The following is a 72,089-nucleotide window of genomic DNA, read 5'->3' on the forward strand; positions in this document are numbered from 1 at the left end:
AGTCACTCATTTAAAGGTACAGATCCCCTATTAGTGACTTGTTGATTAGTCACTTGTTTAAAGGTACAGACCCCCTATTAGTGACTTGTTGATTAGTCACTCGTTTAAAGGTATAGACCCCCTGACAGTGACTTGTTGATCAGTCACTTGTTCATTGTCTAAACTTATTTACATACGTGATTAAGGCTATTATTGCTAGGCATGCACTTTATGATTTGATGACATGTTATTACTGTTCATGAGCATATTGAGTTTTCTTGCTGGGCTTCAGCTCATTGGTGCTATGTGGTGCAGGTAAAGGCAAAAGAAAGCTGGACCATCCTTGAGTTGGAGAGCTTAGGTGACGATGTGTACATATGCGGCTGCTCGACCGCCATGGCCGGGGGTTGAAAGAGGAGCTAGGGTTAAACCCTGTTTTGCCGCTTAGATCGGCTGGTTGTAAATATTTTCTTGTAATGAACCTTTATATTATATTTTTGGGATCCCAATGTATACAGTAAACGTTCTAGTGAAACGTTATATCTTAACCAAAAATTTTAATCATAGATCGCTAATCATACTTAGTTACACGATTATGGCCAAATGACTCAGTTAGCGAGTTTAGCACTGTTTAAAATGCGCACCGTAACGGTCCCTGGAGTTTAGGGCGTTACACCCTTCCTCCTAGTGTAATTCCCTGGATAACCAAGATCGTGACACTTTGTATTTACAGTAGTGCAAGACTTGCTAGTCAAGTCGTTTAAACATAAACGTGTTTCTAAAGTCAACCGACAGGTTAGGGTAAAAATAGTTTGATCGTAAAATGGTTGACTTTCATTAAAAAAGAGTTTGGTACATGGGATCCCAAAAATAATGTTTACATGGTGGCTACAACCCTCAAACTTTAATACAATTGCATCCAACCTAAATGGAAAAATAAATTTTTTGGCTCTAGTCCCTGTAAATCCCTCGGCCGTGGTGATCGAGCAGTTGCCGATGTACACCCCACCCCCAAAGTTCTCCAACTCATGGCTTGTCCAGCTTTCCCTTGCCTTTACCTGCACCACGCAACACCCATGATCCAAGGCTCAACAAGAAAACCAAATTCAACAAGCATAGACAACAACAAAGTGCATATTAACTTCAAATCAACCAGTTCAATCAACAACAGAGTACAAGTACTAAGCTAAGCAGCAATAACAATTTAATCCAAACATATAATTCAATCTCGATATAATTAATTAGGGGTCAGCGCCCTTAGGCTGTAACGACCCAAAATCACTAATAAGGCTTAAGGGCCTTGATTAGTGTGCCGGGAGGGCATAATTGGGATTAGAATGAATTTTATTGATTTAAATGCGTAATTATATGATTAATAGTGTGCATATGATAATTGATGATATGATATATATATATATGAGATATATGTGAGAACCACATTATTATGTGGATAAATCTGCAGTCGGCGACTCGAGGCGATCCTAGGGCTAGATAGCGGGAAAAGTCACAACGGGGCATTATAATTGACTTTGGACAAGTCAGGGGTATTATAGGTGTCGGGTAGTGATTTAGACTATCAGGTTATGAAAATAAATAATTGGAGATATATTTGAGGTTAGGACGTCTAGGCGAGAATACTGGGGAATTTTACTGTTTTTCCTTTGGGGACGTTTCCGGTACCCCGAGCTTTGGGATTAGTCTAATAACCTAAGGATATACTTTGGAAGACTTTAGAAAATACTAGACAAAAAACTTAAACCGACCTTTTCTCAGCCTTCTCTCTCTCCTCTCTCTTAAAGGAAGGAAAACACTGAAATTTGAGGAGGAATTGCTGGAATCAAGCTGAATCTTTGAGAATTGAAGGGATAAATTTGGAGGTTTAGCTCAAGGACTGATCAAGAACTAAACTAGAGCCAAGGTAAGCAATGATTTTCGTTTCTGTGGTTGGGAATTTTGAGAAAATGGCTGAGTTTTTAATGGTTGTGGTTTTGGTATTCAAGGTGGAATTTGAGGCTGAAACTTTGAAGATAGGTCAGGGAACTCCTGAAGAAGTGATTCTACAGCTGAGGTAAGTTTCAATTCAAGGTTTTATGGTTGAATTCTAGTATCTCCATGGCTGGTTTTGTGTTCTTGGGTTAGAAGGTTTCAGTAATTGAAATGGGTTTTCTATGGGTTTCTAGCCTAGGATTCAGCTGGGGTGTGTTGTTGGAATCTTGTAGGAAGTCTTTGGATAATTGAGTTGTGTATTTGGGGTGGTTTTGAGTGAGTTTCCATGAGGTTTGGGAGTTAAAAATGGTGGTTTTTCTGGGTTCGAAGGGGTCGGGTCGCGGCATAGTTCTTGGTGAGCCGCGACCCTTCGAATCTGAGTTGTGCTGAGGAAGGAGGGCGGGTCGCAGCATGGCCTAAGGAATGTCGCGGCCCTTACCTATTTTTGGGCATTTGGAGGCCCCTGGTCGGGGCCATGTCGAGGCATGGTTGGATAATGCCGCGACCCTTAAGGGATTTTGGGATTTTGTGATTCTAGACTTGGGAATTTAACCTAGGGTGCCCGAGATTGAATCTTTTACCATGTTTGGTGAAGTTCAATGCTTCGGAGTCTAGAACTTTGTCTAGAAGCTCATTTAAGATTGTTGATGGTATCCTTTATCTTGGTTGTGACTAGGTGCTAAGCTAGGGCTCGGGGATCGGATCGCGCTGAAGAAGCATCGCTCATAACCAGTTCACGTGGAAGCCAAAGGTAAGAAAACTATACCCGGTAGAATAATTGAACGGGGCTAAGGGCTCCCTGATATATATGATTGAGAGAATGGTATTACGCCATGTAAATTATAAACCAACGGCCTAAGCGTGCCATGGTTAACTTGCGCAAACGGCGCGGCTCGGACACTGGTATCCGAGGACAGCTTATTATGCACTAAGCTCGGTTTAAGCGTGCTGGAGTCAGTGGGTTAAACAGAGGGTGCGGCCTAAGGTGTCAGCCCTAGCTATTGTGTGAATTGAGTATTGTGTTGGCTATAAATGTGAATTAGTGACATTGTTGAATAATCTAAGTATAGATGAGGTTTGTTTGCACCTTGAAGTTTGCTTACATGCTATGGATTGAATGATTGAACATGCTCATTAAAGTATTTGATTGTCATTATTGTATATGTTGTGTATGTTGTTTTCTTGCTGGGCCTCGGCTCACGGGTGCTGCATGGTGCAGGTAAGGCAAGGGAAAGAGTGATCAGCCCTGATTGGAGAGCTCTGCAGGGTGAGTGTACATGTCAGGCTGCTCAGCCGCCACGGTTAAGGAGATTACAGGGACGAGAGGACCAGAACCTTGTATTTTGCCTTAGTATGGCTAATGTTTACTCTTAACTGTTGAATTTTGTAAACCAGCTTTTAAACATTATACTTTTGGGGATCCCTTCTGTAAATTGTTTATAATTTATAAAATGTTTCTTTTGAGGCCAAAATGTCTTTAAGCCCTAGAACACTTTAGCTAATGACACACTTTGAATAAACGACTTGATTAGCAAGTCTCACACCTTTATAAATTCACAGTGTAGCGGTCTTGGCTATCCAGGGCATTACATAGGCCAAGCCCCTTAGTTATTTAGTTGATCCTGGCTCGCTTAGGCTGAGCTACGTTCAGTACACTAACATCATCCCTGACTCCCTTAGGCCGGACTTTCATATCAAACATAACAGATATACAGGTTGCGAAACACGCAATCGAAATCAGAACGAGCTAACCTGCCTAACCAGATGTTTCCAATCACAAATATGTTTATAACCTTGCATATATTTACATACAAGGGAATCTCAGTCCCATTCACAACTCGGGTGCAGTTTTCTTACCTTGAGTCCTGAGCGGATGATGTGGAGCAGTCTCGAGCACGATCCTTAATCCCGAACCTTAGCGGTAACCCTAGTCACAAGCGACAATTGATAGCTATCAAAAATATAATCCAATAAAATGCTTTGGAATAATATACTAGCCTCCGGGACCTCAAATTCTACTAAGCCGGGCAGTAGAATTTGTCCCGAGTGCTTAGGTTAAAGTCCCCGAGCCTAAAATCCAATTTTGGCTAAGGCTGCCTAGGCGGACCGCAACCTGGCCCTAAGGGTCGCGGCGCGCCCCCAAGTCAAAGGCGCCAGCTTCAAGCTCCAAGGGTAGGCGGGTTACGACTCGCCCTATAGGGCCGCGGCGTGCCCACGAATTAGCAAGCCCCCAAGGCCTTTTGGGTCACGTAGGCTGCGGCGCCCATGAACTGGGTCGTAGCGCGCCCTCGTGAACCCAGAAATCCCTGGGTTTTTCTGCATTTTCCCTAACTTACAGCCTCATAAATCAACCCTAAATATATACCCAAGCCAAAACTAGGTCCAGAATTCCCAATATCACCTCATAAATAACACATATAGCCTAAAACAGCAGTTCAAAACTTCCCTAAATCCCAAATTCAGACACCATTTCAAGCTTCCCTAAGCATGCTCATAACCCAGCCAGAAATTCAACAGATTAAAGTCTATAATCTTACATCAATGGTGACTTTGATCCTCAGTTGTCCCCTTGACTGTTCCTAGCTTAATTCCCCAAATTTCTCAACTCAATCCTAAGCTTTTCCTTCAACAACTTCCTTAAACTTCCAAGCACAAGAGAGGGAGAGAAAGAGAACGTGTAAGAGAGAGAGAGAGAGAGAGTGTGTTTGAGAAATGTTCCTAATGGTTCTGGTTATTTCCTAGAGTCTCATCTGAGTATATCCTTTAACTAAAAGACCAAAATACCCCTCAAGATAACTCAGCCCCTTTGTTTCCCTTAAGGGAAAAATGGTCATTTGCCCCGTTTTCCGCTAATTCCTCGAGCCTTCTTACAAATTCCCAATTAACCCTGTTATGCCCAACTAACTACCAAATACTTACTCATTACACGGTAAATCCCAAATATACGTTCAACTTCCCAGAATACCCCTAGGCTCACCCCCGAGCTGGGTATTAAAACCTCCTGTAACTATTCCGCTAATCTGTTCACTAAGATTGCCTCGAGTCGTATGCTGCAAATATATCCACATAATAATGTGGTATCAACCATTTAACACATATAATCACATTTATGCCCTCAATGGGCCAAAATTACAAATATGGCCCTACAAGCAAGAACGAGCCTACATGCATATTTAATACCCACAAACATGCATATAAATATATTCATATTATCATATAAATCACGTATGCCACATAATCATGCATTTAACCAATTAATCACACATATATCCAATTATGCAGATGGCACGCTAATCAAGGCACTAAACCCTATTAGCATTTTCGGGTCGTTACACCTAGTGTCTTTCCTGGCCGCGTTCTCGAGCTAGATTTTGTTCTTTGCGCCCTCTGCAGTAAGGGCTTTCTCTACTACCTGTGCATATGTTGTCACCCCAGGCCCGATGGTAATGCGAACATCCCAGGCTATCATAGGTTGTAGCCTCTAAAGGAATCTTTCCTTCCTTGTCCCATCAGTGGGTACCAAGTCTGCACAAACTTGGCCAATCTGTCAAATCTCAATGCATACTCCATCACTGACATGTTTCCCTAAAGCAACTTACTGAATTCCTTTGCCTTTGCAGCCCTAACTGCATCATTATAGTACTTTTCATTGAACACCATTCTGAACTCCTCCCTATCCATGGTATTCACGTTCCTAGTCTGGGATATCACTTCCCACCAGATTCAGGCATCCTCCTGAAACATATAGGTGGCACAGGCCACCCTCTCATTACTAACTACCCTCATAAAATCTAGGATAGTTGTAACCATGCTCATCCATCGCTCGACCTTAGCCGGATCTGCACTACCCTCAAAGACTGGAGGGTGCTTCTTCCTGAACCTTTCATAGAGAGGTTCCCATCTGTTCCCAGCCTCTGTCGGCTGTAATACTGTTGGTACCAACATAGGTGGCACCTCTGGCTGAATTTTCCCTGCAGAAACCTATTGTTGTCTCAGGAGGCAGATCTCTTCCTCCTGCCTCTGTAATCTGGCCTGCATATCAGCAAGCACTTGCTGCCAGTTCTAAGGAGCTAGCGGAGGGGTCTGACCCTGATTGTCATTCTCAGCCTGTATTCCCTGGCCGGCTTGTAGTTCTGACTGTTCTAGAAGCATACTTCCAAACTTGTACCTTGCTGCAGTAATCAATTAAGCCAGTTAGGTAGTAATAATTATACCTCTTGTTGCCTATGGTCCAAGACCGAACAAACAAACATTCACACTCCACATTCATGCTAATAAGCATGTCGATTCATATTCATACCAAAACATGGTTCTAATAAGCACTTCCCGACATTTATAAGATATTAATGATGCTAATAAGCATTTTCTAGCACTCATCGACAAATAGCGATGCTAATAAGCATTTTATGATATTTATAGACAAATAGCGATGCTAATAAGCATTTGTCTAACATTTAACAGTGTTAATAAGAATTTCCTAATATACATGTACATATAACAACGCTAATAAGTGTTTCCTGACCTACATGTCCATATAATAGTGATGATAAGTGTAATGCCCTAGTTCCCCAAGACCGTTACGGTAAACGATGAACCGTGAATTTAACTCGCTACCCGAGTCCTTTGGTTAAAAACGTGCTTCTAGGTGTTATTAACAGGTTAAGGTGGAAAACCAATTAAAAGGGAAGGATATATTTTATTTAAAACATAAAACTGTTCGTGGGCCTATAAAAACGTGTACAAGTTATTTACAACTCAAAATGGTCATTACTGTTTAAATTTACAACCTGCCGACCTAAGCGGCAAAAATAGGGTAAACCCCCTAGTTCCTCTGAGAACTCCTTGGCCGTGGTGGTCAAGCGGCCGCATATGTACACAACACCACTTAAGCTCTCCACTCAAATCTAGGTGAGCTTTTCTTTCCCTTTACCTGCACCACATAGCACCCATGAGCCAAACCCCAACAAGAAAACACAATAATGCAAACATATAATATCAAATGATGATCATGATAATCATACAGAACTTATAGCTGTGAACAGATGAGTGAATATCACTTTGTGTTTACAATAACCATGAAAGAGCTTATAGCTCTTAATCAAATGAGTGATTTAACACTTGAGGTTCTGGTAAACCATAATGAGTGACTGGCAAGCAAGTCACTAGCTTAAACAGATGAGTGACTGCTGGGTAAGTCACACGGGGCTCAGCACCCACAGCCATGTGACTAAATAGTCACTGTGGCTCTAAGTAACTAGCCTTTGGCTAGACAAGCGCTTATAGTATTCATCGAACTTGAGGTCGGTCCGGCATTAATGCTCTTCTGAGTCATTTAATGCAGATGTCAATTAGATCTAATCTTTGTTGGCTTGCATTGAACACGCTAAGGCCGTTCCTGACTTATGAGTCAGCACTGTGTGACCAGTGCACAGTACCACTGCCGAACTTGACTAATGAGTCACAGCTTCACAGTTGATACTGACACCTTTTCCAATTTTGACTAATGAGTCAGTGCCATACACAAGTGAGCAAGATTTGCTAAGCATTCAATAATCAATCCATGTCCACATTTACACATTCAACATGCTTCATGAATAATGATGCATGTCACATATGGGGTGCAGTTTTCTTACCTCTGATTCGGGTGAGAGTTAGTATAAGAACGACCCTTGAGAACGATCAACCTTTAAGTTCCTTACCAGTCACCTAGTCATAACCAAATATGGGATACCATCAATAAAATGGTTAACAAAGGCTCCTGAACCAAGATCTAGCCTCCGGGACATCGAACCCCACTAATCCGGGTAGTAGGAACAATCCCTAGGCCTAAAACCAAGTTCTCGAGATCAAAACACTCAATTGGCCTCAGAACCACTCAAGAGCCGCGACCCTAGAAGCGTGAGCCGCGGCCCCCAGCCACACCAGGAGCAAGGGCCGCGGCACCCACTACCCAGTGCCGCGGCGCCCAGCACGCCCAAATTCCTCCACCAGCTTCTTCGAGCTTGGGCCGCGGCCCCCACCCAAGGACCTGCCATAAACTCAAATTTTCCCATTTAAAACCTTCCAAAAACATACCTAAACACTTCCAAATCCAAAAATCAAAGTTCCCAAACATCCCAATGATCCAAAATCATCAAATCCCTAGGCTCAAACGAATCAAAAACTCATCGATTCACAAAATCCAATTCTAAGCTTAGAAACTCTAAAAACTCAAAACTTAAAACTTAGATTACCTTTGATTAGGTTGTTTTTTGTTAAATCCTTCGGTCATGAAGCTTCTAATCTTTCCTAGGATCGTTATGCCTTGATCCTCGCTTAATTCCGACTCCTAGAACTCAAGATTTCTTCGAAATTGCCTCGAACGTCACAAAGGTTAAAGGGAGAGAGAAAAAAGTGTTTTTAAACGTACGGTTCTATCTGACGAACTACTTCAGGCTTAAGTAACCTCAAATAAAACCTAATGCTCGAGGTCCAAAAAACACCCCCGGGGACATAATAGTCAAAACTCCTAGAATTTCCTCCTAATCTCAATAACTCCCCAATTTATCATCAAATAAACATTCCCATTACTCAATATCCCAATAAATGACCCCGTTATGACAAAACTGCTAATTTACAATATAAGATCGTCTCATGCCGAATAGCTCGAATATATCTCCATAATAATGGGATCTCATCCATAAATCACAATATGCTCCAAAATACACAAATATGCCCTCAACGGGCCAAATTACCAAAACACCCTAACAATCAAATGTGGACCCACATGCATACATTTAACATCATATTATAATATAATTCACATAAACATGCATATTATCAGTTAATGGCATAATTAAACAATTATGGCCCTCCCGGCTTACTAATCCAGCCACTAAACCACATTAGGGATTTCGGGGCATTACAATAAGCGTTTCTTTATCAATCATTCAACAGTCAAGGGCCAAGCCCTATCAGAATATCTCATGCTCCCTAATAAGCAGGCAGATAAGGCCTTTATATCCTATTTAAGTAGTTAAACACATAACCACATAAATAGTTACCAAACCCTAAGTCGAGCTTGTCTTTAATGGCGAGTGTACATGCCCAGCCAGTCTTCAGGAACCCTTAACCTTGGCACACTCTGATACCAATTTGTAACGCCCTAATTAGCCAAGACCATTACACTGTGTGTTTTAAGTAGTGATAGACTCTCTAGTTGTAACGCCTTGGATAGCCAAGGCCGTTACACTGTGTGTTTTAAGTAGTGATAGACTCTCTAGATGAGTCTCTTGGTCATAAACGTGTAACTAAACGTGATTAACGGTTCATGGTTAAAAAATTTGGTCAAAAGGAATAACCATTTCATAAAAATGTTTACATTCATACATGGGATCCCAAAATAACGTTTAAAAGGTTAATTACAGTTCAAAAGGTACAACCAGCCAACCTAAGCGGCAAAATAAGGTTTGACCCTAGTTCCTCTGAGAAACCCCGACCGTGGTGGTTGAACAGCCGCATATGTACACGTCACCTGTAACGCCCTAAACTCCAGGGACCGTTACGGTGCACATTGCAAACAGTGCTAAACTCACTAATCGAGTCATTTGGCCATAAACGTGTAACTAAGTATGATTAGAAATTAAGGGATTAAAAATTTCGGTTAAGATGTAACGTTTCATTAGTTAGTTTACTATATACATTGGGATCCCAAAAATATAATTTAAAGGTCTATTACAAGAAAATATTTACAACCAGCTGATCTAAGCGGCAAAACAGGGTTTAGCCCTTGTTCCTCTCCTTCAAACCTCGGCCATGGCGGTCGAGCAGCTGCATATGTACACATCGTCACCTAAGCTCTCCAACTCAAGAATGGTCCACCTTTATTTTTCCTTTACCTGCACCACATAGCACCTGTGAGCCAAAGCCCAGCAAGAAAACTCAATATGCTCATGAACAGTCATATCAAGATATCAAATCATATCTGGCATGCCTAACAAACATAGCTCTATTCAAGCATGCAAATAAATTCAAACAATGCTGGGGAATCGAGGATAAGAAATCCTGCCCTCCTGATTGGATGACTATTAAGTCATTCCTAATCAGATAAGTGATTTAACACTAGAGGTTCTGGTAAACCATACTGAGTGACCGACAAGCAAGTCACTATGGGGCTCAGCACCCAAAGCCATGCAAATGATGATCAGAATGATCAAACAGAGCTTATAGCCCTGAACAAATGAGTGAATATCACTTTGAGGTTATGTCAACCATAATGAGTGACTGACAAGCAAGTCACTATAGGGCTCGGTGCCCATAGTCGTGTAATGAAACCGTTACCTGGGCTTTCCTGCAATGGCTCTATCAGATGAGTGACTGATGGGTAGTCACTAGCTTAAACAGATGAGTGACTGATGGGTAGTCACTAGCTTAAACAGATGAGTGATTGGTGGGTAAGCCACTCAAGCGCTTTTAGTTTTCATCGAACTTGTGGTTGGCCCGGCATTAACGCTCTTCTGAGTCTTTTGATGCAGATGTCGATTAGATCTAATCTTTATTGGTTTGCGTTGAACATGCTAAGGCTGTCCTGACATATGAGTCAGCACTGTGTGACAAGTGCCTAGTACCACTACCGAACTTGACTAATAAGTCCCAGCTTCACAGTTGATACTGACACCTTTGCCAATTCTGACTAATTAGTCAGTACCATGCACAAGTAAGCAATGCTGGCAGTATATATTTTATGTCAAATATCCAAAAGTAAGGCATTCAGCATGCTTAATTAACAATTTCTAGCATAATTATGATCATGCACAAACACAGAGACTCAAGCTCTGATTAGTCTCATAGTCAATATTCATGGCATGCCCTAATCACATGTTTCTCGTGCATCATATGCATCACACTTAATCATTCAACATGCCTCAATAATAACCATATCCACATGAGCAAGATTGCTAAGCATTCAATATGCTATCAATATTCACATTTAAACATCCAATATGCATCAAGAATAACCATGCATGTCACATATGGGGTGCAATTTTCTTACCTCGGGTTCGAGCAAGAATTAGTAAAAGAACAACCCTTGAGAACGATCAATCATTTGATCCTTTAGCGGACACCTAGTCATAACCAAATATGGAATCCCATCAATAAAACAAATCATAAAAAGGTTTATAATCTAAAACCTCACTCCTGGGATCCATCCCACACTCTCGGGAATCTCAATCTACCCAAACGAGGTAAGGGAACCAACCCCCGAGCCTTAAAAGTCATCCCGAGCCCTAAAATAAGCTTGCTGGAAAATACACTAGCGTTGGGGCGCTGCCTAGTGGCGCTGGGGCGCTGCCCCAAAGTCAGAGAAGCCCAGTTCCTGCCCTGCCTAGTGCTGGGGCACCATCAGCAGACCATAAACTTTTCTGGTTTCCCTCCTTGCTATTTCCCCCTGAAACTAAGCCTCCAAACCAATCCCAAACTTCACCCAAACATCCAATTCAACCCCTAAACTTCATCTACACCACACCCTCATCAAAACCCAAGCAATCTTACACAAAAACTTCCATGAATTCTCACAACTAGCACCTCAAATTCTCAACTGAAAACTTACTTTAAAAAAACAGAGTATAGCTTAAATTCATGGATGAAATCTTACCTCAAGCTTGATTTAGATCCTCTTCAATGTATGAACTAAGTTTCTAAGCTCCCACCTTTGATCTCCTAGCTTGTTACCTCAAATTGGCTCTCAAAAATTGAAAGGAAGAAGGAGGGAAGAACATGTACGGGAGGGAGAGATGTGAATGATAATGATGCTCTGTTTTCTTATATCTTCTACAGCTTTCTAAACTTAAAGGGTTGATATATAACTTAGGGGTGAAAAGACCATTTTGCCCCTAGGTCAAATAAAGGCTTCTAAAGAATCCCAAGGGTAAAATCGTCATTTCCCGCCTATCTCGTTAATTATAATTAACACCCTCCAATTCCCGCTATTCTCAAATACCAATAAGTCATATCTCGTTACCCTTTAATTCTCGACAACGTTCTAATCACCAAATTACCCCGAGACTCACTCCGAGCCCCGAACTTAATCCTGTTATGACTAGACCAAAAACTTGCATTCCATGATCATCTCATGACGAATGGCTTGAACCAATCCACATATAATGTGGTATTATTTATAATTCACCCACATGCATGGAAATACACAATCACGCCCTTAACGGGCCAAATTACCAAAAGGCCCTCATAATTAAAAATGAACCAATATGCATGCATATAATCATTAAATATCATAATAAATCAATTATGGCCCTCCCGGCCTCCTAATCAAGGTCCTAAACCTTATTAGGAAATTTGGGGCATTACATCGCCATTGAAGCTCTCCAACTCATGGCTGGTCCAGCTTCCCTTTCCCCTTACCTTCACCACATAGCACCCGTGAGCCAAGGCTCAGCAAGAAAACTTAAACATACTCATAAGCAGTTAATAACACATCACAAAATCATAATAAGCATGCCTAGCAGTAATAACCCTACTCATGCATGCACTCTATTCAGATAAGTGACTAATAAGTCATACCGGGGGCCGTTTCCCTAAACACGTGACAATAGAGTCACCCCGGGGCCGCTGCCCTATATTAATGACTAATAAGTCATGTCAGGGCCTAGTGCCCTAGGATATGAGACTATAGAGTCACTCATGGGCCCATTGCCCTATCCTCTGTATAACCAGCCTTGGAGCTGGCCCAGTGTATCTGACACTTTAGTTTACCAACGACCATTGGGCCGAACAAGCGTATGACACGCTCCCAATTAGGCCTAACCATATCGACCAACGCTCAGCATGCTATTCCCTCCCTTGACTTATAAGTCAATGCTTTTTAATTAGATAATACGAACATGCATACAACATCTAACAATTATCCACATACAAAGTATACAAGCACGCTTAATCAAGCAATCACAGGCACAATCATAATCATGCTCATTCACAAGAGCCCGAGCCCTAATCAAACCTATGTTTAACTACCAGGCCAAGCCCTAATCACATACAACACGTATTAGGTGCAGTTTTCTTACCTCTGGTCCAAGCACAAGTTAGTTAACCACAACCCTTGAGCACGATCTTGTTCCGAGCCCTAGCCATACCCTAGTCACAACCATAATAAATGATATTTATTAATATCGAGTAAATAAAGGCTTACGAACTGAGCCCTAGCCTCCAGGACCTTGAATTCTATGAAACTGGGTAGTAGAATCCTTCCGGACCCCTTAGGTTTGAGTTCCCGCCACCCAAAACCTATTTTGGCTCAAATTCCCATTTTAGCGCCTGAGGGGCGCCGCGACTCTCCTCAAGTCAGAGAGCCTACCCTCTCCTTTCTCTAGACACGATCCACGGCGCAGCCCAGCAGGTGCCTCGACGCGATGACGGTTTAGGGAACCACCTAGGATCCTGGGTTCATGAGGGACGCGATGCCCCAAGAACAAGGTCGTGGTGCGTCCCCGCGAACCCAGTTTTTCAAACATTTTCTCCGAGCTAAATCCCTTAAAATTCACCCCAAAACAATGCCAAACCCATAACTGAGTCCCAGAACATCATCAGTACTTCACAAGCTATTATGAACGAGTTTCCTAATGTGCAGCGGAAAGGTGGTGGGTTTGGCCCAGTGTACAACAAAAATTTTGTAACATATTTAAACTACCTTTAAATATGCGGATCCATTAATATACATACATTAATCATAAGCAATTATATAGAAAACATACCTCTTGATGCCTATCAAGTGTCCTTACTATCTTTTCATAATTTGAACGAACTTCCTATCCAATCTGCTCCCAGGTACTCACACCAAGATCTTCCACAACGTTCTCTACACCTCAAGAAGTCTGTGGGCACTTAGAGAATAAAGGATGGTCAATTTCTGATTCTACTTGATGTAATCAACACATGTGATCAAGAGAATAAGGCTTGAAATTGGTTCTGTATCTTTTCAGGGAGAGATAGAAAAGTAACGTTCTTTTTCATAGAGCGAATGATTGTCTTAAATATTTTCTGATAAGTCTAACTTAAATAGAAATTTTTTTAAATTTTAAAAAATAAATCTGTAACCAACTTACAATTTATCTTTTAATTAATTAATTATCTTATTAATGAAAATATCTAAAAACTCATTTTTGAATTTTCTATTAATTAATTAATTAAATAAATAAAATTAAAAAATCTATCCCTGAAAATTATGCAATACTCGCCACACACAGTCCACAGTCCATGGACTGTGTGTGGTCGTGTACCACTCTATATTTTAGGAATATTTGATTTTTCTATTTTTATTTAATTATTTATCCAAACTACTTTGTCAGATAAAAATCTAACAACGTGATAACTAATTCAAATTTGAATTAAATATCTTTTTAACTAATTATCAAATATAATTAATTATTTGAATAAATATCAATTTTTTAAATTCAAATCCAATTTGAACTTATCAGATTATTATCTCCCACTCAAATAAAGATATTTAATTAATTCTACTAATTAATTAAAACCAATATAAAATTTGAAATTAAATATTTAATATATTATAATTTTGAAAATTATAATTAATTAATTATTTAATATAATTTCAAAAATTACAAAATAATTAAATATTAATTAATTTTGTTAATTACAACTAATTTATAATTAATTAATTAATCATTATTATCACATAATTGCATATTTGGCCCAAAGAACAAATTTCTTCTTAAATATGTCTTTCAACCATTTTCCCCTTTATATCAACTCTTGCCTTGAATAGTGTTGATAGAGCCGCTGTGGGGACCCATGGATCTATAATTCCAAGCTCCAATAATTTTGAGATTATTAATTCAACTCTTTAATTAAATAATCTGAATTTATTAATCTCATGATTACTCCACTATATATATGAGACTGAACTCTTGTAATTATAGACATTTCACTTACTGAGTACTTTATAAAATAAAGTGTTCATTGATATAATCATTGCATACAAATTAACCCTCTAATAATGGTTCATAATTAATTGGGAAGAAAATTACCGTTTTACCCTTTTAATTATATCTTATTTCATTAAGTACCATTGACTTTACTAGTGAAGGTTAATTCATAACTAAATTATGAATTTGAGCTCAATAACATTTTCAGTCCCAAAAGTCAACCCTTAAGAGAACCATTATTCAATCTCTTACGAGAAGGTATAAATTTCATATCTGTATACTATGTCCCCAGCCATTTACATTAATGAGTTCCCAAAACAAAAGTTTCTAGCCTGATCATTCTGACAGACCCTAACGAGTGAATCAAAAAACTCATATAACATAAACATGTGTTCATAGTAACTTTAGGATTAAGATCTATTTGTATATGATCATCAATTGATATATTTAATTAATACTTCGAAACGGTATTTAACTAAGTATTAATAAACACATCTGGTCCAGTTCTATATATTATCTAATATATAAAGTACCTCCACTAAAGTGTCCTACTACACTAGTGATCCGGATCTAGATCACATGTATTCATAATACTAGTGGACCGTACTTGCAGTAATTAATCTAAAGATTCCATAAATTTATTTTACTGCAAACTATTCAAGTTCATATATCTCAAACACAATCCTCCCATACCATTACGTGTTTGAGATTACATATATGAACTTAGGAATTTTTTTGATATTTACTTAATATAATCACAGAATAATATAGTCCATAAAATATATGCATAACAAATTCAATTTATTTATTTATTTCTTTAAACAATGTCTACTACATATGCGTTCAGGGCACAATTCCCAACACAAGCAGAAAAACCCAACTCACAAACGAATCAAAAACTCCCCAAAACCATAAAATTCAATCAAGCTTAAGAAACTTAAAGAAAACCAAAATCTCAAAAACTTAAAGCTCGAATTATCTCTGTTACAGTAGTTTTCCAACTAAATTCCTAGGCTATCAAGCTTCTAATCTTCCCTAGAATCTTTATGACTCTAACCTCGCTTGAATCCGAGTTTTAGAACTCGAGTTTCCTTCGAAAACGCTAACAAGCGTAAAGAGAGAACAAGAGAGAGAAAACGAGAGTGAGACTATGTTTTTCTGAGTTAATGAACTCAACCGAACCCTTATATATGAACGATCCCCAAATGACCAAAATGCCCCCACTCAACCCGCTTCTCTCTCAACACCCCAAAAGGGTAAAAATGTCATTTTCACTCTCCAATCCAGTTCTATACTCAAATTTCCCCAAATAATTCCGCTAAACTCAGAATATCGCTATTTCTCCCAAAATACAACTGACGCTACAATGAGTCCCAGTGACTCTCCAGATCACCAAAATACCCATTGGCTCGCCCTGAGCCGGGTATTTCTCCCCATTGTGACTGAACCACTAACTTGCTTCCTAGAATCATCTCGTGCCGAATAACTCAAATATATCATCATAATAATGTGGTCTCAATCAATATGCACACACACACACACACATATATATATATATACAAATATGCCCACAATGAGCCAAATTATGAAAATGTCATTCTAATAAGAAACGAGCCCACATGCATGCTTAATATACCTAAACATGCCAATATAGTCATATTATAATATACTCACATAATTCATATAATCATGCATATCATTACATAATAATGTAATTAAATCAATTATTGTCATCTTGGCCCCCTAATCAAGGCAGTCAGCCTTATTAGGGAAATTGGGACGTTATACTGTCCTTCTTAGTCACGCAATCTCTTCCCAACTCTTTTCTTAGATTCATCTTGCCCTAACCCCACAAAGGCAGATTCTGCCTTGTTACGTGCATTAGCCTTCCAGTTGCGGACTCTCCTCTTACCTTCTGATGATGCCCCAAAGGAAAATTGAACGTCTACCACTGATGGCACACTAGAACCATCATTAAGAAACTCCATACCTATGCCTGACATATTTAAGACTGAATCAGATGTATCTGGGTCATTACAAGCCTTCATCGTCGAAGTTGAAGTCTCAATTTCTTTGTTTAATATAATTACCTTTAGCTATGATGTCTTTGTAACGCTAGGTTTCTGTTTTCTTATTCACATATAATAATTAATAAAATCAATTTAAATTCAAAGATGAATATTATTTATTATTATTAGTTAAGATAGGAGATTATTGTTCAATATCTTAAACATCTAATCATAAAAGTAAGATTCATTAATCCTAAAATAAAATTATAATGATCGGACGTGTGAAGATCTGTAACGAGCATTTTCTAAAATCTAAATATATATATATATATTATTATAAGGGTATAAATTGTTAGAAATTGGGCATGTGATATTGCTTATAAGGAAAATAGATAACATGTGATATTGATATTAAATAACTAGCATAAACATATATTGTGAGAAGTGGAGATGAAGAGAGTGCAAGTATATTAAAATAAAATAAAGCACATGTATTATAAATACCACTTTTGTGTCAAACCGAGTCTAGTATATCACACTATCTCCTTAAAACAATTATGTCTCCTCCACGGGTGCTAGATGATTGCTAACAAAGTTTGTCTCCTAGGATAAAATAGTCTATGAGCAGTAGTTAAGCACCTTGATTCCACTCTCAATGCCTAAGAATACAACCAAGATCTGACTAAGGACTAAAAGAGCTTCGACGCCAGATGGTATGAACTTAAATGAGCTTCAATTAGGAACCAAGAGAATTTCGACCAAGAGAGGGAGAATTTCGAAAATTGAGAGAGAGAGAGATCTTTGAATGGTGTGTGAAATAATAAGGTGAGCCCTCTCTTTATAGCCTTCAAGGGGAACAAGTGCTTGAGAGTCAAGCAAACAAAATTGAGTAATTAACTTCCCAAAAAGACAGGAAATATAAATTTTGGTTTTATAAAGAAGCCCAATGTAGACTTGGCTTTATGCCTGCATCACATGTGTTTTTGCTCCACCCAAAATGATTTGCACCCCATGCGTGTGCAAGAAAGAGCCTCCTTGCTTATCAACTTACCAAGCTAAGGACATAAAATTCTATATATACTCAAATTTCCATGTGGGACTAACACATATCTCATTATGTTCCCTTATCATTTTTCCTATTTTAGGTGACAATTTCTTATTCACCCCATAAACATTTTAAGCATATTAATACTTGTTTTTTGTGTACTCATGGAGGAGAACACAAATCTCCAAAGATTTTTCACTTATTACAAGTGAGTCTCAATAAAAATCATACCTCAACATATTACTTTAAGATGGTGACTATTTTTCCAACATAAATTATATGTTCTACACCAGCAAGAGTTAGAGTTCTCATCTCTGCTTCATAATTGATAAATGTCACTAGCAAACATGATGCTTCGAAACGTGATAGCAAAATTACATTGTCAAAATGCATGTAAACAATCCGTTCATACCATCTAGTTTTTCTCTTTAACAAACAAAAGCTTTTGACAATTAAGAAAATGATTCTCATCGAATGAAAATGTTCATATCACTTATAAGTAGTGATTGAGGGCAGTTATTATAAAGGGTAGGTAATACACTGATAAGGTCATTTTTGTATTAATATTTGTTAAGTTTTTCTATGCTTGGATGGTGTTATGATATCAATTTTAATAGTTTTAACTAAGTTTTGTGATTCTACAACATATTTTCTACGTTGCGTTTTATGATGATAAATCTGACATTTTGATGGCAAGTGTAGTTAAAATAAAGTTTTAGGAGTATTCAAAGCTTTCGGGATTGAAATGTGGAAGTGGTGGCAACGTGGAAGCTATCTAAGATCAAGAATTGAAGAAATTGGAGGTAGGCCGCGGCTCATAAAACTCAGGCCACGACATTTTAAATGGAAATTGCACTTTCAGAATTTTTTCTTCCAGACAGGCCGCTGCCTGAGTGACAGATTTGTGTACAAATTTTGTTCTAGGCCGCGGCTTGCGACGTCGTTTTCAGATTTTTTATTACTTTTTAATTAGAATTTAATTGAGACTATAAATGATGATTAGGGTTAATTTGAGAGGGATCTTTATTACGGTTTTAAGAGAGAAAAAGACTGAGAAAGGGCTGGAGAGAAGACTACATTACTTTTGTTCATCAATCTAGTTTCTTTTCTTCCCTTAATCTCTTTAATTTTAATTATAATTATGTTTGTGATTATGATTACAATTATGGAGTAGGTTCTTTTTAGGTTAAGGGTTAATTCAAAACCCAAGACATGAATTCTTGATTATTGATGATGAATATTGTTCTTTAATTTCTCTCAATATTAGATTGTTTCTATTTTTCCAATTGAATGTTATGAATCTTGTAATTTCTTGTTAGGTGGCCAACTAATTAAGGTTTTACATTGTTCAATTGTCATCTTAGAATTACTACTCATCTAATAGTTTAGGATTCTAAGTGTATGTGATAAATTACAATTGATAGTTATGTCAAAAGAATTGTTGATTGTGATGAAAAATAGAACCTAGGTTAAATGAATTATATGCTTCATTAATTTATTGCCTATATTAACTTGTTTCCATAGGACTTAATGCTTTATCTACGTTAAATAGATTGCATGTTTCATAGATTTATTGCTTAGATAAAAGAGTTAATTATTGAGCGTTTCGCCTTGATTACTTATAATAGGGAGACTGAGATAATTGACTGCTTCAGCGTTATCTGCGGGGTTAATAGTTTAATTGAGAAATTGGAATAATATTTATTATTAGTGATTAGGAATGATTGTCGAGGGTGGAGATTAACCTTAACTGCTTCTTAATATCGTAATATCCATCTTTAATTGCTTTCTAGTTTATGCTATTTAATTTTGAGTTAAAAAATCAAAATCCCCTTTTAAGTTTTAGTGTTAATTCTTGAATAATAAAGTGAACGATAGTCCTCGTGGGTTCGACCTGTGCTTGCTATTATACTGAAATAATTTGAAGTATTGAAAGAAAAATCATTGTTAAATTTGTGTGGTATACGACAGCCATCATACTCTCTCTCTCTCTCTCTCTCTCTCTCTCTCTCTCTCTCTCTCTCTCTCTCTCTTACTTTCCTCTCTCCATCACGTATCTTTCACTCGCTCTCTTCATTTTCTCTCACAACAATGGGAGCTCTCTAACACCGGTAACAAAGAACGGACATCGTACCTCCGGTCACCACCGACGCCATCTCTAGCTCTTCTTCTTCGCGTTAGTCTTCTTTGTATTTTCCTTCTTCTTCTTCTTCACGTTCTTCTTTTTCTTTTTCTTCTTCACCTTCATCTCCATCTTCTTTGTTGTTTCAAATCTGTTTTTTTTTTTAAGATCTGTTTTTCTTTTTTCCAGATCTGTCTAAGTAATAGTTTACTGTCACAATCTGGTTTAGTTTTCAGATCTTAATTTTTTGTAGACCTAGCTGTAACTAGTTACCGTATTCAATCTCCTACCCCTAAGTGTAACCGGTTACCATCACGATTTGTTTAGGTTTTTTTTATTCAGATTTAATTTTTTTTCAGACCTGTTTAAGTAACCAGATACCATGTCGACTAATTATTTTTATTCGTATATGATTTTCTTTAAACCTAGATGTAACCAGTTATGATAACGATCAATTTATATTTTTTTTTTTGCTTAAATCTGATTTTGTTTTCACACCTCACTAAGTAACCAAGTACCATGGTGACTGATTTTTTTTAAGATCTATTGTTTTAAACCTAACTGTAACCAGTTACGATTATGATCAATTTACATTTTTTGTTTGTATCCTATTTTTTTTCGGGTCTCATGAAGTAACCAGTTACCATCACAACTGGTTTTTTTCAGATCTATTTTTTTTCTAGACCTAGTTGTAACTAGTTACCTTCATGATCAATTTAGTTTATTTTTTTAATATCAATTTTTTTTTCCAAAGCTCACTAAGTAACCAGTTACAATTCAGTTGGTATTTTGATAATGATACATTATTAAAAAAAATCAAAATTATTTTTATAGTTGTAACCAATTATCACCACACCACTTAAAAAATAAAATTGATTTTGATAGTATAGTGGTAACCAGCTACCACACATCACTAAAAAAAATTGATACTAATATACAATTACTACCACATAAAAAAAAAATCAAAATTGTTTTGATAGTGGTAACCAATTACTGCAGAAAAAATGTTGAAGAAGATAAACAATGGAATAAAAGAAGAAGAAAAAATAGGAATAAAAAGCATGGTGAAGAAGGTCTCACATTTTTTTTTTCTTCAAAAACTAATGTAAAAAAAATATTTTATAAAATATGAATGATAAAAAATATTACAAATAAAAATTATAAAAATAACCTCAAAACATATTAAAACTAGCTACTAAAACTGTATAAAAATAAAATATTACAGATATATAAAAAAAAACTCCAATCGCCATATTTATAAAAGTTTAAAAAAAATATCATTTGGTATAATTTTCTCTTATGTTATTTCTAGTACCATATTTATCCAAACATCTCAGTTAAAGGCAGTTGAATTGTTGGGGTTGGTATAATGTTGGCCTAAAACGAAGAACTAAAGAATGGGAGGCCAAAGGATGATTAGTGTCATTCGTGTGATAGGATCTTTTACTAGAGACAAGCTCGTGAGAGCTTGAGAACTACACACAAAATTGCGTGCAAAGTAACAACTGCCACGTTTCATAAGTAACACCCCAAATCCCTATCTACAAACCACATAAAATTTGGATAATCTAATTGACCATTCTCATCTGATGGACGGCTGAGAATGTTGCAAAGCCAAACACCACTACCACTGGCCGTCAATTCTAATGTCTCTATAGTAATTCTCTTATTTTTCTTGATAAAAAATTTCAAATAAATCAATTTAGTGGCAAGAAAACACCAAAAAGTATTTGGTATGCATTATTTCCCTCCACGTAAACAATACATGGTCCCTGAATAAAACACAACCATCCTTTTTAATAGGGGAGGCTGCTGAACCTCTTTTTCCTCCTCTTATTTTCTCGACTGCAGAAGCAACTTAGAGAGAGTACTTGACCAAAAATTAAAGAAAATTGATAATAAGAATACAAAAGAAAAATCATATTGCAGAGTATCAATTCAAATCTTGGAATAGATGCTCAGAGCAAATGTGTATTGCCCACTGATTTCTAGTCCAAGACAACTGAAGGCATTTAACAAATATGGCTCTTGGGTGATCCACTACCGTACTATAACTCGCAGGCCTAATCAGGTTGCTTCAGTCAAGGCCTTGAAAGATGAAACTGGTGGTGGTGGAGGAAGAAGCGGATCACCTGGCCAGAGTTGGGAGCCTGGCTTGGAAATTGAGGTCCCTTTTGAGCAAAGACCGGTATGTATATATATGTTTCTATATCTCTTTCTAAATCATCTTTAATAAATTCTCACCTGTCAACACCTCAAAACTAGTATGCAGACTTTTAACAAAGTCTATTGGATGAGCATTTAGCTACGTCAATCTCAAGTTATTGTTGGTGAATTGAAATGCCATCTGGGCTGAGCTTAGCATGTTTTAAGTTAAAGCAAGTATTTGTATTTTTTTTTTACTAGTATGTTTGAGTAATAGGTGAATGAGTATTCGTCTCTGAAAGATGGACCCTTGTATTCATGGGGCGAACTGGGACCTGGAGAGTTTTTCCTTCGCCTTGGAGGACTGTGGTTGGTGACTTTTACAGTTCTTGGTGTGCCAATTGCAGCTGCAAGCTTCAATCCTTCTAGGGTAAGTTCAAACTCATCTTCGTAAATAAGGATTAATATGTATCACACAGAACAATTTACAGAAAGAACTGCTAGTAAAACAACGCATAATCATCAGTTGACAATCTTATATGTTTACTAGCATGAGACTTGTTTCATTTGCTAAATATATCTTTTGTTTATGCTTTTGTCTGTTTCAACCTTGCAGGAACCTGTAAGATTTGTGCTAGCTGCTGGAACAGGAACCCTTTTCCTTGTTTCACTGATTATTTTGCGAATCTATCTGGTATGGTTTTCTCTTAAGAATAGATTAAGTATGTTCACTAGTTAATATTAACAAAAACTCAACCCATTAAAGGGGAAATGAACATGAAAGACTTGCACTACTAGTCAATGAATTATATGTTGACAGCAGTTTTAGGCTGTAAACAGTCCTAAAGGCTGCTAGTTCACTCTAGTAATTGTTATTTTCTCTCTATCAACAGAATCCAAGAAAACAAACTCATGTCATGATTCCTCTAAGTTGGGTTCTCATAATTATTCTACATAACTGTGTTTCAATTTCACCTGAATAAAGACCTACTCTTAAGTTTTCATCCATAATATGCAGTTTAAGATAACTTTTCTTTCTTGAAAGAAACAGTCTTCAACCAAAGTAACTAAATCAAATCATGAATATGAATATTGCAGGGATGGAGTTATGTAGGTGATAGACTCTTATCAGCAGTGATACCTTATGAGGAGAGTGGATGGTATGATGGACAAATGTGGGTGAAGCCACCAGAGGTTAGCGCCCTTTTCCAGCTTCCTCCTTTCCTTTCCCCAAAGTTCTTTTCTCTTGTTTAAAGAATTTCACTTTCTTTGATTCTTGATGCTGTGGAGTAACCTTTTGACAATGGACGAAAGATTAGAACTTAAACAGAATGGAGTTGTGAAAACAATCAAGCTTAAGAATACATGACCAAAGTACAAATAAATAAAATAATCAATATGACTTTGGAGTAACCTTTTATTTTCTACTTCTTTTCTTGTAGGTTCTGGCTCGTGACAGATTGTTGGGATCTTACAAGGTACTAAAAAATTAACAGTATTACTAACATCTTAAGCAATTAAAACAAATGATAAATTTTGTATAGGAATTTCTCATTTAACTGGCATTAAATGGGGGATGTCATCTCTAAATCATAATACTCTCTCTCTCTCATTTTCTCATAACTTGTTTTGAAATTCATTGTAAAATTGTACCTGTACGGTTTTAGGTAAAACCAGTTGTGAAGCTACTGAAACAGACACTAGTGGGAACAGGAGCCTTACTTGTGAGTGCAGTTTTACTCTTTATCTTCGCAACTCCAGTGGAGGATTTCTTTCGCACAACTTTTGTCACAAAAGACAACCCCTCAAGTGTTCAAACTTCAAAGCTCAACACAAAGTTCAACTTAAGGTAATAATAATGAACCAACAGAAATAACAGACCCGATGCATCTAGTATCTAGTATATCTCAATCATTCACTCTTGGAATGACCTTATGTCCAATAAGAATTATTGAAAATTAATAATTTGTTGTGTAATTTGGTAGTGTATCAAGATTAACTCCGCCACCAACTATTCTAACTAGATGTATATAAATTACTTTTTCTTTTTGCTCATTCAATCTTGTCTGATATCGTTTATCTTATACTATTCTATCTCACCCTTCATCGGAGGCCTAAATGTTTTTCATTTTATAACATAAATGTAGGAAAGAAGACTTGCTTAAATTGCCAGTGGACGTATTGGCTGACGATGATCTTGCCGCCGCCGCTGCCGAGACTGCTGACGGAAGACCAGTTTACTGCAGAGATAGGTTTTATCGTGCATTAGCAGGTGGACAGTATTGCAAATGGGATGATCTAGTTAAGTAAAAGGGGGACCAAAGGAGGCATAAATTATATATACACATTTATATAGCTACATCTAATAGAAACGCTTGCTACTTGTATCAAATAGAACATGTCATTATGAATCATTGCATTATTTTTTAAGAAACTAGATATATTTTTATTGGAATCACAAGCATCAATCAACAAAATATGAACAAAAAGAGATTGAAACGAGTATAGACCATAAGAATGGCAAGTTAAGGAGCCAAAAATACTTGGTTTACAGTCGCCTCTACATAGTTTTATTCGTAAATGTGAACGCTCAAGTTTTTTTCTCTTTCTTTTCAAAATGGCCTTTTATGAGAAATGTACATCAGAAACATGGCAAAATTTGAGCTTCACCCGTCAGCTCAAAATGGCCAAAGGGCATTGCCTGAGAACAGGTTTAGGAGTAACGATGCAAAAGCAGCAAGACGATCATGTTCACAAGATATTCCACGAATGATCATAAATCCTGAATACATGGCAAGGCAAGTCATCTTTGTGACAAGAGTGACAGGGAAGAACACATGCTGTGGTCATCCTCTGAGGTCTTATATATGCCAAACAAATTTACCACTATGGACATGTATTCCCGTGAATCATACTTAACAAGGGGATTCGTGAAACTTTTAGCAACATTTAGGAAGATTAGCTTTTGCATAACTGCTGGACATCTTGCTTAGCTTGAGACATGTGAAAACAGAGAGAATCTCTATCATGCCAGTGCTGACTTCTCTAAACAAGTTTCTTGCACCACCTAAGCATTTTATACAAATTTTGTGCAACAACATCTCTGACAGTATGTTTCCTTATTTTTGCATCTTCAAGATCTAAAGTTCTATATGCAAGAGCAAGAATGTACATCGCGGGATGTAATCTCCTGTAAATAGCATCAATGGTATGGTAAGTTTTGTTGCCAAAGACATCTATTTATAACATGAGAGACAGAAATGTTTCCATGAATTCAAAACATGCAGAAGCCAGTATCTTACAAGGTTAAAAAATATATGGAATAGTATGAACCAAAAAATTATATGTTCGTATATACTGGATATAATATTTTAAAATGGTAATATTTCAATGATGAAATGCAAGGGTATCGCCCTGTGTCCAATAAAGTTTATGATTATTGATAAAGAGAAACCTCCAAACGTAACTCTAGCTTTTTAGATATGCGATATGTCCACTTACTTTTCAAATTGTTCACTTGAGCTGAAGCTTTCCCAACACCTTTGTGATGGGATCGTCCGGCCTTTCCTGTCTCTACCAAATGTTTCAATATACCAACCACCTATGTCATGCATGCCACACCGAGGCTCAAATAGCCAAAATCTGAATCCATGAGCATGTTTAAAAAATTACTAATGATCATAGTTGAAAATGATACTTTTTTAGGAATAAAACCAATATTTTCAAATGATTACGAAAAGCAGTTACTACGTTGGGGACCTCAAGTGAAAACGCTGGAAGAGTTTACTTTTACGGACTTTTATACATTAGGCTGAATTGGAGCAATTATAACACCTTCAGAAAGAATTAATCAAAATGTCATGGCTTACTTGCTCGGCGGCAACCTGGCTCTACTGCATCTACACTCGCAAACAGAAACTTCTTCTTCCATTCCATACCAGTGCATGTGCTTCACCTGAACATATATGATGTGGGATAAACGTCAACAAGGATAAAAGCTAAAAAAGTGTAGGAATCGAAGGAGACCAATTTTACGAACCAGCATTGTTCTATGTTTCATAATTACATGGGTTTTGGTACCACTGCTATTGTAGACAAAGCAAGACCCTTCTTCTGGGCTAGTCCCTAATCCAGTTATAGTTCCCAGAGGAATTCTTGATCCAACAGCCTCCCCTGGAATGAATCCTTCACTAATCTTTTCAGGACATTCATATGAGTTGAGAAATACATGTATACGATCTTGATTTTCTTCATTCTGTATGCCATTGCAATAGCCTTTCGGAGGGACCCTTGCCGCTAGAGCAACCACTCTTCCATACACATGCATTTCCAAATCAGCATATGCATGCAATTTACGGTCTTTCAGAGTCCAGGCTTGCAACTGAGGGTTTTCAAAGTCACTTGCGCCATCAAAGTTAGTGGAAATGTTGACATTCTCCCTAGATTGATAAATCCCCACCTCCCAAGATGTTGAAGAATTTAGCTTTTTGTTGCTGCTAAATGATAATTCTGGATATTTATTGATCAGACAGACCATCCCGAAAAGATCACGCCCTGAAACCAAATGAAGCACCTCTGGAGTCTCAAACACTGATCTTTCCTCAGCTTCAAAGCAGTCTGGAAGAAAATCCATCGATTCTATTTCGGGACCGTAGTAAGCTGCATGTATGGCTGAATAAAAGTCTGTTTCAAGCACATCAAAGTATCCAGTGCCAGCAACCACTTTCTTCTCTGACAAAATATCTTTTATGGCAGATCTGTACCACCTTAACCATTCCACTACTTCCATCTGCTTATAACTTGCAATATTGGATTCATTCACATAAAACCTTACACCTTCACCAGATTGTTTGACCACAAGTTTCCTCTGTGAGATAAGATACCTATCATAATGGGCTCGCTTTTCAGAATCCGAAAGAATCTGCAATCCATTATTGATCATGCTGTGAGGTCAGAACACCTGTGTGTATCAAAGCATTTATCAAAGACTAACATCACCATTACCCAACTATAAAATGCACATACGAACCAAGATAGCAGCATATATAAAATCCAAAAAATCATGCAGGGAAGAGAATGCAAGCTCACGGCCAATGGAGTACCAAAGTCTAGACTAGGAATAAAGCTGAAAAGTTCATTAAAGAACGAAAAATGGACAAATTCAGACTTATATTGATTGCAAATTTTCCGTAATACTCATTCTATCCCAATCAATAGCGAAAAAACAAATTCATCTGTAAACAATGAAAAGACTAATCATATGAATAGAAACCCAATAAAAGCTCTTTGAACATAAACAAACACCTTTCTAGGTATAATTCTGAACAATAATAACAGCAATTGTGTACTTTGATTCATCGAGTTAAAGATTATTCACCTCATAGGCCGCAAGGATTTGCACAAATCGCTGAGAAGCATCGGAGTCGGTCTTCGACTCAGCAAGGTCCGGGTGAGTTTCCTTGGCCAATTTGCGAAAGGAAGCTTTGATTTCGGCGAATGAACTGGTCTCTGAAACTCCCAAGAGCTCATACGCGTTCTGGTCCGGCCTAGCTGACTCGGCCCCGCCACTGAACCACTGAGCTCTGCAACTCGGATAGAAGTAATGCCTCGAACTGCTGCAATTTGGTCTAATTATTATCCTAGAGATCCACCGGCGGTGATTTACTCCGGTCAAAATGCTGCCGCTCATCATCGGTTTTCTCTGTTTCAGATTTTGCAATTTTCGGGAATAAATTTTTATTTTCTGAACAGTCATCGGAGTGTTCGTCAGTCGTGTTAAGGTCACACAGTGAAATATTGCCGCAAGTGTCAAGGCTACACCAGCCAATTTAGAAAACAATAAATAGCATTTTTCCCCAAAGACTATTGTATGATCTTGCCATGAATGATGTATGATGTATGATGTATGATGTACGATGTACGATGTATGATGTTAAAAATTCTCATCTAATTATGCACCTTATGAGACTTCTATTAGATTTCGTCCTAAGACTTCTATTAGATTTCGTCCTATTTTGTTAAGTGATTCATGACGTGACATATTATCTGTTAATGTGGCAGTGTCATGTATAGAATAATTATCAATTTTGACCACTATCAAATTATACCAATTTTTTATAAAATAAAATATTTTTTTTTAAAAATAATAATTAAATCATTAATAAATAAAAAAATTTAATTATCAATAAATAATTCTTTTTTATTTTTATTTTTACAATATTAATTAAAACTATTTTAGAATAAACATTTAAAATAAATACTAAAACAAATAAAAAACTTTTAATTAAAGACGTAGATGAAAGACTTAAATAAATAAATAAAAATTATAATTTAAGAGGAAGACAAAGGGAAAAAATTTTGTTTTATGATTTATTGTTTAATTTTTATATTAACATATATATTGTAAAGGAAAATAAAAAGTAAAAAAAAAAATTATTTGCTATTAATTATATTTTTATTTTTTGAGTATTGGAATTTTATTTAATTAATTTGAAACTTTTAGTATTGATTATTTTCTTAATTTTTTAAAATAATTTTTTTTTTATTTTTAAGGATTTAATTACCATTTTTTTAAATTAAATTAGTCTTAATAAAAAGGGCACAATTTGGTAGTGGTCAAATTTTGGGGGCAAAATTTCTAATTATTCTACACATGACACTGTCACATCAAGAGACAAAATGCTACATCATCAATTTATTAGCCACCTAGGACGAAATTTAACAAAAGTCTCATATTTTAGTAACGTGCATAGTTCGGGGGAATTTTTAACATCGCAAATCATTCGAAAGGCACGATCATACAATAGTCATAATTCAGGGGGCAAAAATATTATTTATTCAAAAAAAAAAATTGGATTTGTAGCTGCAAATATCCACAACTTTTTCTTTTTCGTGCTCAAATTTTATTTTGTATAGTAGTCTCTTTAACTTGATAAATATGTATTACACAAGTTATTTTTTGTTGAAAAATCATTTTCAGAATATGTATGATCAGATATATTTATGACTAAGTTAATTTTTTTATATAATTAATTGGATTATAAATTAGTTTGTGAGCATTTTATAAATTATTTTCTAATAATAAAGATATATGTGATATACATTAAGTTTAATGACTTAAATAATATAAAATAACGTTTGGAAACCTAATTAATATTTTTTAGAAAGATAAAAACCTCTACTAATATAAAAAAAATTAACTAACTTTATTACTTTCTGAAACCTTGAATTGAAAAATAGCATATTTTCATTTTTTTTCTTGAAAAATATAACTAAATCATATTTTAGCTAAAAAAATAATTTTTTTTATTAATTCAACTATTTGTTTTTTAATTGAAAAACTAAAGAATATATGCCTCCTAACATCGAATATATGAAATGTATTTCTAACATGCTTTAGGATAAAACTATTAAGGATATTTTTGTAATTTACGATATTAGTATTTTCTAAGTCATTTTCGTATAGGCTTTCATTTTAGATCCTATAAATTTCCTTTTAAATTGAGAAGGATTATGGTTTTTTCTTTTACTATTTTTCTCTCTTGTTGCTTTCACCACATCTAACTTTATAGCTTTGTTTACTCGATATTTGGTCAATGATAAATTTGTATAAGATATATAGGGATTGAAATGTAAAAGATTTACAACATAGAACAATTATAGTGCTTCGGTCCAAAAATAATTTACCTACATCCGAATTCAGAAATCGAAACCTAAGGGCTTTTTTTCAGCAGAGCATGGATATATTGAAAGAGGAATTATATGAGGTATGAAGTTTTTTCCTTACTTTTCATAAATATGGACATTTTAATATTTTTTTAATCTATGGCTTTTTAATATTGTGTAGAAAATTATTTCCATATTTTTAAAGTTTTTTATGAAATAAAGCCATACTTTATTTATTAGTTTAGTATTTAGGAATTTTTGTTATTTTTTGAGTATCTTTGTCAATACATTCCATTTTTATTTATTTTTAATTGTGTATATATATATTTTGTTTAAAAAAATATATATTGTTTTAAATTTTAAAAAACTTGATGGACCATTCATATATAATGTAATATATATAGATGAAACGTAACTAGCTTAACTTTATTTTGTGGGATATATAATTATAATTATGTAAATATATATTTATATAAGTAGTCAGCTATATGGATTTTTGTGGTTGTTTTCATTTTAGTGAGGTGGATCAGAACCTTAACGAACCTTTTTCAACTCCTCCCAATGGTTCAACTTGTTCCTCAATTTCCATAACTTGGATCCAATATTTTTATTTGGATTTCATCAATAATGACAAATTTCATCTCCCTTAAACTATTAAAAATCTACAAATTATAAATTATTATGTATATATATATCACTGCTCTATCAAACTAAATATATTTATATATACGTTATGATTATGAAACAAAATATAAACAAGCAAAGATCAACTATATTTTATAGATTGGTAATTGTAAGGTTACTTTTTGATGTTGTCTTTATTATACCTGTAATTGTTTCAAGTTAATTAATTGTATAGTGTATGGAAAGTACCAAGTTACTTTTTTTGTTGCTAGATTTATTATTTTTATATATTCTAACGTACCATGTTACTTTTGTTGTTGTCTTTGTTATGATTGTAATTGTTCAATATTACTTTTAAAGTGTGTAAAAAATACTGAGTTACTCTTATTTTTGTTTTTGTTACTTTTATAAATTGCAAAAATGGTAAATAACACTTGGAGTCCCCATACTTTACTAATTGTATCGCTTAAGTCCCCAATATTTATTTTGTAGCAATTAGATCCCAACATTTGCTATATGTTAAAAAAATCTATTTTACCCTCATAAATTAGGATTTATTCAATAAAATATAACTTTGGGGACCTAAGTGAGCCAAAAAGTAAAGGTTGGGATCTAATTGCTACAAAATAAAGGTTAGGAACCTAAGTGATACAACTAGTAAAGCTTGGGGACCCCAAGAGCTATTTACCCATGCAAAATATTAGATTACTTTTTGTTGTTGTGTTTGTTATGGTTATAATTATTCTAGGTTACTTTTTTTTGTTTGTTGTCTTTGCTATTATCATTGTTACTTTTATAGATTGCATATTAGTAAGTTACTTATTTCTATTTTGCTTTGGTCTTAGACTGGGTACCTGGTACCTTACTTGTGTTATTTCTTTGTCTAGTACTAAGTTACTTTTAATAGTCTAATTATGAAATAAATATAGAATCCAAAGTAACTTGGTACAAAAAAATATTTCAATATTTATATGAGTTGGGATACACATAACCAATTAAAACATAATGTTGGTATTAAAAGTGTAAATCAGAGTTATGCGGCGGAATAAGTCTTTTAAAAAAAATTATTAATACCAGTCATGATCATACATGTATAGATATATTAAATCACATACAAATAGATTAGAGATTATCTTTTGCAACCTATCAAGAATCCACAAATCTTTTTGTATAAATCATCGATCTTCCTATCCAGATTCTAAAAGCTCACACCTTGATCTTCCAGACCAATCCTCAAACACATAAGAACGTGTGTGGGCGCGTAGGATTCAAAATGTTGATTTAGAACTCTCTAGATGTACTCAACACATGAGATCTAGAGATGTTTGATTGAGAGATGAGATTTCAAATAGTTTTCAGGTTTAGAAAAACTATTGCTTTTTTTTTCAGAGAGAGAGTGAGACAGTCAAAACTTATGTAAACAACCTATTCTTCTTGAAAAGTATCGCTTATTTTCAGGTTTATAAAGATAATTAACTAATTTAATTAATCTTTATTTTATTTAAAATAAAACTGATTAGTTATAAATTATTTAATTATTTAATTTAAATTATATTTAAAAATAATAATTTAATATATAATTAAATAAACAAAAGATTTGAAATTCAAAATTCAAATGCAGGGATAGAGAATATTCCTGTGTCGCACTACTTACTATGCAATACAATGAGTGGCGTGAGCCACATTAGGGTTTTCCCTAATATTCTCATTTGTTTGTTTAATTAATATTTAAGACAATATATTTATCCCAAAATAATTATCAGTTAATTCAAAAATAACTTTATCTTAACATATCAGTTTTAATAAATAAATATATTATTATAAATAAGATAATTATTAATCTTTCTTTATATTAATCCAAACATGATTAATATATATTTTAACATATACGCTTTCAAAACAAAAAAAATTATATAGTTAAATAAATAATTAATTCATAATTAATGAGTTTTCCATAACTATCACATAATTATTTCAATGTCATGGAAAATTAATTCTTTTGCAATTAAGTCATTCTCTCTACAAATCTTTCTTTTGATATCCTTACCCTTGACAGTGTATGACAGATGTGATATGGGGACCATAAACCTATAATACGAAGCTCCAATAAACCAGATTATTAATTAAACTTTTTAATATAATAATCTTATTTATTAATTCAATGATTACTCCACTATAAATATGGAATTACAATCTAAGTATTTATAGAATTATATTTACAAAGTTTTCTCTTGTAGTCCATTGATATAATCAATAAATGTTGTTTTGTCATCCATTTATTGGTTCGTTAATTAGAGTTGGTCAAGATTACCGATTTACCCTTCTAATTACCTCTTGACCTTAAGTACCATTAATTCACTAGCGAATAATTAATCTATAATCAAATTATAAATTTGTGCTCAATAACTATTCAGTTCCAGAATTAACCATTAAGGGAACCAATATTCGATCCGTTAGTAAACTATGGATTCCATTATTGCAAATCATGTTCCTAGCCATTAATGCTATTGAATCTCCAAAGCAAAAGTCATTAGCCTCAATATATTAAGAAACATTAACGAGTGAATCAAAAGATCCAATAAATACAAACAGGAGTTCGTGAATAGTCAGGATTTAGACTAACTACACCAAAATATCTTTTTTGTATCAGTCAAATGCGTCAGTCAGACCGAGATTTAGCATTTGTGGCAATTGGGCACTACCACAAATGAAAGGGTATTTGCATCAATTACAACACTGATGGTGTTAGTGGCGATCGTTTGAGTCAAATAGAAACTGACGCAAACGCACCTGCGCTGTTATACCTAGCCTTCGTCCCTCGGGAGCTTCATTTGCCCTAACATTTTTTTTAAAAATCTGAACGTTTTCTCTCCAAAACCAGCGCCTCCTCCGAACTTCTTGACACATTTTGGTAAGTTTTTTGTTATTTTTTTTTTCAATTTTAAGGTTAAAATGATGATTTACATATGTTTATGAACCTTATACATAGTTTTTTTTTTAATATTATTGTTTGAAAACCCAAAAAATTTCTTAGTTTTTGGGGTTTGCTACTTCAAGAACCCACATTACTCAATTACCATAAGTAAGTGCAATTTTATTAATTTTTATGAATTAAGTTTAATTTTTGTGATTTTTTTTATGAAATAGCTATATTTCGAATTTTTCAATATTTTGTTAGTTTTATATTGATGATTATATAATTGTTTTAGGTTTAAACTTTGCATTTTAATATTTTATTTTTTTAGAATTTTTTTATTATAACTTTTTTTTTGTTAACTTTTTCAATTTTTTTATTAAATTTAATTTCAGTTTTTATTATGTAAATGGGTATATAGATTAATTTATATATTTTCTATAAGTTACACTTTATTAATTATTTAGTTTTAATATTTTTAGTAAATTTTTCTTTATATTTTGTTAACTTTTTAATATTTTTTTTTAAATTTTGGGTTTAATAGTTTGAATATGTATATATATATATATTAAATTGTTTGTTTTCTTTATGTCCATTTTATTATGTATTTAGTTAGAATATTTTTAGTGTATTTTTCTTTATTTTTGTTAACTTTTTTTTTAAAAAATTATTTAATTTCGAGTTTAAGTATTTAAATGGGTATATATAATTAAATTATGTGTTTTTTTAAGTTCCACTTTATTGTTTATTTAGTTAGAATAGTTTTAGTATATTTTTCTTTATATTTTGTTAACTTTTCATTTTTTTTTTGTTTATTGGTATATTTGAATAGATTTTTTGTTGACGAATTTATTGGTGAGATCAAGTTTTGGAGGATTTTATATTGAAGGTAATATTTTTTACCTTAATATATAATCAAGATATTGAACTTAGTGGAATGAAGGAATTATAAATTAGTGGAGGTATGTTCTGGGTGTTAGGAATGGTTCTTAGTGTGCAGCGGAAATTACGGTAATGGTATACAATAAAAACTTTCATATAAATAATCTTTATATGAGGATCTTTTAATATGCAATATGTTAATCAATATATATTATGCATATGAAACATAATACGAAAATGATTTCCTGCTTGTAGTGTAATGCCCTGGATAGCCAAGACCGTTACACTGTGTGTTTATAAAGTGCTAGACTTGATAGTCAAGTCATTTAATTAAAAACGTGTTATTGAAACCATAAAGGAACTAGGGCTAAAACGTTTTGTTCTCAAAAGCCACATTTTCATTAAGAAACATTTTCTGTCTACACGGGATCCCAAAAATATTAAGTTTAAAGACCGTTTACAGAAATCATAAGGTTTAGATACAATAACAAGCCATACTACGGAAAAATAGACAATTAGGCAATCCCTGTCCTGATCCACTCCTCGACCATGGTGATCGAACAGCTCGCTATGTACATTCAACCTCGCAGCTCTCCATATCAGGGTTGGTCCAGTTTGCTCTTGCCTTTACCTGTACCACGTAGCACCCTTGAGCCAAGACCCAGCAAGAAAACACAACAGCAGAGCATAAGCAATCAACAGACAAATCAATATCTCATATTACATCACATATTCTCAACCATATAATCATACAGTATAATCAAGCATTCAACATACTAACATGTTAACTCCTATCATATAACAGTTCACAAATGATAACTAGGGCTAGCGCCCTCAGGCCGCTCCCTCCGTTATCCCACTGACTCCGGCCCGCTTAAACCGAGCTCAATGAATATTAAGCTGTCCTCGGCTACCAGTGGCCGAGCCGCGCCCTGTGCGCAAATATAGTGTACGGCACCCTTAGGCCGCCATCACATGTCCCATGGCGTAATACCATCATTGACATAATACAATATTGGGAGCACTTAGTCCCATCACAAACATATAACCGGGTGCAGTTTTCTTACCTTTCGATTTGCTAGCTTTGATCACTTGACTCCTTGAGCATGATCCCTCTCGAGCCCTAGCGCTCACCTATACACAACCATAGGCCAAAGTCATCATCAAATCTCAAGTCCAAAACCTAGCCTTGGGGCTAATCCCGAGCCCCCGGAAGGTCCTAGTTCCACCAAACAAGGTGGTGGAATCAAACCCCAAACCCTTGGTAAAAAACCCTTGCAAATAACCCTAAAATCCCTTTCAAAAGACAAGGTAGCGCTACAGCGCTCATTCGAGGGCACTACGGCACTACAAACAGAAGCAAAATCCCCTCAGCATGCATGGCCTAGTGCTACAGCGCCCAAAGGCTAGCGCTGTAGCGCTAGTCATAGACAGGCACCACCCCAATTTTCCCTCCTGCGATTTCCTCGAGCCAAACTCAACCAAAACTTCTCCAAACCTTCACCAAACTCAAAAACAACCTTATGAACATACTCCACTCATCCCAAGCACCCCAAAAACTCAAAACCCAATCACATGCATCCCTAATCCCAAAATTCACCATAGCTGACCCTAAGCCCAGAAACTCAACAAAACCAGTCAAAACATCAGAGTTAGAAGCTTAGAATTCTTGCCTTTAATGGGGCTTCAATTTCAAGACAACCTCTACACCTCCTTGGCTTGCTCTCTGTAATATCCAACATTTGCATTATACATTTTTTTATTATAAATCAGAGTTTTAATACATAAAATGTACAAGTTTACAAATTTAAGAAATAGTAATGGAAAAATAGTGTTTAAAATATCATTTTATGTTTTAATGAGATTAAAGATAGAGAAACTTGAGTAGTCAAGTATTGGACCCAAATGTCATATAATTTTAATTGGGGATTTTTATAAAATTAAGAAAGTTTTGCTAAAGGGCTTATTTGAAAAGAATTTTAGTATTTTGGGTCCAAGTGTAATTTAAAAAAAAATTTTAAAAAAAAAAAGAAAAGAAAAGGCTTCAGCCTTTCTTTTTACCCGAGCCCCTCTCTCTCTCTCTCCTCAGAAACTCTCTCTCTCTCTCTCTCTCTCTCTCTCTCTCTCTGCGTGCTACTGTTGCCGACGACGCAGGAGTAATTTTCGGCCACCACTTTTAGCCACGCGCCGGACCGTTGGATTCAGAGGCCTCCGAACTATCGTCCCACGCGGGAATCTAGAGCTCACTCGCCGATTAAACGCCTCAATCACTCAATTTAAGTTCGGCCACCCCGCGACTTCAAAGTTGCGATTCGGCCACCTCGGGCATCCGTTTGTCGATCCGTCACCACCATCGTGCTCCTCGTGTTGTGGGCTTCAAAACCCAATAACTTGTTCCTACATCTACCATAGTTGGGTGGTGGGCCCATCACGAGCCACCGTGATCCACCGTAGACCGACGGTCGAAACTTAGTGTTCGAGGTTCCGAAGTACGTTGTGAGTTTCAGAAAATCACCGTTTGACTTATTGTGGAACCCGATCATTGTGGTATAATTTCTTTGACCTATATTGTGATTTAATTGTGATTGATTAGAGTAATTGTTATTATGTGTATTTATAGTATATAATTATATATTATTGATATATGGAATATTTTCTGTAATTTACTGGCTGTCTGGGATTATATGTATTTTTTATATAGGCTTTGATTTTGGGATTGTCCACTTTATAGCCGTTGTGCTGTCCAATTTTCTAGAAAATATTAGATATTAAATGAAGTATAAAAATACATATTTAATTGATTTTATATTAATATGGAATTTTTTATGATTAAGTAATTTTAATTATTTTTGTTATTATTTTGTTAAGTAAATCAAGAATATAGTTTCATATATATATATATATATATATGAAAAGTGTGATTTATAGTAAACCTATTATTTAACAATTATTCTTATATATTAATATTTTGTTAATATTTGAATATCAAAATAATATCAGTATTAGTTTCTTATAGTTATTAATATTTGTAAGACCAGTAAATTTTGGATAAAGTATATTTATTATATCACTGGAATTGATATTATGACTAATTAATAATAATATAAATATTTATATTTATATTATTATCATTATATCGATTATTACAACTTTATGTTAAAAATATGATTTCTTTTATAAAATGACTATTTGAATATATACATTCATATATGTATTGTTATTGAAGTATTTTTGTTATTAATATTGAAGTAAGTTTATTTATAGACGATAATTATTATTCTTGTTATTATTATCATAAGAGTACATTATCTTATGAGCAAGGTTTAAAGCATGGTTTTATATGAAGAGTTATTTGTATTACGTTGATAATAATTATTATTATCATTCATATAGTTTATGGTATTGTTAATATACACTATCAATAGTGTATATTTACGATTTTGATAGAATTTAATAAATGATGTGCCTTGAATAGGATTTGTATGGATTTGATTGATTGACTCTTGCTGAGCAATTTTAAAATAAGCTAAGGACCTAAGGTAAGTAAATCTTACCTTTTGTGCTTAAGTGTAAGATGCATGACTACATTGATTGTGTACATCTGATGAGTTAAGTATGGTATGATGATGATGCATATGATAAGTATGTGAAGAATGGTTATATGAGCACCATAAGGGTGTTGTGTGATATGTAATTGATGAATTCCGTGATATGTGAAAGATGTCTTACTTGGTTAAGAATGATATGAATTATGTGTTCTTATGTTGATGGATATGTGGATTACTTTATGTTCACGATTTGTTATATGTTATGATATATGAAGCGTTTAAGTTTTTAGGCTAGAAACCTTAGACCTGAGCCATAGCTCTACGTTAAGGTATAACAACGCCACCAACCCAAAGCTTCATGTATTATGACTAAAGATGTTTTGAGTTATATGAGATGTGATACAATGCCTTGATTGAATACCATCAACATGAATCATGAACATGAACATTGGCATTTCAGCATCAGCATGTATGCATGGCATGTACAGTTATGTGATACATTATTATGTGATATAAGACCATGCATATGAATATGAGAAAAGTTATGAAATGCCTTGAAAAGTCTTATGTAAAATTTAACATTTTAATGACACAAGACTTAAGCAAAGTGATAATAATATGTTTAAAAAGGGTGCCACTGTTTTGATGAAGCAATTAAGTAAGTTCAGCAAAGAAGACGGAGGTCTATAAGACTAATAGTGGCTGCCCACTAGTATGGGCTAGGTCAGAGTTGACCATTCAGACATGCTTGCCATGTTCCCGTCTTTCTCCTCCATATGTGTAATAAGTATGGCAGCTATGGCGACGATGAAATGAGTGTTATGATGAGCCTAGCTGAGATGATGGCTAGCCGGAGGAGAACCCATGAGATTCTATATGATATGTGTGACAAGCCCTGCAGGCATTGGCCGAATCAAACAGTGTGCACAAGTGATATTGGGCCCATAAAAATGTGAAACTAAAAGAAAGAGCATAAAAGTAAAGTTTGAAAGTGCATGAGCAATAAATGAAATGCATAAGTATATAAGTCAGCATATTAGTATATGTGCACTACAAACTCACGACATTCATGTGTATGTGTATGCATGAGATTTACTTACTGAGAGTTAGCTCATTATGTTATTTTCCAACATTTTTCCAGGTGTGGCTTTAGCTGTTGAGCAACTTGTGGAGCACGGACTCAGTAGCAATGCAATAATGGTTTAGAGTTTTCATATGGCTGCCTTAAATTTAAAGTATTCATACGTGTAATAATTTCTTCTAATAAGTTTATATAAAAGTTTTAAATTTTTCTGTATTTCTTCGTATCATTTTATTTAATTCTTTTGGTCAAGTGCCTTACATACTCGTAAACCCTAGAATTACGAGTATGTGGCAGACGTACCCTACCTTAGGGACGTTATACTCTCCCTCAACTCTTGGCCTGAATTCCCATCAAACTCAGCTTATGCACCATAGTTCAAAAACCAAAACCAGAAACTAAAGAAACTGTAGAACCTTACCTCAAGTGTTAGGGTGCTCCTGCTAAACCTCTGCCAATTCTCCAAGCCTAGCCTAGGATCCTTGATGCTTAGCCTAACTCAGCTCTCCTTTCTGAGCTTTGCTCCAAAGTTTCCCAAGAAATTGATGAAGAAAGCATAAACCGACCTTAGAGAAAACCAGCTTTGTTTTCTCCCTTTCCTTTTTCTTCCTTTTCCTTCTTTTCTTTTTAGACTTCTATACCTTTCTACAACTTCCACTAACACAAAGCCTTAGTAACACTTACCTCCTGTAAGCCAAATGACTATTATGCCCTCCCTTTTAATTCTAACCCTTTAATTCTCTTAGGGCATTTTAGTCATTTCACCCCGATTCCTGCAAACTCCTCGAGTGTCTCTAATATTTACCGCTTGATTCCCGATACCTTATTAATCACCAATAATATTCCTCAATGTCAAAATAGACCCCAATGTACTCACTAAATTCCCATTTATACCCCTAGGGTCACCCCGAGCCGGGTTTAAATCCCCGCCATGACTTTTTCGCTACTTTGCTCACTAGGATCGTCTCGAGTCACAGATCACAGATATATCCACATAATAATGTGGTCTCAACAATTATCACATATATCAATACAATTATGTCCATACTGACCAAAATTACGATTATGCCCTTCTAACCTAATCAGAGCCTACATGCATATTAATACACATAGTCATGCATCTCAAATATTCAAATAGTCATATAACATGCTTTAAATCACAATCATGCATCTTACTCATTAAAGTCACACATAATTCCCATTATTCCCTCCAGGCACACTAATCAAGGCCCTTAAGCCTTATTAGAGAATTTGGGTCGTTACACATTCACTCGTGAGTGTTTACGCCTGTTGACGCCGTTTTTCGTCAAACAGTGAAAGAAGAGCACATAAACAAGAATTGATAATGGACAAATACAATAAAACAAATCAAACACACGATTTTTACGTGGTTCAGCAGTTAAATCTGCCTAGTCCACGAGTCTCTGTTATTAATCTCAAGATTATCTCTCAAAATTCTTAAGCATGAATTCTTCAGAGTTTTCTCTCAAGCCTCAGAATTTTGGCCCTTTACAATGGTGCATGGCCTCTCTATTTATAGAGAAGGCTGCAGAATACTATCCCACATATTTTGGGTAGTTACTCTTTTTGTGTAAATAAAATAAATGGCTTTAAATGCCTATAATCAGATATAAAAGGAAACGTCCCTGAAGACCAGGAAACGCATAACTGATCAAATAATATCCCACGATTCCAGGGGATTTACATTAATAAATGAGGATTACATCTCATATTTATAATACTTGTAGATATTCAAGATGGTTATCGCGTATCTCTAAGGCTTTAGCTTCCCAGGTTTCCCGTCATCTGTCGAGCTGAAGATATCTCTCGAGTTCACGTGGCTTTCGAGATCGCACGTTCATCGAGCTCGCGACCCCTGATCCGAAGTCGTCCCTGAAGATGAGGGTGTTCTCGGAGCTACCTTCCGATATCGCGATCATTTCGAGGTCACCATATTCGAGGTCATATGTCATACTTTGCAGGCTCGATATACAATCCTGGAGCATACTCTAATCCTTACGAGACCATTTGTTGCGAATCCAACTTTCGAGATCACATTTACCATGGCTCGAAATCTGGGTATAACATCTTGCCCCCTCAAAAGTATTTGTTCGAATCCTAAGAGAAGGAAACTTTTGAACTACTTTACTTGAGAACTGTACCGTCATACACTCTTGAAAATGGACACGCGTCAGCTGGGTATTGCTCACTTTAGGTACTTGAGTATCTGGGAAACACGCCCACGATCGTTCGTCTGACAACTTTTCGGCGCCTTCTTGTCATTGATCCCCATCCGTTCGATCTAGTGAGGATTTCATCCAACGCTCCTGATTAATTCCTTTTCCCCACCTATATATACAAGACCCCACTCTTCATCTTCTTCTTCACTTTTACCTTCATTCGCCATAAGCAAGAAAAGAAGAAAAACAAACCCAGAGACCTCTTTGCAAATTTCCTATTCTGTGCATGTTTTCTCGACCAAAGAAACAAAGGAATCCTGGTCTGTTCGAGTCAGTGAGTTCTTTCCTGCAACCTCTTCTTCAATCGCCATTACTGTGTAAGTATGCCATTTTTGTTTTCCATTTTGCCAGTTTTTATTTAAACTGTTCTTGCTGTGTATCTGTTTATACTAGTTTGCATCCACGATAGGAAGTTTTAACCCGATAGGTTTTCATGCTTTTTAGACTTTCATTCTGGATTTTTGTCTCTGGTTTATACCCAGTTTTGACGTTTGAGTGTGGTTCCCATTTTCTGGGTTTTGAAATTTTTAGGCAACGTTTCCTGTACACTAAGTTTTCGGATAAAAACGTGGGCCTTGATATATGCACGAAACCCAAAGACGCCTTTCCTGGTTAACCGCCACTCTTCTTTCCCTTGAATTTCGGGATTTTCAAAAAAAAATTATCCACGCTCCTTTTCTTTTTTGTGGAATACACGCCCTTGAGTCTTCAATAAGGATCTTAGTATTTAGTGTCTCGTTCCTAAATTTCCGAGCTCATTCCATCGAGCTCGTGATTCTTGCATGCATGGCCCTCACCATATTTTCTTTCTCGTTAGATGTCACAGAATCTGGAAAGACGGTGGGGGTCATTGCTGGCAATCCCTTACGAGCCAAAATCTCCGAGCCCAGAATCGCTCTTCGCCCGGAACCAACGTCGGATAAGAGAATACGAGCTTGCATGCGAGCAAGAAGACATTCGAGCCCACTATCGCCGCCAGATAGACGAGGTCATTGAAAAGAAGAGAAGAGTTCTTCGGGAGGCCCTCAATCCGGAGCCCAATTCAGGACCTAGGCCAATTCCCCTCGACCCTGCGCTAAAAGTCACTGTTGCATATCATCCAGGGGAACTCCAGTTTTCATTCATGGGGGAACCTTCCTCCTCACAGCCGAGGAGAGAGATGTTCGAGGCCGAGCTCTACTGGAGCACGGTTACCACAACCAGTCAAATATTTGAAATCCTGGCTTTCCATGGCCTTAGTTTGTCAGGCACCTTGAAGTGTCGACCTCCGACTGGTCAAGAACGGAGCTGCTTCGCTCCTGGCGGCCGTGAAGCCACAGTGAAATATGCGGCATGGAGCCAAGAACATATGAGGGCAGGAGCACTGCTGCCCTTGAAGTCTTTTTTCAAAGACTTTACTGATTTCGTTGGGTTGGCTCCGTTCCAACTCAACACCAATTCGTACAGGGTGATGTCTGCCCTGAGGTCCTTGTACCACGAGCTGGGGTGGGAAGGACCTTCTCCTCAAGAGATTTTATATCTCTTTTGTTTAAAAAGTAACCCCTCCCGAGCTCGGGGAGGGGATGGTTTTTACTACCTCTCGAGCTACCCCAAGGAGACGAAGGTTTTTGGGGATCTTCCCAACCACCCGCCTGATTTCAAGAGGGCCTTCTTCTGGACAGATGGTCTGTCCCCGTCTCGACATTATTCGTTCAGGCGGATTCGTAAGTATTCTCGTTACTTTTATTCCTAAGCTTGAGACTTTAGTTCTTAAATCCACATTTAGTTGAAATGTGTTTCGTTTTTCAGCTAATTTTCAGCATCCCACCCCTAATGAAGCGATGAAGAGGCACAGAGAGGCCTTGCTCCAACTCCCTTGTGGCAAGAGGTCTCTCTCGTACCTATTACATGAGGGCAAGCTCCGAGCTTGTGGGCTGTTGGGAGAGGGCCAGTCAACCTCTGACTGGTCCAGTAAAAAATATGAATACTGGGAGGAGGTGCCACTGCCCACAGGCGCCCTTCCTCCGAGGAGAGAAAGGAGGCCATCACTCCCAGTTCGTCTGAGGAGTCCGCGGTCCGGGAATGAGGCCAGTGATGAAGCCTCGAGCTCGGACTCAGATGAAGGTAAAGTCCTCCCTACTTCGAGGATGTGGTCCCCCACATTACTAAAACACAGGCCCAATAGGTTAGTCTCGTGCCCACAGGATAGATACCACTTCTACATATGGAGTTGGGTAGATGACTGTGTCCATAGGTTCGATAGTGGGCTCGGGAAATACAATACCATGTACACCACGGACGAGGTGTGGAATGGGATAGCTGTGCAGTACGGGACCAATGATTATAGGGACCTTTCGAGGTTATCACCTACTTATAGGGAAGGCACTCCCCCCGCCTCCTCTGAAGACGGGGGAATTTCATGGTCCCCAAGCTCGAGCTCGGGGGAGAGTTCCAGTTAGGTTTCTTCTATCATCACTCCGTGTCTGTGATATTGAAATAACTTGTATGCTTCTCTTTTATTTATTCGCGCTGTGTTGTGACTTGTGCAGGCAAGATGGATTTCGACCTTGACAGCATCATTGATGGCGCCGGCGCCAAGAGGAGCAAACGCCCCAGGGCGGGGGCACAGAAGGCTGACCAGCTGGGCAAAGGCCCCAAGAGGTCCAAGAAAACACCTCCCCTTGTTCTGCCGGTTTCGAGCTCCGTTGCTGCGTCGACTGCTCAAGCCAGCGCTTCCACGATGGCGTCGTCTTCACAGTTCGTCGCCTCGGCAGTGGCGCCGACCTCACTGGTCGACCCCTCCGCTATGGCTGAGGCCCAACCTCCTGTGGTGGGTCAATCATCTTCTGCTCCGCTTTCCAAAAGGCCTTCTGCTTCCCGAGTCCAGAAGCTGTCAATCTTCACCCATATGGACGCATATGCGGTGGACAATGCTGCTGGATCCCACGGATCCACGCTGATCTCGGATGTCATGTCCCGGATCGGCCAGAGCTATGGGAGTTTCGAAGCTCCCCAGTGGCAGTGCTTAACTGGTACCCGAGATTGCACTGCTCTTTATGAGAAGAGTATCGAGCACACCGCCGCGGTAAGTATTCTTCTATACTCCTTCATTTTCCACTTGTAATCATACTGACTTGGAGCTAATGGTAGTTTATTTCTTTTTCAGGCTCTTGCCTTCACTGCTCAGCTCAATTACCAGTTAAACCACGAGATCCATTCGAGCAAGATTCATGCTCAAGAGGCGAAAGATCTTCACCTCAAGGCGAGCGATGATCTGAAGGCGGCGAACGTGAAGCTCGAGGCGGGAGTTAAAGAGCGTGAGGGGATGGCCACTGAGCTCGGAAAACTGAGAGCTGAGCTCGAGGAGCAAAATAAAGAGAATACCCAGCTTCGGGAGACCAATAAGAAGCTTGAAGAGGACAAGGCCTCCACTTTCGAGATCATGGAGGATGAAAAAACTCGCCTCCTTGCTGAATACAAAGAGAAGAAATAACAAGCAGTTGATTCTGCTATGTACCGGATGTGGGCCTACAATGAGGATCTGGACACCAGCTTCTTAGGTCCTCATGAGGCGTCGCTTCTCGAACGTTGGAATGCTCGGCTCGAGAAGGAAGAGGCTGAACAACTCGAGAAGGAGAAGGCTGCTCTGGACACCGTTTCGGAGGGAGCTCAGGAGGATAGTCATGTTATTCGTCCTGAGGGGTCCGGAGCTACTGATGCTGAGAAGGCCAAGGAGACTCCTCTTCCTTGAATCTGATCTCGAGGAGATCATTTATTGGGGCTGCATCCCCCTACTTTGTAATTACTTTAACTTATGCCCACGGGACTGATACAATTTCTTTAACTATTCTTTTGCATGCTTTACATTTGTTGGCTCGAAATATTTTTCACATTTTATGTTGATGAATCAGTTATGTTTATTTATTCGTACATAGTTTGGATTTTAAGCTCGAAACTCGATGCATTCATGCATAGTTTGTTCGATTTATCCGCTTTCGATCTCGTTATTTATCAAGGTCGGATGTTACTTTAACCATGAACCCGGAAGTACTTATGGTATGTAACGTAAATGATTTGGTTATATCTTTTTTGTTTAGTCACTTTTACTCATCCTCAGCTTTTGCTCCGAGGTTAAGAGTTTGAAACTATTTTTCTCTAAGATATTCCAGCCTCGATCTCGACTTGTCTCGAAATAGGTTTAGGTTCCTACTTATCATCGATTAGTTTTTTGGCTGGTTTGTTCCAAACCTGTTAAGTTTGCACATCTGGTTAACTCCAAACGTTTTAGGTTTTTCGGTTTTGTCCGAACTATCTAAGCTCGAGCATTTGGTTATATCCAAATACTTTATATGTTTTTTGATAACTCGGTTATGTCCGAACTATCTAAGCTCGCGTACTTGGTTATATCCAAATACTTTATATTTTTATTTTTTAATTTTCAAGCTAATGGTATATATACCAATGATGCCCCCTTAATATCCTATGAGTTTGACCATAGGTTATTAAATTAAGAGAGATTGCAAAAATAAAAAACAAAAAGAGATTACATATTGAACTAAATAGATCTTTTATTTGATGGAATCCAAAAACAGACAAGCTAATACAGATAGAAAATCATGGTTACAGGCAACACGCTTCCTACACTACTGATAGTAAGGTCTAAGGTGTTCGCCATTCCATGCTCGGGGTACTAGGCTTCCGTCCAATCTCGCAAGTTTGTATACGCCAGGTCGGATGACTGACTCTATCTGGTATGGTCCTTCCCAGTTCGGCCCGAGCACTCCAGCTGCTGGATCTTGGGTTGCCAAGAATACGCGTCTTAAGACCAGATCTCCCATTCCGAACTTTCGATCTCGAACCCTCCTATTGAAATATCTTGTAGTTCGTTGTTGGTAAGCAGCATTCCTCAGCTGAGCCTCTTCTCTTTTTTCTTCAATCAAGTCTAGGGTTTCTTCGAGCTGAATGTGATTGGAACTTTGGTCGTAAATCTGAGTTCGAATCGTTGGGATTTTGACCTCGATGGGCAACATTGCCTCGCAACCATATGCTAGAGAGAACGGGGTATGACCTGTTGAGGTCCGAGCTGTGGTCCTATACCCCCAAAGGACTTGAGGTAATTCCTCAGGCCATTGTCCCTTTGCTTCTTCCAACTTTTTCTTCAAAGAACTCTTGAGAGTTTTGTTAACGGCCTCGACCTGACCATTCGCTTGAGGGTGAGCCACAGATGAAAAACTCTTTATTATGCCGTTCTTTTCGCAAAAGCTAGTGAACAAGTCGCAATCGAACTGGGTTCCGTTATCGGATAAGATTTTTCTCGGCACTCCGTATCGGCATACGATGTTCTTTACCACGAAATCAAGGATCTTTTTCGAAGTTATGGTCGCCAATGGTTCAGCCTCCGTCCATTTCGTGAAGTAATCAACGGCGACTACAACATATTTTACTCCGCCTTTGCCAGTCGGGAGAGAGCCTATGAGGTCGATGCCCCATACTGCGAAAGGCCATGGGGATGTCAACATGGTCAGTTCTGATGGTGGAGCTCGGGGTATCGTGGCGAATCTCTGGCATTTGTCGCACTTCTTCACATACTCGAAAGAATCTGTTTTAATGGCTGGCCAGAAATATCCTTGTCGTATGATCTTCTTGGACAGGCTATGCCCCCCGGTGTGGTCTCCGCAGAACCCTTCATGAATTTCTTCAATGATCTTCTTTGCTTCGGGAGGGGTTACACACCTGAGCAGCGGCATGGAATATCCTCTTCTGTATAGTTTTCCGTCCAAAATGGTGTAACAAGGAAGTTGATACATAAACTTTCGAGCCTGATTTCGATCTTTTGGAAGAATTCCATTTTCGAGATAGTCAACTATCAGACTCATCCAGGTCGGCTCCGTCTCGATCATACACACATCTTCCTCGTCTGGCTTAGTAATGCTGGGTGTTGACAGGTGTTCTATGGGTACAACATTCAGCTCTTCATTTTCGACGGAGGTGGCGAGTCGAGCTAAGGCATCTGCATTTGAGTTTCATTCTCGGGGAACCTGTTCGATTGCATAAAATTCGAAATACTCCAATGCAGATTTTGCCTTCTCCAGATAAGCTGCCATTCTTGTGCCGCGAGCCTGGTATTCTCCCAAGATTTGATTAACCACGAGCTGGGAGTCACTTTAGCAATGAATGGCTTTAGCCTTGAGCTCCTTTGCTATTCGTAGTCCCGCGAGTAGAGCCTCGTACTCGACCACATTATTCGATGCTTTAAAGCCGAATCTCAAAGCGGAGTGAAATTTGCTCCCTGCGGGGGTGATCAGAATAACCCCTGCCCCCGCTCCATTTTCATTTGACGAGCCATCGACGTAAAGTTTCCACAGCTCGTGGGCCGTGGTTATTACTTCATCGTCGGCTATACCAGTACATTCCACTATAAAGTCCGCCAATGCATGTGCCTTAATGGTCGTTCTTGGATGGTAGGTGATCTCGAACTGTCCGAGCTCAACAGCCCATTTAAGAAGTCGCCTTAAGCCTCTGGTTTAGACAGGATCTGCCTAAGTGGTTGATCTATCAGTACATGGATGGGATGTGCCTGAAAATAGGGGCGGAGCTTACGAGATGAATGAATTAGACTGAGGGCGAGTTTCTCCATCAATGGATACCTTGACTCTGTCCCCAGTAATCTTTTACTGATGTAGTAGACGGGTTTTTGCACTTTTTCTTCTTCTCGAACGAGCACCGCGCTTACCGTGTGTTCGGTGGTTGAGAGGTATAGGTACAATACTTCTCCCGTCTCAGGTTTTGACAGGATGGGTGGTTCAGCTAGGTGCTTTTTGAGCTCCTGAAAGGCCAGCTCGCACTCCTCTGTCCATTCAAACTTCTTACTTCCTCTCAATAAGTTGAAGAATGGAAGGCCACGATCCGTTGACTTCGAAATGAATCTGCTTAGGGCTGCCATCCTGCCGGTTAAGCTTTGAACATCTTTGTGCTTCCGAGGTGAAGGCATGTCAATCAGGGCCTTGATCTTGTCGGGGTTAGCCTCGATTCCACGAGAGTTTACAATAAAGCCTAGAAATTTTCCCGAAGATACCCCAAAGGTGCACTTCTGAGGATTTAGCTTCATGTTGTATTTCCTGAGCACGCCAAAGCACTCTTCGAGGTCATCAACATGGTTCTTGTTAAGTTGAGACTTGACAAGCATGTCATCAACATAAACCTCCATGTTGTTCCCTATCTGCTCTGAAAACATCATGTTTACGAGCCGCTGGTACGTGGCTCCAGCATTCTTAAGTCCAAATGGCATGACATTATAGCAGTAGAGCCCTTTATCTGTGATGAAGCTCGTATGTTCTTGGTCGAGGGCATGCATGGGAATCTGGTTATATCCATAATAGGCATCCATGATGACATCAGGCCATGCCCCGCCGTGGCGTCCACGAGCTAGTCAATCCTTGGCAGCGGAAAACAATCTTTTGGGCAAGCTTTGTTGAGATCTGAGTAGTCAATACAGGTTCTCCACGTCCCATTGGGCTTTGGGACCAACACTGGATTGGCTACCCAGTCTGGGTAAAAGGCATCCCTAATGAAATGGTTCGCTTTTAACCTGTCAACTTCCTCCTTTAATGCTTTCTTTCTGTCTTCGTCCAGCTGTCTTTGCTTTTGTCGCTTCGGGGCAAAGCTTTTGTCTATGTTCAATGCGTGGCTCGCTACATTCGGGCTTATCCCCACCATGTCTGAGTGTGATCATGCGAAGACATCCTGGTTTTTCTTCAGAAAGCAAATTAATTGCTATTTTGCCTCGTCTTGGAGGTGTTTTCCGACCTTCACCTTCTTCGAGGGATCAGCTTCCTCGAGCTGAATTTCTTCGAGCTCCTCTAAAGGTTCGAGGTCAACTTTCTCCTCAATCCTCGGATCGATCTCCTCGTCAATTTCTAAGACTGTTCCGTCTTTATTTTGTATGATAACGAGTGTTTGAGCGCTCGTTTGTTTCTTTCCCCTCAAAGAAATGCTATAGCACTCCCTTCCTGCCAATTGATCTCCTTTTAATGTCCCGACCCCGCTTGGAGTTGGGAACTTAAGGGCCAGATGCCTCACAGATGAGACTGCCCCCAGCCCGACCAGGGCAGGTCTCCCGAGCAGTACATTGTAGGCAGATGGTAACTCTACTACCACGAACTCCATTATCTTGGTCACCGAGACCGGATAGTCTCCCAAGGTCACAGGGAGTTCGTTGGATCCCATACAGGCAGTTCCTTCTCCTGAAAATCCGTACAAAGTAGTTGCACACGCCTTCAGGTCGCGAAGGGAGAGTCCCATTTTCTCGAGGGTCGCTTTATAAAGAATGTTGACTGAGCTCCCATTATCTATGAGAACTCGGCGCACTCTTTTGTTGGCAAGCTGAAGAGCAATAACCAACGGATCATGATGAGGGAACTGAACATGGGAGGCATCCTCCTCAGTGAAGGTTATTGGTTGTGCTTCAATCCTCTGGCTTTTCGGTGCCCTAGGTTCGGGTTCATAAGGGGACCCGTCCCCTGTCTTCAGCTCGTTAACATATCTCTTTTGAGCATTTCTGCCCCCTCCTGCGAGATGAGGCCCTCCCGAGATGGTTATCACGTCCTCTCCATCTATCGGCGGGGGCCTGTCTTCCTCCCGAGATCGGGAGTTATTATTTTGTGCTGTCGAAGGCGTGGCTACTCTCTAGCTCGCAGTAGTTTGTCCAGTACTCTGGTTTTTGACGTACTGCCAGAAGTAACCTCTCGAGATCAACCCTTCGATCTCGTCCTTCAGCTGTCGACATTCATCAGTTGTGTGTCCGGTGTCTCTGTGGAACCGGCAATACTTACTGGAATCCCTCTTGGATTTTTGATTTCTCATTGGGTCCGGACGCTTGAAGGGGACCTGGTTTTCATTAGCCAGGTATATGTTTTCCCGAGACTCGTTGAGCTCGGTGTGTACTTTCTACACGGAGAAATACCTCTCTCCTTTCTTTTTCTTTCCTCCCTCAGCTTCGGGGTTATTTCCCTCGCTCTTTTTCCTCTTGGAGGGATTCTCTGAGGTAAGTTGTGGAGCTGTTGGGTCAGCCGAGGTTGAGGCGGAGTTAATGTTTATCGTTGTAGTTTCGGTCTGCGAGGTCGCCTTGAGCGTTGACCTCGCCTCCTCTACATTGACAAACCTCTGCGCTCGTCTGTTAAACTCGGTTATTGACCTCACCGGTTTCCCTTGCATATCATCCCAAAGGGCACTTCCGGGTAAAACACCAGCTCGAATAGCCATAAGGTGCCCATTGTCATCCACATCTCGAGCTCGGGCGACCTCCAGATTAAATCTTGTCAGGTAGCTTTTCAGTGTTTCGCCTGGCTGTTGTCGGACGTTAGTCAAAGTGGATGCCTCTGGCCTGACTCCCACCATAGCTCGGAACTGCTTCTTGAAGTCTCTAGACAATTATTCCCATGAAGTTATTGAGTGTTTCTTGTACTTTTCGAACCAACTTTTGGCAGGTCCTTCCAATGATGTTGGAAACAACATGCATCTGAGCTCGTAACCCACGTTACTAGCTCTCATAATAGTGTTGAATGTACTCAGGTGACTACATGGGCTGGTTTTTCCTTCAAACGCTGGGACGTGAGGAATCCGGAATCCTTGAGGAAATTGAGTGTTGGAAATATGTGGAGCAAATGGCTCGAGCTCCTCATCAGAGTCCTCATATCGACCATTTCCTCATTCATTCTTTAAAAGCCTAAAGGCTTTTTCGAGCTGATCGATCCTTGCTTGGACTGGGTCAGTAGGAGGTGTTGCCTGGAATTGACTGTCATTGATCATGATTCCAGGCTCGCGTCTCCGTGAGGGATCTCTTCGCCTATTCAAGCGATCCCTCAGGTCCGGATTTGTTTGATCTTCCTTCCCCCTACTCTGATTTAGATGACTTCGCAGGTCAGGACGATTCTTGCGACTTCCAGTATTTTTACGACCTCGGTCGTGTTTACTGACAGACCTGGTCTCTCCGGACTCGTCACTGGTGAAACTCATTGATCGGTCATTTCGTGATGGATTCTCCCCATGTCGCCTCGTCTCCGCAGTGCGAGACCGAGACGTTTGACTTTTCTCAGATGGTGCGCCTCTCCGCTCCTGGAATGTCTCCCTGTTTCCTTGTCTTTCCCTTGTATGCCCTTGATCCTGATCTCGAACAAGTTGAGCGTTTCTGCGGGGAGGTGAAGGATATCTTATGGGAGACAGAGGGAACCGTATAGGCGACGGTGGCTGTCGCCCTTGTCGCGGCCTAGAGGGGCCAGAATTTGCCCGAGATGGGTCAGTTGCATTCGGTGCACTCCCAGGTACCTGAGTCCGAGCCTCTGTAGGGGTTCGGTTATTCTCAGTTCCTGCAGGCACTTCCACAGGTGGGTTAGGTGGAACCCGAGCTCGGGTACTCCTCTGGGGCCTAGGAGGAGCAGATGGCTCTGCTGGCGCCGAAGGTTGAGTCGGCCTCCTTGTGGCAGCATCCTTTCGTGGATGCCCACGGGGCCTCCGGGGAGGAACATGCACGTCCCTTGGAGGAGGGACTTGGTTTTCGCGCGGAGGCGGGGGCTGAGCCACCTGCGCCTCTGCGGCTATCCTAGTCAACTCCTCATTCCGTTTGTTGGCCTCTGCCAACAGCTGTTTCAACTGCCGGTTTTCCAGTTCTACAATAGGAACGTAACGCTCAGGATTGTAGTACATGTCCTCATCCCTTGGTGGAGGCGGTGGTCCCCGGGAATCAGAAGACCCACTTCTCTCCTCAGCATCCGGGTTCTCCATTGGTTGTTTTCCAGGACGCCTTGGGTAACTTTCATCAGGCGTGTTCTGATTGTTCGTGGCCATGAATCTCTCAGGGATGAATGCTTAAGGCTCTCAATGAAAGCACCAAACTGTTGACGCCATTTTTCGTCAAACAGTGAAAGAAGAGCACATAAACAAGAATTGATAATGGCCAAATACAATAAAACAAATCAAACACACGATTTTTACGTGGTTCAGCAGTTAAATCTGCCTAGTCCACGAGTCTCTGTTATTAATCTCAAGATTATCTCTGAAAATTCTTAAGCATGAATTCTTCAGAGTTTTCTCTCAAGCCTCAGAATTTCGGTCCTTTACAATGGTGCATGGCCTCTCTATTTATAGAGAAGGCTGCAGAATACTATCCCACATATTTTGGGTAGTTACTCTTTTTGTGTAAATAAAATAAATGGCTTTAAATGCCTATAATCAGATATAAAAGGAAACGTCACTGAAGACTAGGAAACGCATAACTGATCAAATAATATCCCACGATTCCAGGGGATTTACATTAATAAATGAGGATTACATCTCATATTTATAATACTTGTAGATATTCAAGATGGTTATCGCGTATCTCTAAGGCTTTAGCTTCCCAGGTTTCCCGTCATCTGTCGAGCTGAAGATATCTCTCGAGTTCACGTGGCTTTCGAGATCGCACGTTCATCGAGCTCGCGACCCCTGATCCGAAGTCGTCCCTGAAGATGAGGGTGTTCTCGGAGCTACCTTCCGATATCGCGATCGTTTCGAGGTCACCATATTCGAGGTCATATATCGTACTTTGCAGGCTCGATATACAATCCTGGAGCATACTCTAATCCTTACGAGACCATTTTTTGCGAATCCAACTTTCGAGATCACATTTACCATGGCTCGAAATCTGGGTATAATAATGCCGATGTAAGAACTTTTGTTGGCGCAATTCCCAGTTACGCTGGGAAAAATGTAAGCGGGAAAACACCTGCTATTGCCAATTTTGAAAGCCACGTGTTAGGTACTTTTGACGGCGTTTTTGACCTAACACGCCAGTAAAAGTACACATGTTTATTACCATTGGGACTTTTTCCGGCATGTTAGGTCAAAAGCGCTGGAAAAAGTCCACATTTTAAATAAGTTAGGTTGGCAAACTTTTGTCGGCACATTTTGTTGCACCAACAAAAGTTGCACTTATTGAAACGATGTCGTTTTGTATTAGGGTTTCAGAGCTGACTTTTGTTGGCGCCATTTGGACTTTTTTCGGCGCAATAGAATGCACAGGCAAAAGTCATTCGATATTAGACCTGCCGCCCCATCCTTCTACCCCATTTGCATTTTCTCAGGTTTCTCTAACTCTCTCTCCTTATTTGCTCAGCAAATACCCACCAACGAACCACCCCACCACCTCCCTCTCCGCCTCCCTCACTCTATCTCTCTCTGACTCTCTCTCTCTCTATTCTCAGTACAATTCGCCGCCTCCCTCTGACCTGCCTCCTCTCCGAGGTCCAAGCCGCCACCTCCCTTCGAGCTACCTCCTCCACTGTGAGCTCCGAGTTGTCGCCTCCCTTTATTTTTGTAAGTAAAATTTGTATTTTGTTTTGTAATTTAATTTTTTTTTATTAAGTTTAATTTTTTTTAGTTTCTGTGGAGCCCCTGCCGACCCCGAGCCCTTAGGCAGAGCCACTGCTGGAGCCGAGGATTGCCGTAGCTCCGCTGAAATAATTTTATTTTTTATTTTTATGTGTTAATTTATTTCAATATTCTATGTTTGTAATATTTATTAAGAAAATTATTTGTGTAATTTTAATACAAAACATATTTAAATTTGTAATTATATATAATTTTTTTATTTAATGGCTTATATGTATATTTAAAAAAAACAAATTAGACTATTATATTATATTGTATTTTTGTATTATAATTTATTTTTTATATATAAAATGTTATTTGTTTCTAAATGTTTATTAAATAAATTGGTTTGGTGTTATTGAAAAAAACATGTTTGGTATATGTTTTGATATTATTAAATAAATTTTGTTGTGTGAAAATGGTAAGTGACATAATTTTATGTATTGTTGTGTGAATATTTGATTAATTAAATTTCGGTTTTGTATGTTCTCGGAATATTCTTGATAATTCTGTGTATAATTGGGAGATTATAAAATTTTAGGATAGTTTAAAAGATAGGTGTTACGCTACCCAAATTTAATTAGACTTTGGAAAATGAATTTAATTAGACTTATGAAAATTAAGTAATTTAAAATAATTAGGCAATTTAATAAACTAAGCAAATTAAATAAATAAAACTAATTGCTAAATAATTACTTCACTCATTAATAAATTTTAATTGAAAATAATAATTATTATTTAGTTAAATAAACATGTAAAAGTTTAATTGTAATTAAAAATAGTAAAAATTATAAATAATTTAATTATTAAATAAATAATTTTTTTAAATATTGTTATTAACTAATAATTAACTAAATAATTTAATAAAAGTTTAAGTAAAATTAAAAAATAATGATTAATTAACTAAATAAAAGTGAGTAACAGTTTAAATTTATAATTGAAAAATGAAATTAAAAAATATTATATAAATTTAAAACTATATTTTAATTAATTATTACTTAATTAAATAATTAATAAATAAAAGCAACAAATAATTAAAAAATATTGTAATTAATTAATAATTATTTAAAGATTTAATTATAATATAATATTACCAATTTACTCAAACGCCTAAAAATTGCTTAAAACATTATAATTTCTTTTTGCATTATACACCATAGTTTGATATTTTGAAAATAAGAAATCATAATTAATCACATTTTCCTTGGTAATTGTAAATATTTATTTTTGCCAAAGATATGATATTATTATCACATAGTGATAAATAGGAGCACATACAGTCATGAAATTATGACTATAATTTCCCTCAATTTGAATTGTCTTAGACAATCATTCATATTTTGTTAATTAATTTGGTTGAAGATGTCGAGAGACAGAATTTGGATAAGTGTTAGGCATCGTTGGTTACCGGAGTACATAAATGGTGTTAAGGAGTTCATCGAAGATGTCAGGGTTTGACTCGTTGTCCGTGCAAGAAATGTGGGAATGTTAAGTTCCAGCCTCTTAATGCATTTGAGCATGATCGATACATTTGAGCAGTTCCATAGGAAGAATGATAAGTGGATTAACGATGAAGCGGCAACGAAATATGTAAGTTGCCTAACTTAACTCTATTAAAGTGTGTATTAAATTAAAAAATAATTATGATTTAACTAAAATTTAATTAAAAAAATTAAAATTTTAGTAAATGATTACTAATTACTAATTAGTAATTACAAATTGATTTTTATTAATTTTTAAATAATTTAATAACAATTAAAACGTTATGATATATGTGCCAATATCTTTATGATTAATGGTTTTCGACCAAAATAGAAAAAGAACGTAACTAAATTTTTCCCCGCGTATGGGAGCTTATGGGCTAAGTTAATTTGGTCGTGGAATTCATATCTCAATCAATAATATGCATATAATTTTTATATATATGCTAAGAGCAGTTTATGCCTCAATTAATAATATGCATATATTCATTGGGGAATTTATGCCTCACATATTTTTTATTGAGCTATGGATTGATGTACCTCATATGCGGGAACAAAATTACTTTCATGTTTTTCCAATCACTAGTCTGCAGCCATTAATGATGGGGTGTTGGCAGATAGATAACAAAGATCTACTTTCGAACAAAATAACCAATAACTTTGATTTAGAAAAGTTCATATTCTTTAGTTATTTTCTTTCTAAGTTAGGTTTTCTTTAAATGTTATATTGGAATTTAATATATATATATGTTTTTTATTGTGTAGAGTGAGATGACCGAGAGCCGAGCATCTCAGAGTATGCCCACTACACTGTCTGCTGCTTATTGTGTTGGCGATCATGTTGAGGATCAACTCTTGCCTAATATGGACATTGTCACTGATGTCTTTGGGCCCCGCTCGCGCTACAAGAAAGGTTTTGGGGCGTTGCCTAGGTTCAAGGCAATTGGTGGAAAGAGGACATCACCTTTATCCTCATCATCACAAATGGTTAAGAAAGTTCTACCTCCAATGGAGGCAATCATCAAGGAAAATGAGAGACTTAAGAATCGTCAATGGCGTCAGCAGACCTTGTTGAATGCTTTGGTGAAGCAGATAGGCACTATGGCTCCTGATTCTACTGTGGACTTAGAACCAGAAGATGACAACAGTGCAGCTGACGGGGACGAGGAAGAGGACGCTAGTCAACATTTGTAGAGCACTTTTTTTTATTTCAAGTATATATTATTAGAGACAATAAACAAGTTAATAGTTTAAATTTTAATTATAATTAATTTAGTACAAATGAATTTTTAATTTATTTTTAAATAACTAATCAATTAATTTAATTAATATAAATAATATATTAAAATTATTCAATAATAAATAATTTAATATTAAATAATAATTAATAAAAAAAATTAATATTACTTTTCCCAACGCAAAATTTTGCCGACAAAAAACTGGATCAGTAAAAAGAATTAACTTTTTTCGGCACAATGTCACACTGGAAAATGTTAAACTTTTGCCAACACAAAATCACGCACGCAAAGTGATGACCTTTATCGGTGTAAAATTGCGCCGGCAAAGGTGATGACCTTTGCCAACTTGATTTTGCGCCGTCAAAAGTGTTTTCCCCTATTCCATGGAAAATGCTTTTTCTCGGCGTGTGATGGACCCAAAACGAGTATGTTTTAAAAATTTATACTCGCAAGCGCACGAATCGTATATGAAATATAGTGTTCATGTAAGCACGAGATCGAACCCAAATGAGTTGTCTAAAATCGAAAAGAAAACTATTTTAAACCAAAATTAATAAATTATAACCTAGCTCCAACGATTTATGAAAATTTGCAACAATAAAAATAAAATAAGAGATAATAATAAAGATATTAAAGACAATATATATAACTAAATTAATAATTGTAAACAAGATGGTAGAAGAAAGATTATTAAGATAATAGAATCCGCAAAATAGAAGTTCAATAATATTTATAAGTATATTGATTCCTAAGTTTTAGTAATAGTAGAAATCAATCAAACCATCACTTATTCAAAATAGATATTCTATTTAAACACAAATTACTTTTAAAAAGATAGGATTTTTCTTCACTTTTCAAAAAGTATAATTTCAAAGTATTTAATGTAAATCAACCTAATGAAACAACAAAAAATCAAATAACATTATTTATAAGGCAAAACATAAATTTTTTGTTCTAAGCATGGATGTGTACAATTTAATGACACATCTTACATAAATAATATTATGTTTTTGCACTAATGAAGAATAAAATGTAAATATGTGCTAACAGTCCAAAATATATGATATTTAAGATGAAAGAAGATATTTGAAGAAGAAAATCCATAAACTTTATTCCACAAAATGGGAAATCAACACACAACATAAATACTATCTAGTTACATATTATTCCATCATCACCTTAATAACCTTAAAAAGATTAGAAACTCATAACTAGAATAGAAAATACAAACAAAAAAATTATAAACATAATTTAGGAAAATTTGGAGGAAATTAACCAAATTGTTCCTCTAAAAATACATAGAAAATTAACCAAAAAGAAGAAGAAGATGAAGAGAATGGAGTGGTTTGAAAGTGTAGAAACTTTGTGGTCTAACCTCCCCCAAAATCAAGCACTCCCAAATGGTCTTGAAAATTCCCTATTTATAGCCAAAATGAGAGTATTAAAATAATCAATTTAAATTAACTAAATTGAATAAATTAATAATAATATGGAAAATAGGGGTAAATTTTAGGGTGTAATGATGATTTTTGGGTAAAATGTATAGAAAAATTTGGGTAAAAAATTATAATTTTAAACAAATGGGACATTTAGGCATTTGTTGGGCTCAAGAGAGGGTGGCTTGGTGGTTGGTGGCAGCTAGGATGGCTGGATTGGGCTTGGGCCACGTGCTGGCTGGGAAGGCTTCGGCTGGTGGAGATTGAAGCAGCTGGCGTTTGGCCTTGTGGTTGGGCAGCTAACTGGCCTGGGGAAGCACAAGGAAGAGGTGGGCCTTGGAGCTTGGGCCGAAGGCTGGTTGCGTTGGTGGGTCGGAGGGAGGCAAGGGCCCAGTCTGGGCCGTGGAGCAGGAGGGGCTGCTTGGAGTGTTGGGCCTTGTGTGGTTGGGCCCGAATGCTGGAGATAAGTTGTTGGATGCTTGGGCAGGCAAGCGGAAGACCCAAAGGTTGGGAGGAGGTGGGCATGGGCCTGATTGGCTGAAAGTGTTTCAAAACTGCCATTTTCTACTTCTTTTTCAGCTTTTTATCATTTTTTCCAAACACAAAAATACCACAAATTCCATAACATAATAAACATAAAATAAATCATAACAAAATATTTTCACTATAAAATAAATCAAGTTAATTCTTTAAAAATATTAATTATAACTTAATTTATATTTAACATTTAAGCTCAATAATACAACATTTTTTACCTCCAATTAAACAACAATAATTCTAATAATTAACTACAACATTTTACAACAAAATAACTATAAAAACACACAAAAATATATAAAATCAAAATAAACCAAATAAATTCAAAATTACTTTAAAACTTAATAAATCAATTAAAAACTCAAGAATTAAGCAACAATTAGCACATAAAAAGTGGTAAAATAACTCTATTTTGTAGAGTTATCAGCATGCCCCTCCTTTGCCAGCACATTATTGCACCGAGAAAAGTTTTTTTGCCGGCGCATTTCATTTTGCATTGGCAAAAGTCCTAGTACCGACAAAGCTTCGTCATCACCCTTTCTTGGCACAAAAATGCGTCAGCAAAAGCCTTCTTTTTTGTAGTGAGATCTTATGCTTTGCAAAACAAATCAAAGTACCATGGACCCAATTTTAGTTAAAGTAATTTGAAATATAAGATCAATTGTGGGGTCCATAGGGATACGATGAATTCAAAGAAGGTTGCTGATAAGTGAAGAAGTAAAGATTATATTTGAAATTATTCTGGCCATAATCGCGTTTAAAGTATTATTTTTATATATTTTGTAAGATACGGAGTTTGAAATATAATTTAATAAAATATAGGGTTCAAATACATATTTAGCAAAAATACAGGGCTAAAATTATATTTTCCTTTAAAGTAATATGATCTTCGATGATTATTAGTAATTTGTTATCTTGTTAATTCATGAAGTGAGAGGTAACTCACTCTTGCAACAACAAGCATATGGTTACAACCAAATTATACAATAAGTTTTCAAGAATGAGTTGCATATGGTTGAAGAAATTACGTTATGCATAATTTGTTCTTGACGCTAGTATGTTTGATAATTTGTTTTTAAGATTTGACCGCGGACACAGGTGGTGCATGGCTGTTGTCAGCTCGTGTTGTAAGGTGTTAGGTTAAGTCCCGCAACGAGCGCAACCCTCATGTTTAGTTGCCACCATTGAGTTTGGAACCCTGAGCAGATTGCCAGTGATAAGCCAGAGGAAGGTGAGGATGACATCAAGTCATCATGCCCCTTATGCCCTGGGCGACACACGTGCTACAATGGCCGCCCCTTCCGACACAGAGAGCTCATCCCCGTATAGTGAAGATCCATTAGACATTGATGTCTTATTGGAACCGTTTTCTGAAACAGAAAGTGGCTTCACATCTACAAATTCTTCATGAATTGTTCGTTCTCCGGGGGACGGTCCCTTCCTTTGATCTCTTTTCTATGCAAGGATCCCATTTCTCTTATCTTATTAATATGAAAAATGGATAGTTAGTCGGGTGTATCTTGTTCAAGAAAAAGCTATTTGTTTTAGCAGTCTGCTCATGGTTCCAAACTCAACGGTGGCAACTAAACACGAGGGTTGAATACGTATTTATTCTTCATTTCACTCTTAAAATACAATTTAGTTTTTTTTTTTAAAATTTCAAAGTAATTTTGGAATACTAAGTTCAATGGATTTTTAACATTAATATCGGTATTACACACATTGGGCAGAGTGACGTGAGGTGTTGCTAGAATTCTCATATCATGAATGTGTACAATTTTTCTAATGTTATCTTTTAATTCATTATTTGACACAATAATTTTTTTTCTCATATGTTAAATACCTTAGTCTAAATCACGTTAACCTAAAAAATCGGGTTCAGTAGTAACCTAGTAAATTAAATTAGTAATTAATTTTATAGTAATACAGTAACTAATTTCATAAATAAAGACTTATTAGAAACTCGGTAACTAGGTTACCTAGAAACATAATTATTGCTTAAAAAATTAATAATTGGGTTATACCTAGAAACCTATTAACTATTTTGTACTATGTAGCCTAGCAATCTTTTACTATATGTCATTTCATAAGAATATAGCTTAGGGCATCTCCAATGGTAGCAACACTATTGGTTGCCAAAAATACACAATTTATTTTAAAAAATTAGTTTTTTTTTTAAATAAAATGAAATAAAGGGTTTGCAAAGGCAACGCTGGTAGGCAACCTTCATATAAAATATTATTTATGAGATATAACATATTATTTATGAGACCCACTTAAGCGTGGCAACCTTATGATGCTCTTAGTAACTTCAGCCAAAAAAACAAACTTGTTGCATAGAATCCTAGTAACGGTTTTCATGTACAATGTAGACTAGTTTTTCTTTTATTACTTGCAAAAATACTATAATTTTTCATAAAACCAATTGTTAGAAACTTAATAATTGGTTACCTATAATTCTAATAACCTGGTTACTTTGAAACCTAGTGATTGATTATCTATATATTTAGTAACCAGATTACCTTATGTTATTACCTAGGAACCCATTGACTAATTAGTATACTATGTACTATGCACCCTACTAGCAGTGACCAAGCCAAAAGTTTTTGTTAAAGGGGTTAATTGTATTTAAAGAGGATTAATTGGTGGCAAAACTCCGCTAGTTTGCATTTTTATTAAACTTAACCCCACATTCTTTGTTTTTGTGGGAAAACTTCTCAAACTACCAATCTGTTGACAAATTCAATGTATGTTAGTTGCTCGCCGTTATTTGCTAGCATGGAGTCACGTAGCCATCTGACACTAATGTCACGTCATAATTAATTAATTATTTTTAATTAAAGATTATTTAATTAATTAAAAATAAAAAATTATTGTAATTTAAAATAAGAATTAAAAAGTAAAAAACACATTATTCATCTCCTTCCCAAAAATTCATAACTAAACTGATTTTCTTCATCATCATCAAACACAGATAAATCTGTACCCATCTTCAACATAAATCACAGCTAAAAACAACAATCTTAAACAAAAAATCCCACAAAATATCAATTAACACCAACAACTATCAATCCCAGTAATAAACAACCTAAAATATCTACATTCAAACAACCCCAATAAACTCACAATCAAACCCGTAAATTCTTATACTCTTCATATGTGTCCAATTTTATATAAATACACATTCACAAATTAATATAAATATACAAGATGTTCTACTGGAAAAAAAATTCCTTGTGAATTAATGAAGCCTTTCCATTCAAAACTAAGTCAACCAAAAGAACCATCTCATTTCTCAGATCTGGATATTCAAAACAGAGGAAGAACAAACCCAGATTTCTCAAATCTAGATCGGGTTTCAACCGAGATTTCTCAGAGCAATCCCAACGCCTCCGTGTGTCTGAGCAATCCCAACATCTATGTACGTCTGAGCAATCCAGTATGTTGAGCAACCCAGCACCTCCGCCGTCCGAGCAACCTAAGGTTAGTCCGAGCAATCTTAGGCAAGCATCCACCCCTACTGTTGTCGAGAAAGGTTGAGGGAGGACAGAGGGGAAAAGAGAGAGAACGAGTGGAAGATTAAGGAAGAGAGAAGTTGAGAGTATGGGTGCACACATGTCGGGTTTTCGGGTGCATTGGATTCGAGTTTTGCGGGTTTCGGGTGGGAAAATAGGGTACCAAACCCGCTCTGAATTTTTTAGTTTTTTGGGTGATTTCGAGTTTCGGGTTTGGTCGTGTTTCGGGTGGGAATAGTCCAAAAATGGACTTTTGGTCGAAAATGAGTCTTGGTAAAAAAATTTCAAAAATACCATATTTTTTTACACTTTTTTAATTTTTCTTTTTTGCTTTTCACATATATTTTTTAAAACTTTGTTGTTAGTTTGGTAATGTTGATTTTTTTACAAATTGGGCATTGGTAAATTTTTTTTGAAAAATGCATTAATCTCTAAAGTCGATTTTTTTAAAAAAAAAATTGTTCGGGTTCTAGTTACACTCGAACCCGTGTGTCCTTAGTTTCAAAACCCGAAACATTGCGGGCTCGGATCGGATTTCACCCGAATCCGACGAGTTTTGCAAAAAATCGGGTTTGTGGGTTGCAGATTGGGCGGGTTTGCGGATTTTACGGGTTTTTTTGGGTCAATTGTTCACCCCTAGTTGAGAGAGCTTGAGGGAGGGCAGAGAGAACGTTTAGGGCTGTCAGGGTGAGAGAGTGTTTGGGGATCTGGGTTTTTTTTATTAATTAAATTAAAAATTTAGGTTTATTTAAGGTTATTAATAAATTTTAATTTTTTAAATTTCAAATTTTTTTTAATTAATTTAATTTATTTTTAAAATAATTTTTTAAATAATAAATTAAGTATTTAACACGTGGACCAATAGATTATAGACATGTGGCTCCATGATGACAGATAACAACGAGCAACTGACGAAACAGTGAATTTACCCACAACTCGGTGGTTTGGGAGGTTTTCCCACCAAAAACAAAAAATGGGGGGTTAAGTGTAAGAAAAGACAAACTATAGAGGGTTTTCCCGTCAATTACTCTTAAAAAGAGTTAGGGGAATTTCTTTTTACTATTTTTCTTAACAATTTATATTAAAATATAAAATAAATAACATTTTTGCCACCTGAACTTTGACACTACTAGATTGTGCCCCCTAAAATATAAGGTCAATACAATTTCCCAATTAACTATTGATACTATCAGATCGTGTCCCCTGTTACGATTTGCATAAAATAATTAGCATTTTTGCCCCACGAACTTAGACAACTACCAAATTGTACCCCTTTTAATTATAAAAATTTTAAAATCTATTTTTCTATTAGTTCTTAATTTAAAATTAAAGAAAAATTATTTAAAAAGTTCAATAAATTACTAAAATTATTTAAAATTCCTTTTAAATATATTTAAGTTTGAAAATATTTTTTAAAAGAAACTAAATTGTTACAAATGAAAAAAAACATATTCTATTCTTCTTCTTTATTCCTTTTTAATATATTTTTCTAACACTTTCTATTCTTTCATTTTTTTTATCAAAATATAAATAATAAATAAGTCATATAATTAACTTTTTGTTGGCTTTAAGAAATTTTAAATTAAATAATTAAACTTTGATCAAATAAAACTTTTGTAAACTCATAGTTTTAATTAAAAATAAATTAATATTTATTATATTGAAATTCGTAGGTATTTTTTCTAAAAGGAAATTAGAAAAAAAAAAGTATTTAATTTTAGAACTAGAATGCACCATATCTTTATCTCTTCTATATAAAAAGTGTGTAGATAACATAATTTTTTTGTTGTAACAGGTTATTTTGTTAACTTTAACTTAATATTCTAAATATTTAACGGAATATACCTTTAAAACTAGTTTAAAATAGGTTTTTATTAATTATATTAATATAAATTCAAATTCAAATGTTATAAATATCATTATTATAATAATATATAATACAAGACTAGATATTTAATAATTCATGTTATTAATATAAATTTAAATATTATAAAATATTATTATGATAATAATATATCATCCTAATTTCTTACTAATTATATTAATATGAATTCAAATATTATAATAATAATAATAATATTTAATACAAGACTTGATATTTAATACTTATATTAATATAAATTTAAATATTATAAAATATCATTATAATTATAATATATAATACATAATCTTAATTTTTATTAAAAAAATTATTATTTATGTTTAAAAAAGTTATCATATTATATATACATATATTTTAAAATATCATAAACAATATTTTGGTTTAATTTTTTATTTAATGTGTTTATGTCATTCTTTTATATATAATATTGTTTATTTATTTTAAATTTATATAATAATAATATAAATTTAATAAAAATGATTAATAAATTCTGTAAATAAAACTAATCAACTGTGCATTGCACATTGCTTGTATGTAGTATATAAAAAAATGTGTGTCTAACAGATTCTTGGTTTAACGATTGTGTTATTTTAAAAACAAAAATCATATACTATGTTTTGCTTTAATTTATTTTTAATAAGTTTATGTTATTCTTTTATAATATATATAATCTTTTTTCGATTTAAACTTTATATGACAATTAAAACAGCATCATAAAAATAAGGAAAAATTACGGAATACACCGTATAAACAAAAAAAATATGAAATATACGGTAGTTTACATTTATACGGTTATTTATTTCATATTTACGGTAAATTATAATTTTTTATACAATGTATTTTTTAATATAATTTTAAACCAAATAAAAATTATATTTAAAAGGAAAGTTCAGAATTCTTTCTCACCTTCTCTATGATATCACATTCTCAATTCTCTCTCTTACTTTACTCTCTCAATCTCTTCATCTTCCCCATTTCTCAATCAATTTTCTTCATATTTCTAACCTTTTGTAATCATCTATGGTGCTATGTTTGTAACTTTGAGCTCATTTATTTGACTTTTCCTGCTGCGAAGGGGACCTGAGGCAAGCCTAAGGAGGAGGACATTGATGGCTCCATAGTGTCTAAGGAGAAATAATTAAAACGAAAATTGTCTCTCTTTGTCTAAGGTAAAAATCTTTTTCAGTCATTTTCTTTGATCTTTCTCCTCTGAATCCTAGCGTTTATACCCACACCTATCAACTATTTTTTATATATATATATATAATGTTTTTTTTCTCCTTCTCTAGTTTGGTTGCCTTGAAAATGTAGAAAACTGAGGAATGGGTTTGAAATTTCTGTGATTGTTATCAAAAATTGGAATCTTGGAATTTCCATTGGCTCATTTGATTGGAACAGTCAAAGAGATTACTAGGTTCTATAATACTAAAAAAATTGTGAGGTTTAAAAAAAAGATGACAAGGAATGATAACTGGGTTCAAAATTGTTTTTTTTTAATTATGAATTACAACCTTGGCTGGAAAAAGTTTGGAGTTTTACTGCATAAAGAGGAATTTGTTTTGAACTTGTTGAAGTGTTGTTGGTTATCAATAACCCTTTATTTTACACTGTTTTGCTCAACAGGTGGGGGTTGGAAATGGGTCAAATTATGTCTCCAAAAGTGTTGAGGATGAAGGTTTGTGTAGTAGTAGTAGTGGTAGTAGCAAACATAATACTATGAATTATGTTGTCTGTAAAAGCATGTTACATGTTTGTAACATGTAAATTCATAGTTGTCGTTGTCTGTAAAAGCTTGTTACAGGTTCGTAACATGTAAATTCATCGTTGCTGTAAAAGCTTGTTACAGGTTTGTAACACGTAAGTTCTCTATCATGTTTTTTTTTTGTTTAAGTTGCAAGATAATGGTTTTGTTCTATACATACCAGGTTATATTTATTTAGATGTTATTAACTAGTGTTATCTTTTTGTAAAGATATGTTACATAGTTGTTAATGTCCTAGTCTGATTTTAAATTACTTATATATTAATAAATATTTACAATAAAATTGAGAAATTATGAGAAAGATGATTATAATAGTGTAACATTTTTTTTTATAAAAAGATTTCCTGTTTTACAATTTGTCTATGATTCTGTGGAGATCTATGACAAAATATATGATTTTGATAGATTGTTTTAGTGAGTTTCGAAAGTTCTATAAACTAATTATCTACTTTAGATGCAAGATATACCAAGAACAAAATAGAAGAACAAGATAACTTACCACAAAATAGATGTTTTAATTTTGTCTTGAAGTTATTTTTGTAGACATAATTCTGATTTTGCCCAGATTTCACAAATTTGTAAGCTCTTGAATTGGTTTTTTATTTTTTTATGATTTTGATAGATTGTTTTAGTGAGTTTCGAAAGTTCTATAAACTAATTATCTACTTTAGATGCAAGATATACCAAGAACAAAATAGAAGAACAAGATAACTTACCACAAAATAGATGTTTTAATTTTGTCTTGAAGTTATTTTTGTAGACATAATTCTGATTTTGCCCAGACTTCACAAATTTGTAAGCTCTTGAATTGGTTTTTTATTTTTTTATGTTTTTTCAGATGCTTTTGTAGATTTTTGTAACAAGGAGGAAGACAACATGTTACAAGAATGGGCAGGGTTGTAATAGGTTAGACTTGTGGGTTAGGGATTACCGTATACATGATATTGAGTTTTGGGCTTGTGGGCTTCAGATTTACTGTATATTTGTAAGGAAATTGAAATACCGTAAATTTCAAATTTTTTTTGTTATTTACCGTAAATATGAAAATTTTCCTAAAAATAATTAATACATTTTCTAAATAAAAACTAAGTAAACGTACATTGCATATTCTTTTGACCTGTCATTATTATTATAATTAGTAGTAGTAGAAATAGATCCTTTTTTAGAATCCATTGTGGTCTTCTTTTAATAATTTTTTATCAAAAGATTTTTTGGAAGGGTCCGGTGGAAAAATAACTAATTTTTTAAAATTATTTTGTACTCTAACCTAATTTTAATAATTATTTGCAAAATGACATCTCATAATTTAAACGGCTAGTAAAAAAATTAGACAAGTGGTCAAAAAATTCAAACAGTCGATCAAAAATTTTAGACAGTTAGTCGAAAAATTTGGACAACTGATCCAATTTCAGGCAGATATCATTTTGCAAAAAATCATCAAAAGTAGACCAGAGTACAAAATCACTTAAAAAAAAAAAAATCATTTTCACTAATTTCTTTTTTTGGAATCATCAACGGATTGTCTTAAAATTTTAACATATGTGTCAAGAGTGTTAGACACAATTTCTCAAAATACTATCAAAACTAAGTCATAGTATTAAATGACTTAAAAACAAAAGTTCATTTTGCCGAGACTACTTTATTAATTGAGGCATTAAATTATATAAACGCATTTACATTATTACATCAATTTTGGTATCGATATGCTCAACCATAAAAGGGGTAGCCATTATTGTGCGATTATGGTTTCTCTTCGCAACTCAGCTAAGAAGATGTAGCTGACAGAATGCTTCGTGTAGTAAGAATCACCACTTAAAAAGCTAACGTTAGGCTAAAATTTTACTGCAGTGGACGGAATAGTTTAATTGAAGATGGAATTCGATGGAATTCTAGTGCTTTGTAAAATTGAATACTATAAAATATTTATTATCAAATTATTTTTGCAAAATAACCTTTGAAATCGTTTCTGCGATCCAAAAATTACAATAAGGGTTGCTTGGTGTAAATTCAATTAAGTAATTTTACAAATTTCACACTTTCATGTGATTAGTGTTGCAAATTCCCCATGAAATGGTTATATTTAAATATTGTCTGTAAAAAGTTATTATCTAGTGTTTCGATAAATATGCTGTGAAAATTGTGACTTCTTTCCTCAACCAATCAAAAGATTAGCAAAATGAAAGCTCATAGTTTTCTGGTATTTTCAGTTGCATCTACGTTTTCTCTAGTTGCATCTGCGCGGACACCAGTAAGTTGTAACAGACTAACTAATTGTTGTTAGTTACAGTTAGTTTCTATTTGTCTCTTTAGTTCTTGTATCTCGACCCTATATATAGTTTTAGGCCTGATCACCTAAGAGTATTCAATTTTTGAGAGTTTTGGCTGAGAGCAAGAACTGTGTTGTAATACTCTAGTGAGAGAGTGTTTTCAAGAGAAGTTGGATGAGTGTTGTTGTAATCTTGAGAGCTTGGAGGGTGTAATCTAGTTTCAGATATAGTGGATTTGACTTAGGCATTGCTGCCTAGCCTTGGATGTAGGATCAACCAAACTAGTTGTATCTGAACCAAGTATTCTTGGTGTTCTTTCTTTTGTGTTTTACTTTTGATTATTTTGGATTTGTTTAATTGTCTATTACTTCTTCTTTGTGTATTACTTCTTCTTTGTGCACTGTATTGGCTGGTTGTGCAGGTCCTAATCACCCCCCAACATATGCAAATATAAAATTTAGAAAGTTAGAGAATAAAAAGTTGGCAGAAAAGGATAAAAGATCAATACAGTTCAAAAGCAGCATAGGGAAAAAGAAAGGTTTAGTATCTAACAAGGTAATTTCCCATGCATAAAGAAGATAGAAACGCATCCGAAGTTGCATCGCATTATAATTAAAAGCCTGAAAAGACTAACATTACCTTAACCCATTTAAGCATATGCATCGACTGTACGGCATATCTGATCCATCTAGTAAGATACACAAATTAACAAGTACTTATATGAGAAGAACAATAAGAGATAATGAAGCAAATAAATATAAAGCTTGAGTTAATCTTTGACAAATAAATTTGGCCAAAGAACAATATTGTACACTGAAAAAGAAAACATTTCACTACCACCCTCTTGCAGTGGTGGTACCATTCCCCTTGTGTAGTTCCTATTTTTCCAACTTTCTCAGGTAAACAACATGAAAACACTAAAGTACTAATGTTACACAATAATTAAGCTTAAAAACAATGACATTATATTATATATATATATAAATATATATTTATATAGAGCTTGAAATTTGGACTCAAACAAATCAAACCCCTCTTCGAGCGGGTGACTTAGTATCAGTTTAAAACCATTTGTCCCACCTTTCTTATTAATAGTTATGTTCAGTTCCAGCTAAATGCAATAGGACTCCCCACTCTGTGCTTCCCATCTGACCATTCAATGTGACCAAAGCTATTCGAGTTTGGCGACATTGCTCCCACCTCATTAAACGTCACCGTATAGCTTTTCTTCTCGTTTCGTTGACTGAAAGTCAACGTTTCCGGCACAACCGAGATTTTCACCATTTGGGTCTCGGATTTCAACGACACCTTATACGTTCCAGCTGGACCCACATTAGTCAGAGTTCGAGTGTATTTTGCTACGGTGGACCCACCCGCAGTGGACTGAAAGTTGACAGCGAACGAGGGGTAATTGAAATCAGTCACACTGTACTTCTTTGCGTTACAACTGGCTTTATTTCTGGTGAGACCACTGATCTGCTCATCTGTATAATTTAAGGCACAGAGAAGGTCGACGTAATCATCGACCGTTAGATCGTAGACTAGACCGGGATCAAGAGCTGCGATGGGATCCACGTGTCCAGCTCCGTGATCGAACGGCGTGGAAGGCTTTCCGGTAGCTATGTCGAGTATGTTTTGACCGTTTTTGTATACGGTGTAAGCTGTAGTCATCAGCGCCGACCTAATCGCGGATGGGCTCCAATCAGGGTGGACCCCTTTGAGGAGGGCTGCGAGCCCACTCACGTGAGGGCAGGACATGGACGTACCGGAGATGATGTTGAACGGCACGCGCCTGCCATCTATGGGAAGACCGGTGGGACCCAGCGCACCTGACCAACCTGCTAAGATGTTGACACCTGGAGCGATGATGTCAGGCTTCAGTATCTCTGGGGTGATTGAGTTCGGACCTCTCGAGCTAAACGCCGCAACCACCGGAGATGGCTGTACTCCCACCTTCGTTCCCTCGAAGAGAATCGTCACCGTCGGTTTCGGGTCTGAAGACAAGTACTTCTTGATCTCTTCGCCGGATATTTGACCAACCGAAGTTGCTGGCAAGAGGTGGGCGTCGGCTACAAGCTCTTCACCGTTTGCGGCTGTGTTGGCCAATATCATTCCTAACCCACCTGCGGCTTTCACTACAGATCCTTTCTGGACCCTGGCGTTGACACCCCGATCGCAAAGAACAATCTTTCCGGCAACCTTTTCAGGTATCAAAGTGCCCATCATGCACAAATTTCCGTTCGTAGCGTTACTCGCATTGGCGGCGTAAATAAACGGCAACAGAGTTCCGGGTAAAGTGTTTCCCTTGTACAGCGAGACGCCAGAGTAGTTTTTCCCGTTTCCGAGGCTCACGTAAGCCGGGAAATCCCGATCTAGAGTTCCGGCACCGACGGTTGTGATCCATGGCGCCAGGTTAGATAGGCTGTATGCGCTGGGCCCCGCGTTTCCGGCAGAGCAGGAGACGAAAATTCCCTTCTCCATCGCCGCGAAAGCTCCGACCGCAACGCTGTCCCTGTAATAGTCCGACATTCCGCCACCGAGCGACATAGACAGGACGTTAACGTTGTCCTCCACCGCCTGGTCTATGGCTTTCAAGATATCGGAGCTGAAACAACCACCAACCCAGCAAACCTTGTAGGCGGCAATCCTCGCCCGCGTCGCCATCCCACGCGCCGTCCCCTCTGCGTACCCAAACAAGCTCGCTCCCTCTACCACCGAACCAGCTGCTGTGCTCGCCGTGTGGGTCCCATGGCCATCGTCGTCTCTCGGGGACTTAGATTCCCGAGATGTATCGATGGGTCCCAGTGTAGCCTCGTAACCCTTGGAGAAGAATCTCGCTCCGATCAGTTTCCGGTTACAATTTGAGGCAGTGAAGTTGGTGCCCGTTTCGCACGCGCCTTTCCAGCTACTGGGTACTGGTCCGAGACCAGTGTCGTCGAAGCTCTTACTCTCCGGCCAAACCCCGGTGTCTAGAACGCCAATGACGATATCACTTCCCGAATCGGACTCGGGGTATATTGAGTCGGTCTTGCCAAGCCCAAGAAACTCCGGCGTCCGAGTCGTGTGGAGCTCGTATTTGACCTCTGGCCAAACGGAGAGGACTCCGGGTTGGGCCTTTAGAGCTTCGACTTCTTGGGCAGTTAACTTGGTGGAATACCCATGGACGACATTGTTGTAGGTGTAGAGCATTTCGGCCGAGTCAGATACCGATTTGAGCGACGAGTCGTACCAGTGGGAGTGGTGTTCGAAGGCCGCTGGCATCTGGTACCCGGCCATTCTGATGATGTAAGTTGTTTTTGGGTTCTTTTCCACGCTAGCCATGGAAACATGGTTTAAACCCAGAAGAACAAAAATCACCAAAAAATTAAACATCTTATTTTCTTCTTCTTACTTGGATAAAATTTGGATTTAAGAAGAAGAAGAATGAAAAAAGCTATGGCATAAATGCTCCCTCAAGAGAAAGAGAGTGACCGAGCTTGTATGTGTGAACTCAATCACAGCTTATAATAAAGTCATTTCTGAATAATTGCCTTATGACAAAAAGAGTGAGACCCATATTCATTAAAAAAAAAATAATAATAATAATATTTTAATAATAATAAAAACAACATTGAGATTAGCTTTCCTCACGTGCTTTCAGGCTTTTTATTTAACTTTCATATTTTTCATTTTACGTTCAGATTCTTTCAATGACCAAAACTCTCTACCTCTCTTTTATCATAACAGAAAGATAACAATGTTTTTACATCTTTTTCAGAATATGTTTAAATTAAAATGATGTAATGTAAAAATAACACTTCTAAACCCAATTCTATGGGACCTACTTGGCCAAGAAATTCCATCACTATGGCCCCTATGTCTCAAACTGTGAACCAAATTCTTTGAATATCTAACCATATTAAGGAGATAACTTATAAATTTTATCATTATATGGGAGCTACTGTTGATTTTGGGAGAAAGTAAACATATATATATACATATATATAATTAAAAAAAGAGAGCTTAAAATTGTAGTTGTTTTGTTTCTCGTTCGTCACGAGTGTATGTTGCCTTGTGTGATTAGTTTTTTTATTATTAACTTTAACTATAATTAAATGTGCGTTGGTTGCTGAATTGAGTGATAATATAAGGAGGGTTCTACCTGCCAACAAACTTCTCTTCATAATTTATATCTTTTCTCCCACCGTAATAAACGGAGCTAAGCCAATCTAATCTCACGGGAATATTTACTCAAAGCTTAAATTTTACAAATCTACCCAAATTATGAGCAGTGTAAATTTCTTACTTCCACTTTTAAAGGTCTTTAGGTGGTTGTTCGAAAAAGTAAATGAAATCGCACATAGTCTATTATAAGAAGATAATGCTTATAGAGCAAAATCAATCAATATATGCGTACCAAACCATTTATAATAATC

General features: G+C 36.5%; 3 protein-coding genes across 3 annotated transcripts; 1 reads left to right on the forward strand and 2 right to left on the reverse strand.

Moving 5' to 3' along the window:
- Positions 1-21,886: 21,886 nt before the first annotated feature.
- On the forward strand, positions 21,887-24,655 carry LOC133808414 (protein CONSERVED IN THE GREEN LINEAGE AND DIATOMS 27, chloroplastic). Its single transcript, XM_062245869.1, has 7 exons — positions 21,887-22,264; positions 22,499-22,651; positions 22,838-22,915; positions 23,320-23,415; positions 23,664-23,699; positions 23,889-24,070; positions 24,369-24,655. Exons 1-7 carry the CDS (start codon positions 22,031-22,033, stop codon positions 24,529-24,531), a joined length of 942 nt encoding a protein of 313 aa, XP_062101853.1. The 5' UTR covers positions 21,887-22,030; the 3' UTR covers positions 24,532-24,655.
- Positions 24,656-24,711: 56 nt separating this feature from the next.
- On the reverse strand, positions 24,712-28,058 carry LOC133808398 (uncharacterized). Its single transcript, XM_062245868.1, has 5 exons — positions 27,599-28,058; positions 26,261-27,142; positions 26,091-26,176; positions 25,723-25,863; positions 24,712-25,411 (listed from the first exon to the last, which is right to left on the reverse strand). Exons 1-5 carry the CDS (start codon positions 27,974-27,976, stop codon positions 25,267-25,269), a joined length of 1,632 nt encoding a protein of 543 aa, XP_062101852.1. The 5' UTR covers positions 27,977-28,058; the 3' UTR covers positions 24,712-25,266.
- Positions 28,059-68,414: 40,356 nt separating this feature from the next.
- Positions 68,415-71,179, reverse strand: LOC133808430 (subtilisin-like protease SBT1.7). Its single transcript, XM_062245870.1, has one exon. The coding sequence runs from the start codon at positions 71,044-71,046 to the stop codon at positions 68,776-68,778; it is 2,271 nt and encodes a 756-aa protein (XP_062101854.1). The 5' UTR covers positions 71,047-71,179; the 3' UTR covers positions 68,415-68,775.
- Between the last annotated feature and the right edge of the window lie 910 nt (positions 71,180-72,089).

This window comes from Humulus lupulus, chromosome 1, assembly GCF_963169125.1.
Source record: "Humulus lupulus chromosome 1, drHumLupu1.1, whole genome shotgun sequence".
Lineage (NCBI taxonomy): Eukaryota > Viridiplantae > Streptophyta > Magnoliopsida > Rosales > Cannabaceae > Humulus > Humulus lupulus.

Excerpts from the sequence above, each read along its gene's own strand:
- LOC133808414 (XM_062245869.1), top strand. The coding sequence starts at position 22,031 with ATGCTCAGAGCAAATGTGTATTGCCCACTGATTTCTAGTCCAAGACAA. Across the intron at positions 22,265-22,498 it reads TCCCTTTTGAGCAAAGACCG|GTGAATGAGTATTCGTCTCT; the intron begins GTATGTATATAT and ends TTTGAGTAATAG. Across the intron at positions 22,916-23,319 it reads TTATTTTGCGAATCTATCTG|GGATGGAGTTATGTAGGTGA; the intron begins GTATGGTTTTCT and ends TGAATATTGCAG.
- LOC133808398 (XM_062245868.1), bottom strand. The coding sequence starts at position 27,976 with ATGACTGTTCAGAAAATAAAAATTTATTCCCGAAAATTGCAAAATCTG. Across the intron at positions 27,143-27,598 it reads AAATCCTTGCGGCCTATGAG|ATTCTTTCGGATTCTGAAAA; the intron begins GTGAATAATCTT and ends AATGGATTGCAG. Across the intron at positions 25,412-25,722 it reads TCAAGTGAACAATTTGAAAA|GAGATTACATCCCGCGATGT; the intron begins GTAAGTGGACAT and ends TGCTATTTACAG.
- LOC133808430 (XM_062245870.1), bottom strand. The coding sequence starts at position 71,046 with ATGTTTAATTTTTTGGTGATTTTTGTTCTTCTGGGTTTAAACCATGTT.